General features: G+C 42.7%; 1 protein-coding gene across 3 annotated transcripts; it reads right to left on the bottom strand.

Annotated features, from left to right (window-relative positions):
• Positions 1-18,507: 18,507 nt before the first annotated feature.
• On the bottom strand, positions 18,508-52,439 carry LOC119647804 (calcium channel flower). 3 transcript variants are annotated; one of them, XR_005248943.1, is made up of 6 exons: positions 52,236-52,439; positions 52,016-52,136; positions 33,491-33,698; positions 33,309-33,416; positions 32,754-32,982; positions 19,600-19,738 (listed from the first exon to the last, which is right to left on the bottom strand). XR_005248943.1 is itself a non-coding variant. In XM_038049020.1 (6 exons), exons 1-5 carry the CDS (start codon positions 52,236-52,238, stop codon positions 32,859-32,861), a joined length of 564 nt encoding a protein of 187 aa, XP_037904948.1. In that variant the 5' UTR covers positions 52,239-52,439; the 3' UTR covers positions 19,603-19,738; positions 32,825-32,858. The 3 variants fall into 3 exon arrangements, 2 of the variants coding, with proteins under 2 accessions (XP_037904947.1, XP_037904948.1); XM_038049020.1 differs by having other exon boundaries at positions 19,603-19,738; positions 32,825-32,982; XM_038049019.1 differs by lacking the exon at positions 32,754-32,982 and having other exon boundaries at positions 18,508-19,738; positions 52,236-52,433.
• Positions 52,440-72,089: the final 19,650 nt, after the last annotated feature.

A 72,089-nucleotide genomic window follows, 5' to 3' on the forward strand; every position in this document is an offset into this window, starting at 1 on the left:
CGTAAGACTTCATCGTACATGAGATTCCACAGAATGAACTCAATACTGCTGACACACCTTCGTCAGTATTTCCTTTCGATGAAGTAACTAGCCACTATGTTTCTTAGGTAGCGCGGAGTTTTTATTCTGATAAGCTTCCTTTTGATAGACGGCAAGTTTACCGAGTTGAAAGTTTTGCTCATATTCAACGTGACCACCGCACAATCCTCCTTTGATCCCCAGCACCATGACTCGCCTTCTATGGTAGCAGCTGTGATATTCACCACCACTTTTATTGTATCGACGTTGAAGCGGCCTTGTCCGATTCCAAAGTGCATATCAGATAAAGGTCATTCGTTTTCAGCTGCCTCTAACAACCTGTTGGCAATTATTCCTTCTAGAAGGCATGCTGGACGAGGTAAGACGGGATCTCCGGGTTGTTTGTTTCCCTTCGTTAAGAAAACTACAGGTTGCTGCGTCCACTTCTTAGGGTCATCTCAATATCATTCACGAATGTAGAAATCAATTCAACTCTATTTTTAGATTCTATAGGGTGAAACTTTTTTGGGTACCTTGTCAGTTTATTACTACATTAAAGGTGTCCAAACACACATGAAGATGGGAACAAAGGATTGTAACTCTCTAAGTATTAAGAAGTCACAGACTTCGATTTCCCCCGCGACCTTGAAAAATCAGGTCGTAGCCATGGAACGGATTTTGGAGACCTCTCCATATTCATGCTCTCCCACGATCAACCCGAAAGGATGGCACAGTAATTCCGTTAATGACTACAAGCTTACCTGTTAGAACCTACTCCGCCGCCTGTACCACTAAAAACAGAAGAAAGGGAAGCTGGTGATATTAACGCAACTGATCTAATGCCGGTATGTGGAAACAGATCCATGCAGCCCGGACACCGTGAAACTTGGAGGGCTCCCAGCTGACGATAACGGAAGGCAAAGCGAAAGGAGGCGACGTTTCTTGGGAATGCAGACATGGGGGTTGGTACACCACCAAGTGTGGCGATATCCAAAGAAATCGGATGCAAGAAAGTAGAACTTTCGGCGAAAAGTGAGGACAAGCTGGTAACCTCGGTGAGATCCACACTGAACTCAGCAGACATTTCAGTTAGCGGCGGTTTTCATATTAGACTACACTTATGGCTACAAAGATAAAAGTTAGTCAAATTAACCTGCAACATTCTAAAACATCATCCAATCTACTCCCAGCAGAGCTAGCAAAATTGCAGGACCGCCTTTATATATTTTTGGTCCAAAAGCCATGGATTCGTTTTAACAAAATTAGTGGTATTGAATCAATAAAAGAGATCTATTTCAATGAGAGATCCTCGAGATCGAAGGCCTGCGTCCTGACTTCAAAATTGGTAGAGCAACCATGCTGAGACAATTCTGTCCCCAAGATCTTGATGCGGTCAACTAACAACTAACTACCAGGTTTAATAATTACCTCAGCTTATTTACCCTATAATTCTTTGTGTCCTCCGCCGACCAAGAACTAAGGGGTCTGATAAAATATACAGAATCAAGTGACCTTGAACGCTTTATAGGGTGTGGTACGAACGCTCAGCATATTTCTTAGGGAAGTAGCAAATGCAATCCTAGAGGAGCTGTTTGATTTGATCGCTTCAACTGTTTTGATGACCGTGAACGTGCGTTGCTACCTTCGTGGGACCAAGAAGAAGTGAGTACTTCATTTAACAATCTGCACTTCAAAGTTGTTAGAGTTGGTAAGAAACTGGTGAGTGCTCACTCTCACTCTATCGCCGTTATTTAGAATTGACTGACTATTCATCATCATCAACGGCGCAACAACCGGTATCCGGTCTAGGCCTGCCTTAATAAGGAACTCCAGACATCCCGGTTTTGCGCCGAGGTCCATCAATTCGATATCCCTAAAAGCTGTCTGGCGTCCTGACATACGCCATCGCTCCATCTTAGGCAGGATCTGCTTCGTCTTCTTTTTCTACCATAGATATTGCCCTTATAGACTTTCCGGGTGGGATCGTCCTCATCCATACGGACTAAGTAACCCGCCAGCCGCAACCTGTTGAGCCAGATTTTATCCACAACAGGCGGTCGTGGTATCGCTCATAGATTTCGTCGTTATGTAGACTATAGAACCGTCCATCCTTATGTAGGGGCACAAAAATTCTTCGGAGGATTCTTCTTTCGAACGCGGCCAAGTCTCCGAGGAATACATAAGGGCTGGCAAGATCATAGTCTTGTACAGTAAGAGCTTTGACCCTATGGTGAGACGTTTCGAGTGGAACAGTCTTTGTAAGCTGAAATAGGCTCTGTTGGCTGACAACAACCGTGCGCGGATTTCATCATCATAGCTGTTATCGGTTGTGATTTTCGACCCTAGATAGGAGAAATTGTCAACGGTCTCAAAGTTGTATTCTCCTATCCTTATTCTTCTTCGTGTTTGACCAGTGCGGTTTGATATTGTTGGTTGATTCGTCTTCGGTGCTGATGTTGCCACCATATATTTTGTCTTGCCTTCATTGATGTGCAGCCCAAGATCTCGCGCCGCCTGCCCGATCTAGATGAAGGCAGTTTGTACGTCTCGGGTGGTTCTTCCCCGTGATGTCGATATCGTCAGCATAGGTCAGTAGTTGGGTGGACTTAAAGAGGATCGTACCTCTTGCATTTACCTCAGCATCACGGATCACTTTCACGAGGGCCAGGTTAAAGAGGACGCATGATAAGGCATTCCCTTGTCGTAGACCGTTGTTGATGTCGAATGGTCTTGAGAGTGATCCTGCTGCTTTTATCTGGCCTCGCACATTGGTCAGGGTGACTATTGCAGACGAAAAAACGAAAGCTTAAGAAAACGGATTTGACAAACTCGAATGGACTTCTTGGTAACAAAGTGGAACCCCCTAGGCGACTAAGAAAATTTTGACGATAGAAAATAAATTAGAAAGTGGATTGGAGAGTCCTTAATAAAAATGAGTCGGCTAAGTTGGATTCTCTTAGAAAACCGGATGGTGCTTTCACGAGCTCCAGAGTTGAGTCTATCCAGACTCTCGCGGAAATACACCACCTGGGGGAGCAGGTCTAAGAAGTGGGAGGAAGAGAATTGGCGGTTTCTACAACCCTTTCAACACGAATGTATTGCAAAGGGAATTGGAGCACTGCGACAAATCAGCTTAACACCATTTTTGCTGAAATGTTTGGAGAGGTTGGTTGAGCGTCACATTCACGAGAAGGCGCTAAGGTCGCATCCACTACATGAAAAACAACATGCTTAGCAACGTGGAAAGTCCTGTGAGTCTGGTCTTCACTTTTTGATTTCAAAGATAGAGCACGTACCTTTGAAGGGTGAATACGCGATGGACTGTTCGTGGACATTGAAGGGGCTTTTGAATGTGCACCCTTCCAAAAGTTCTGCGATGCCGCCAGAGTGAACAGTGTTAATGAAACTTTAATTAAGTGGATCTATGCTATGCTAACGTAGAGACTGCTCTGTGCTGAAGTGGGTGTTGATCGCTACCTAACAACGGAAGCGACGAAAGGCTGCCCTCATGGAGGTGCGCTATTACCACTTCTGTGGAGTGATAGACTCACTACTGTGCGAACTGCAAAATCTGCTAATACACGCTCAAGCTTATGCGAATCCGTGGTTGTGCTAGCTGTTGGTCGAGATTTCAGAACGGTGTGTAGAAATACACAACGCGCCGTTGAACTAATTGACAGTTGGTGCCTCAGGCATGGACTTCCAGTAAACCTAATTAAAACCACAATGATGTTATTTACAAAATGGGGGAAACTGAATGGACTTTGCCTTTCAGAGATAAAGACTACAACCCTTCAACTCTCCGAAGAAGTGAAATATCTTGGAATTATTCTAGACAAGAAGCTTCTTTGGAAAAAATATGTAGAGATAAAGATGCAAGGAGCTCTCACAGCGTATGGGCTGTGTAGGCGGACCTTTGCTTCAATATGGGAACTTAGGCCTCAGGTAGTAATGTAGATATATGCTGCTATCTTTAGGCCGATGTTCGTTTATGTATCCGTAGTGTGGTGGGTTAAGGTGGAACAAAAGAGTTTCGCTGTAAACTACCCACACTGCAAAGAATTGTGTGTCTAGATATTACCGGTGCCATGAGGATGACATCCGAAGCAACTCTAAATGCATTACTCAATTTACAGCCCTTGGATTTGTGTATTCAGAGCACTGCAATGGAACAGCTCATAGACTAATTCGATTAGATCTATGGGGCAACAATGGACGTGGGAGACACAGAGCATTGATAGAGATATTGGACGAACTGAACCCAGTTTTTGCAATACATTGTGATTTTCGAATCGCCATACACCTGTTTGGTAGAAGCTATGAAGTTACCCTGAAACGCAGAAAGAACTGGAAAGTCCCAAAGAAATGCATGATTGGATATACGGAAGTCTTCTACACCGATGGGTCAAAAACACAACAGGTGGCTGAGCCCAAGTGCTGCTAAACACACTACTGCAAAGTTTATCCTATCGAAAAGTTGGGAGTTTGTAGAAGTATTTCCATCCTGTGACGGGGAAGCGGAATTCACGGAACATTTTCTATGGGAATGTCCTGTCTATGGACGCATCACACATCAGATTTATTCTGCTAATGTGCTATAATTTCACTTTCACTAATGGAAATCCTGCGATACATAAACGAATCCGAGATATCCCGTTAGACGGGGGAATCGTGTACAATAGTCTGAGTGCTCAAAGGTTTCGCCTCTCTCCCACCCCAAACACACACACGCACACAAAAGTGGAGAGGGAAATGAAATCCAGGATGATTTAGCAGAACGGGTAAGCACACCAGTATATTCCAGCAGAAATAAACAACATTGATAGATGTGCCTCCGTCAACCTCGAAAGGAACTATATTGGGCAGATCAATTGCTGTTCTAATCGATAGCAATGTGTTTTTTAAGGCACTTAGGTCCAACCAGTTGCATTCCAAACTGGTATGGGAATGCCTTAATAGACTGAATATGCTCGGCTCGTTCAATAAGATCTGAACATTGGTTGGATGGCAAAGGGAAAGCAGACGAGCCGGTCAGGAAAGAGCAGGGACTTCGCTATACGGACCAGAGGCTTTCTTTGGAATCGCCGAAAAACTGAAAAACGAGAAGGAAAAGCTCAGGGAACTGTACTGAGCAAACCTACCAGGAGTGGAATTGTCCATGGTGGTGGTGGAGGGAGGGGTATTGTGAGCGTATATATGGATGAGCACCTATTTAATTATCATATTAAAATGGCATTAGAAAATGCACGCAAGGCATACATGTCCCTTCGGAGACTTTTCTGCGCTCCTCACTTTAGGCGAAGGGTTAAGGTAATCTATGTTATTCTGGTTAGACCATAGTCACCTATGGGTGCCCAATTCGGTTTAACGTGAGTGCTAATCTGATGGAGAAACTAAAAAACTTTCAGAGGAAATGTTTGCGAACTTGCACAGGGCTAAATAGGACAGCTTCGCCATATTATGATATTAACACTACCTAACCAATGAGGTTATGTATGAAGCTGCTGTCGTGCGAGAATCCATACAGTGCTTGTGAAATTAATTCGGAACAATTTCGTGTGAAAAAAACTAGTACTAAGTAATAAACAAGCGGGGAAACTGAAAGGTTGACGTTTCAGGTATAAAAGGTTTTGTGTCTCCCTATTTAAGGAACGATATATTTTTTAGAAAGCGATTTAAGTAAATGAGTTGATTCAAAGTACTGTATTGATAATAGTCAACCCCATACGCTTCACATTCGGAGTTTAATATTATTAGCAAATGTGAAGAACTTAACCTACAACAGCATCAAAAAGGGGCTGGGGAGAAATAGATACTACAGGAATGGAATTTTAATATTTCTCTCGAATATCAATTATTCCCATTAATTACAACGTCAGCATTTTATTTGCAATGCTTTGGAAGCAGTAAATTCGCGCGAAAGTGATAAGTTTGAGCCGCTATAACTTTGACACTAATACCCGGATTTTCATGAAACTTGACATGCTTATGCACGATACTCTCCTATATGCCGGTACTCCTAGAATGAACAGTAAAGTTCTAAAAGTTGGTAATATTAGTAAATTTATTTGAGCAAATATCGGAATGGGGCATCTTTCGTGACTTAGATTTGACATAAGTGTTTTACACAAAACCTTAAAAGGACGGGGAAGAATTATGTCAATTATTCTCGTTAATTATGACGTCAGCATCTTATTTGCAAGGCCTTGGAAGCAGTAAAGTTTGAATTGCTATAACTTTGGCGTTAATGGGCAGAAATTATTAACAAAAAAAATAACATGTTAAGCTCGTTGTTAGCTTTTAAGATAAATTTTTTTACTTGCTTTACTTTTCTAAGAGCTAGTTAATGTATATATGGTCAAAAATAAAGCAATTTTGAAAACCTAAAACTTAAAGACCAATGCGAATCGGGTTCAACCAGGAATCGTATGAAATTCGGCCAATCCGGTATCTTCAGGTCCATCAAACTGCGAAACTTTCCATGAACTAGCGACGTGTAATATATGAGCGATGTTGGGATACCTAAGAGTATTGGATGGAAGAATAAATCTTCTTTTTCTTCAGACTTTGTCCCTTTCATAAACGGGGTCGGCTCGTCGTGATCGGTTTCGCCATTTGGCTCTATCAAATGCCTGATCTAGGTGCAATCTCGAGGCTTTTAAATCCCCATCCAGCGTATCAAGCCACCCTTGTTTCGGCCTGGCCTTTGGTCGTTTACCATCGACTTCGATGTTCAGACCAATCTTGGCAAGTGAATCTCGTTGGCGCGAATTATGTGACCATACCATCGAAGACCCCTCTCTCGCAATTTTTCCACGATCGATGCAACCCCATATCGATCGTTGATATTCTCATTTCGGATGTGATTAAAACCTGTCACGCCACTAGTCCAACGCACATCTACGTCTCCATTACCGCAAGACGTCGTTCATTGTCTTTTATAGTCGGCCAACCCCCAGAACCATAGAGAGCGCGATAGAAGAATGAATGAAAGAAAATAAGTAGAAAAACTTAGAAAGTGCTGGATAAATTTAGCCAACGAAAACAGCGTATTAGTATTCGGATTCAGGAATTGGAGGATGCGATGCCAATGCCCAAAATGCGCTGTAGATATTGAGAGCATTCTTATTCACTTGAATACTGCGTAAGTAAACATAAATATTTTCGTAAAATTTCATATATTTCGCATAATTTTATTATTTTATAATATGATACATGATTTTATCTTTTCTTCGTTTCTTTTGTTTTTCCTTTAACATTTTTATTTGCAATTTATTCACTTTAATATTCATTAATTTTCTCAATAATTTAACTATAGACACATATTCACACGAGAAAGGTAAATGAACATCATTTCTGCATTTTGTTACATAACCTGATTTTCTTTAACTACTTGCAGTTTTCTGTCGCTTCTTATTACTTTCTCTTTCGTCTAACACGCTATTCTACTTCTTAACATAATGATGCAATATTTGAATATTGATAGTATATATATATATATGTATATATGGGTTGGTTTTCAAATGCTCAATGCAGTTGCATTGCTCGACCAATGATAAAATATTGATCGAAGGATTCAGTTTGACGCAATGACGAATTGAGCTGGAAATATGCTTATGTGCATATGAACGAATATACGCACTTGTAAATATGTATTTATATAAATTTTAATGAGAAGCGCAATTATTCGGCTGAACAATATATTTATATATTGGATTTAGTGGAAATTGACACTTTTTAGCCTCAAATATATGTTTTTTTTTTCAATAATATCTTCCATTAGTTCCCATACGGATGTAAAATTGAATTTGTTCATTTGATATTTTTATAAAATCCGAATTGAATTTAATATATTCAATTCGAAATTCATATTCAGCAATAAAATTCCAAGCATTTATGATTCAAAATCTTATAACCAATTCAAGCTGTTGTAGCTAGATACAATTCGACAGGTAAAATGTACAAATTATAATCCAATTGCTCAGCAATGAAGCCTAAAAAACTTATAAATATAGAAACGAACCAGTTTAAAAGGGAAGAATCAAATGCCTAGTGATCATAACATTTGAATTCGTTAATAATTTATTCCATATCCACATCAAACCGTTCTATAGAATTTATATTTGCTTTACTAATTCGTATAATTCATGCATCAGATAAATGAGATAAGACAACGTGTGTGAGCAACTGAACTTGATTTTAACCTCGATCAAGAAAGCGGAAAGGGGAAATTTTCCCAAAAAATCTGCATGCCTTCCTCGACAACAAACCAAACGTTACCTTTTGGGACTTTAACGCAAGAGATTATAACTGGTGGTGACTAACTATCGCTTATAAAAAAGAGCTCTCGAAGATCTGAGCGTACCTCAGAATTAAGACTCCACAATGAAAACCCGACGTTTATCTCGTCGGTCTTCCATCGCGTGGATACTCTTGATGATGAGGTTTCCAAAAGTCATCGCAAGCTCAACTCACTCCAAAGCAATCAGTGAAGGTAGTTCCAAGATGTAAAAGGAACCAACTAAAAACAAGACTTGAACGCGTAATGCCTCCAAGAAACATTCATGATGGACTTCAAACATGCAGAAGTATATCCAGAAAGTAACTTTCAAAATGAATGGTAGACGATTGCCTCACAAAGTATAATGGAAATCCCGTTTAAACACTCTCTTCTTGTCCAAACAAGCGGCATGGTGAGTCCTCAGAGTCCTGCGAGATCTACCGCCCATTCGAAAATACCACCAGCACATAGCTCAATGCAGTCAAAGAAGGAAGTAAGAAGCTATGACAGGACACGTGTTCTACCTTGTACAACGATTATAGCATCAGCAATTTCTGATCAGAGATAATGCCTTTCAAATCGCCGCCATGTTAAGCTAATCCAAGAGCAATACTTTAATAAGTCAGTTGTTCCAGTTGTTTGTTCGTTTGGATCTATTTTTTTAAGAATTTACCACAGTATTGGGGAAGCACTTGTCTCATTCGGCTGCAGGTACAGACAGAATACTAACATATCGACTGGCTAAATCCTAAAGTTGTCAACCGGATTTGGCTGCAACTCATTCCGCTTCGGTAATGTCAATGCCCTAAAGGTCGTAAACCTCTCTGACTATAAAAACTTCAGCTCCATTTCCTTAATTTACGTCTTCATCTCAAAAACAAAGACAAATCAATACCCCATTTCGAAACAGATAGGCATCTCGTCTTGAGGAAACCCACTGCCTGCCGATTAACAAATGACCGCCTGCAACAAATCTCTATTGTCTAGAATTCAAATGAATAAAAGTGGTTGCCATTTCGTTTGGCATTCAAAGCACCTATGATAAAGTGGATCTGTGGACACTCGAAAATATCATGACCAACCCTAGCATCCCTGAAGATCTCTGTCTGAATATTACGCTTCATAGCCTGAAGAAAACTAATCATGGATTCATCATTCAGTAAGTGTCCACATAACATCCTCAGAGTTGTGTTCTTAGCCCGTGCTGTTCAATTTATACAACCTGTCATTGCGCAGGGAAGTTTACTAATGCGGTAAATATCTGTCAATATTTGAACGATTTCTTAACAACCGTGCCTGGTTGTTCGGAGGAGTCGGTTACGAGGGTGCCAAGGATATAGCGTCGTGAGTTTATGAGTGAATGTGGAAGACTCAAACTTTCGCTAAACCCCTATAAGCCAAAAACTATTATTTTTAAGAAAAATAAGATTGCCTAAAACTCTTTGTTTAAACAATATTCGTGTTGATTATGTGCGATCGACCACCTTGCGCTCCAAGATTATTATGATAGCATCGCCGAGAAGGGTTCTCCACTAGCAACTCATGGGGTCTGCTCTTTAAGGAAAACCATAGGAGTTTCAGAAGCATATTTAGGTCTATAATAGAACTGCACTAATAGTATATCCACAAAATAGTTTAACTAAACAATTCCATTGCATATTGTCTTTCCTGTGACGAAGAAAGCTCTCCTTCAAGTAAGGAATCTTACCATATCCTTGGAAAGTCTAATAAGAGTCAAGACCTACAATCTAATCCAACAAAATCCGTGTGATCCAAATTTGTTCTCTACGACTTACAAACTCCTTCAATCTTTTTTTGACAACCTCGATCGCTCAACCAAGAGATCCTCCCATGCTGGTGCGTGTCGATATAGCGAGGGTGATGTGGCAGCTCGGCTGGCTCCTCGTAATTGTCGCAAGTGCTACAGTCCTTGACAACGCCCGCTTCTCGGCCGATGAGGACTTTAGAAGTCAGTTCTTTCGAAATAATTCATCAATGCACTCTACCGAATTTGGGGTCATCCTTCAAGTCTTCTGGTTTGCTTAGTAGAAAGGAATTACCAAATTGGTGGCAATAACCAACTCTCTTCCTACTTGGGTCCTGCACTGGTTCTCCTATATATTCCTAATGAGCGAAACTCATGAAGCCCCATTAAACACCAACTTTGAAAATGTTTTTCTAATGTGGTGTTTAATGTACAGTGTAAACCATTCAAATGAAGTTGCTCACCTGGTTGCCAAGGACTAGTTAATTCAGGGACGTCCTCTTATATAACCATCAGCTTTCGCGGATATACTGCCTACCATCAAGAAGACCGAGATACTTCTTAGCCTACCAGCAAGAAAGATTCTTGCACACAACACCACCTCTTCAAGTAGCGGAAGCTAAAATGATCAACCACCTGATCACTAGCCACGTTTACAATAATCGTTTCGACATATGGGATGGATGTGAAGTTGGAGGGACTAACTACACAAACTGGGTACATAAGTCTGTCTGGAGCAGGGAATTTATGTATCCCTCTCAAGTCACCGTTTAAAAGGCGAACTCAAGAACACCTCCCAGAACTATCAACATTTTTAATGCAGTCAAATGTGAAGTTATACCACTTTTGGGTGTCACTCCTGTTTTTACAGGATTTCTCTTTGTAAATCCTTTTTACAAATAGTTTATTTTTCGAGGGATAACACACTGTAAGTCAAAGCAACAATGGCAATTAAGTTGGAAAAGAAGGTGTCATCCTAGAATATTGATACCGCTGGCATTATAGAGATTGCAAAGCCATTGGTCTTCTCATAGTCATTGCGAGTCAAGTGGAAACACTGTTAATGCCGGGATACCAAATGACAAAACAAACACATAACACCACAAACCATAATTGACACCATTCCATTTATGGATGATTTTGAACATAATACAAGGAGCCCCATATGAAAAGCTAGGAACTAATCTAACATTAAACGGTTGACTTTATTTCCTGAAACATTATTTTGCTACCAAATTTGCAATTTTCTGTTTGAATTTAGTTTCTTCGACTATCCCCCAGGACTTTTTGGCAATTTATAATGCATTCTATATAGATGAACGCAGTCTATCATTCCATTACAATCCTTTCCAAAGGCCCTGAAAACTACCAATAGTGCCATTAGATCTACTGTCGGACCGTTTACACGCTTAATGCTATGCTGACATCTTTTGGGTATTTTTAAGACAAAAACTGATAAAACTGACGAGGCTGCCCCTGACCAATGTGCGACGCCAAATAAAATCAGCAGGACCACTTTCGAGACCTTTTTACCAGGAACGGTCTTAGGTGCTTCGAGTACACCCAACTACTGGTCTCCGCTGACGATATTGACATAGTGGGATGAACAGCCCGAGATATACAGACTGCCTTCATCCAGGTCGAGCCTGCCGTGATGGGCCCGAGATCTTTGAGAGCGGATAGCACCAAAAAACGTAAGAAACGACAATATCCAATAGGACTGATCAACTTTGACCACTAAACTTAGGAGAGTACAAATTTTAAGCCGTTGATAATGTCTCCTATCTAGGGTCGAAAGTCACAACCGATAACAGCTATAACGATGAAATCCGCACGGTGTAGCAAATAGAATCTATTTCAGTTGACAGAAAGTGTTGCGCTCGAAACGCGTCACCAAAGGGTCAAAGCTGCCAATGTACAAGACAATGGTCCTCACGTATTCCTCGCAGATTTGGGTTCTTCACAAGAAAAATTGCGAACCCTTAGCGGCGTTCAGAGAAGAATCCTCCATAGAATTGTTGAGCCCCTACGGGAGGATGGATGATCCCGTAGCCAATATAACGATAAAATCCTTCTCAATAGGCTCCGGCGGATGGGTCATCTAATCCGTAAGGGTGAGGACGATTCAGTCCGTAAAATCTATATGGTGTCTATGGTAGAAAAAGAAAACGTGACAGACGTACAGAGTAATAGCGTAGGCCACAACGCCAAACTCCTTTTAGGAATAGAAAATTTGTGGAATCTCTGGAGTTTTCTACTAACGCAGCCCTAAACCGAATACCAGTTGTTGCGCCGTCGATGATGATGACGAATCTCAAATTTACGAAGTAGGCTAGTTTTCTTTCTGCCAGTCTACATTTAGATAAGAATGATTCTGCACAGAAAGTCTTTAAGGACAATATCTATAGCAAAAAAGAAGACGTGGCAGATGGAGTGGTGGCGTAGGTCAGAACGCTAGACAGCTTTAGGGTTACCGAATTGGTGGACTTCCGTGCAAAACCGGAATATCTCCTTACTAAGGCAAGGCTAGAAGGGATACGGTTTTTTACGCCGTCGATGATGATGATGAAATATAAATATAAAACAGGTAGGTAAGTAATTGCCTCGCATATTTAGGAGCACAACAGTGGTGTTTGCATCATTAAAAGTTTCAAAACATACTTTCTAAGTAATTCTGTGCCATCCAAATTTGTGGACTAGCAACCTGCAAATTATACCTCGGGCAGAAACGGACTTTACGACTGTTTGCAACCCGACTGAAATATAAAACATGAGCACGCAAAAGTCTATTAGACCCAAAGGCAATCACCTTTAGTAAGGGGCTAGTAGCTCGCTTTTCATCGTGACACACAGTATAACATAACACCCTTAGATACATCGGTTATTTTATGGAATAAATCGGTAAGTTCGGTGTCAGCTTTATTTATTCTAGAAAGAAGTTGGCAAGTGACATTAGTGAAATGTGTCGAAAGCTAATAACGAAAGGATACTCCTTCATGCAAGATTCGGTAATATTTCGAGGCCCATCAAGTTCGACTGAAGAAATCTATGAAGATTAGACTATACGTGTCCTACTTCGATGTACGATAATGGTCTATCCGCTCGTTAAACTCATCTTAAAATCTAGGACTCAGGAACATAATTCCGTCATTGTCATGCGGCTTTCATCCTAACAAATAGCTGCACTTGTCTATAGTGCGAAGCAGTCAATTCAATTCTTTCTATAACGTTTTGTTTTTTTGTGCGTTCAATTTGTCGGATGGAACTTTTAGCGTCCAAAGATTGGAATTGGGCTTAAATTATTTGCATTTGATACTCGTCGACCATATGTCGAAATGTTCAGAGTAGTAAAAAATCGTATATTTTGCCAAACTGTTAAAGCCACCATACTTTAAGCAAATTGGTCACAAAGTTTTCTGAATATCATATTTTACCTAACCACGTAATCATGGAATAGTTATGTATTTTATCCAATAATAGAAATGCGTAGCTTTTCCTCCCACAACTTTTTTTTAAAGAAATAACCGGCGCTATCGATCACAAACCTCAACTCATTTCTTCACGAAGATCAAGCTAAGGGTCATCGTAATAAACCTTTCAAGAAAAGGGAAGACTGCATTTACGGTGCGCATAATGGATTAACTCTTAGCACGAGAGGACGTAAGAGCGTGCACACGGTGACTCTATATCATATTGCCATGCCCATAGCACGGCAGCGGTTCTAATTTCTAAGGTAAGCGACGTTTTGCCAAGTGAAGTGACTTCAACAACGAATCATACCATGCACTGGAGTGCCAAACTGAATTTATTTTCCCCGCGAAACTGCACCAGACACAAGGCACTCTCCTACAATAATCATAAATGGTATACGTGGTGATATTCCCAAACCTTACATAGTTTTAGGGGAATTGAAAACCGCAGGGGTGGGAGCAGTTGTAATCGAGACACATCAGAGAAGCAAGAAATTGCTCCAACAGATTTGGAACACGCTTTGTTAACACCACACATGCTGCTCAACTACCGGTAGAGGTATTAATAAGAAGGCGGAAGGAAACAGTGGATAGGTGACACTTTGAAAAATGCAACCACTTCATCGCTAACTATGCCATGCAATGAAATCTGGTGTCCCAGAACGGCCAAAGAGTGGGTCACACTAGAAATACATATCTTAGAACAAGAGCGGAGGAGGGCAAGCTGCTCGGGAAGACCCGTAAGGAGGTGCAGAGCACTTCAGTTAACACTATATTCCATTTTAGGGATAAATGACAGCCATATACTGCCGAATAAATTTTCCGAATTGGATATGCCGTATCGAGGCCCTACTGAAGGAAAAGGAATTGATGGAAGAATTCCTGGAGGACGTGGGTGCGAATAGGCATGACAAAGTATGCAAGTTACAACATAATTTACAGAATAATCCAACTACAAATCAACTTCTGATAAGGAAGATTTGCTGGAAATAAAATTCAATTCCAACAAAGAAACTGTCGGAAGCCACTTTCCCAAATCCGAACCGAGCAGGTGAGGAATGAAGATCAGAGCCAAGAGACCCAGCATTAGCTACGCTAGCACGATGAAGGGAACCCGGCTGGTCATTCTACCTAGATCATTTTCGGAGCAAATACTCGTGAAGAGCAGGAAACCAGATGTGTAAAGGATGGACTGCCAGCCTTATGTTCAGCAGAACATTGACATTAATAGACTGCGCGACGAAGGACACGATGAAGTGGTTCAGGACCCTAGTTCCTAAATTTACCGACTCTAGGGGGAGAACTGTCAGCATGTGCTCGTCATGGCATACCACAAGCAAACATGTTGACAGTCTACCTTGCCGCAACGGTGGAGACAAAGGAGCATCTGAACCACGTAATCGCTCTGAATAAGAGTCTCCACCGACGGCTGTGGAGAGTATTCAAAGCAAAATGGAGCGCAAAGGCAAATTCATCACAATTGGGATGGGTGACTGAAAACTGAAGGCAATCAAAAGCGAGTGCCCGTGAAGATTCGGTAATATCTCGATACACGTACGAAGAAGGATACTTCGGAGGGCATCGGAGGCTGAAAGAGCGGAATCAAGACAATGAACCTGCTCTTATTGAAGAGGGGAATCTGGATCGCCTAGAGCCGTATCTACTAAGGCTCAAGGCTAACGGTGAATCAGACAGGCAAGTGCCGGCATTGGAGGAGAACTCCAAACATTAATGAAGTCAATGAGCAGCACTAAGATCAGGTGACCCTCCATCACGCAAAAGCTACATCTGCCGTAATTTGAAAGACAATTCCCAACAAGTCGTTTCGTTTCACAAAAAACCCTAAAAAATGGCATTGCTATATGGCCTTCAAGGAAAAATATGCAGATAATTTAGGACTCCTGTTGTGAAAAACCAAGAGCTTGCATTATTTTTAAATACAAATCTCTGAAGAGCTCGTGGCTGTTCAAATTCCATCCGTAGTCGACGAGGAGAACTGTTGACGAAATCGTGGCGTCGTGGCACTTCCCAAAAAATGGAACCCGGACACCATCGGAACAAATCGTAAGAATTCGCCGTTAGCGACACAAATCGAAGATGTTTCTCCTTGAATTTATCTTGCCAACATTCACACCAAACGAGAGGGCCTAGCCATCCCTAGATAATACTCTTATAAATGGGCTAATTAGGAGCTCCACTAGAACCCCTATGTCGGAAAACGGAATAATATGACATGACGTTAAACAGAGTCAGCTCATCAAGACCTGTACCCGAGTGGAACAGAAACCTAATCAGAATGTGGCCAGAGATCCAAAAATTCTACATACAGGCAAAATGAAAACGAGACTGGTGAAAGTGCAAAACACACTGACAGCACACAGCAGCACGATCATGGAAACAAAGAAAAATCATTTCACAAAATTGTGTGACGGGATTTAATAAACCATAGAAGAATCCAGGCAATACAAGGTTGCAGTCAAGGACAAAGCAATCCTCTATGTCTGCCAGAAAAAGGACATTTACCAAGAATGAGGGTAGGCCACATATATTTTTCAAAACTCATTTAAAGGGATCCTATCCCACGGCAAAGGGCAGTAACATTTCAGACAAATTTGCCTGACATCCTTTGTACTAAATACAGAATATCATTAAAACTAACGTTCTAAAGCGTAATCCCTTACATCAAAGCTTACTGGACAGGATGATTAACCGAAACAGCCCGGTATCAATTGATAGATGAATTTCGCGATGCAACTGGATATCGAAAGTGTCTTCCACAATACATCAATTGTAGAAATATAGAATTCCCTAATCCGCAAGGAAGTGAGTAACACCCTGACCTTTTGCATGGGCGAAATGCTTGAAAACATGATAATTGAGTCATGCCTATTTGTACTTCTACTAGTACTAATAGGCGCTAACTCTTTTTTCATTAACATAACCCAGGGTGTCCGCAAGCTGGGCACTATCACTGGTAATATGAACTATAGTGAATGATGACCTCTTGGAAGAGCTAGCAGATAATGGAATAAAAGTCTGCTGGATGTATATTGCAATAGCAAACCCCATGATTGGTCGACAGAGCCTAACTCGGCCAAATTATCAAGGAAATACACAAACTTCAAAGACTGGGTCGTTTGTGTGTCACTAGGCGATGAGAAGATGCTCAATGGCTGGGTCCTTCTGGGATTGACTACTTTTCGCCTTCACCTCACCAAGAAGAGGCTTAGGAACATAGGGAGGATACTCACGGGGCACTTCAAGATAAATCACCGGCTGGGGAGAGTAGAGATATCTGCGCATATTATCTGCAGATTCTTTGGGCAGAGCGATGAAATCTCTAGACATGTTCCGATACAATATCTAACCTTTCTGCAAAGTATGTTAATGCACCTAGAAGAATCCTTGATACAAAACACAAGACTAAAACACTTAGAAATAGGAAACATCCAAAAATTCTTGTTGGTGATAGGATTGATCGACATACTATAGTTAATAGTAGCTTAGGTACCTCATAACCATTAAATTTAGTTCATTAGGACGCAGTGCACTTTTCCTTGATATTATTATTATTATAGTTAACTCGTACAAGGAAAATGACCCAAAGGACGAACGCTTGTGTGGCTACGCTCAATCGAGACATACAGCGAAACACTTGTGCGGTTTTCAAATTGCAGGACGTGATCGTTGGATTGACAAAACTGGAAGCTGTGTTTCCAGATACCCAAGAATCGCTATTAGTTAGTGCGAAAGAAAAAGGATCATCTGCTGTACTATTGTAATTTATATATGTATCCAAAAAAGTAGCCCCATATCTACTGAATTCAACAAGCGCCATTTGATGAGCCATTGATTATCGGGATTTTGAAGAAATATTTGTTTTGCTTTCTGCCAAGCAAGTGACGTTATTTCGTCGCCTCTATTAGAGTTGAGAAGTTTGATCTTCAAATACGAAGGACACCAACTAATTTCCACCATGATGACACACTGAAAATTTAGATTAAAAAAAGATAAAAAGAAGCAAGAAAAGATGTTTACGAAACGCCAGATATAGAATGTGATTAATGTTGGAAAAAAATACACAAGCTTGCAGGTCTCTTGATGAACAGGACCGCTTTGAGATTTACTCGTTGTCTCAAAGGTTTCTGAAAAATGGTGCCTATTGAAGCCTACTACGTTGTAGACAATAGGCTTAACAGAAACCAGGAAAACCAATTTGTGTTTGACTTTTTGTATTATTTGTGACGGCATCAAAGTTTCCTCTTCAGTAATGTGGTTTACATTGAGAATTTTGGTTCTATTATATTCGTAGGCTACTGTCGACAGAGTCTGCATTTCCGCGCAAACAGCGTCTTGTTTGGAACCAACAAGTTTTATTTTAAAAGAAATAGGCGATAAAATCGTGTGCAATGCATGTTTGATAGTCTTTTTGAATAATTCATTGCACGCATGAATTTTATAAAGTTTCATTTTCTTTACTTATCTCTTTCTTTACTATCTCTTACGTCTAAGTAGCGAGTATCGCAACGAGATATGCAAGCGTAGGTAAAAATGTTTGCTTTTCACAACAATCGCTGCGAATATTAATGCACAATAAACGAAGCGTTTAACGAATATCAACTGAAAAAATCGGCGAACGGGTTAGAAGCGCATTTTGTCTCCAAAAAATAAGTTTGGATTTGAATTCTTCTCATAATGTAGATCATTTTGCAATTCAAAAACGCTGATTGCATTCTAATCTTTGAAGTCGAGTTTTTGCAGCATGATCTACGTATATTCGACAGTTGGGTTGGTTACATCATTTGTTGTTACCTTAAAATAATAGTTCATGCTAATTGCAAGTCTTGAAAGTCGTCACAAACTCGACTCGACTGCTAAAATAACTTTAAATCATTCTTATCAAAAGTATTTATATATCTATATAAATTTATGGAATAGTCTAACTAAGATTAACTAATTAAAAAAAACGGAAGAATATTTTATCGCATTATCAATATCGTCGTTATTATTACATAAATTACAATACAATAATGTAAATATAAAATAAATTATTCAACTTAAACGCTATCAGTTATAACATCATCATTCAATATTATTTGCATACAGAGGTCCAGGCCGGAACATTAGTCAAAACGTGAATTGCAAACATGTTTTGCCAACTCATTCTTTCTTCTCTGTTCCGATCTCTTTCCTCGTGTTTCAATCAAATTCCACAAAATGGATAATATTCTAAAACTCTAACATACAGTATGGAATAATATTTTGCTAAATATCTTCATTATTAATTTATCATTACATAATATTAGTTAATTTAAGTCTCAGCCAAAAGAAGAATGATTTTCCATTGCGTTGTGTCAATATTAAGAATTCTTTCGTTTTCTTTTCTATCCAATCAACAACAGTCAATGACATGCAGTTTGGATGAGTTATGTACGTTGAATTCCGTTCTAAATGGTTTTATCTGTTTAGAGTCAATTAAATATTCTCACACTAAACTGTGAAGATAATGGCATATTTATAATCCTCAATGTCTAAGATATATTTCTATAGCAATCTCTTTCATCTTTTATATTTCATTTGTTTCTGTTTTATATATAGATAAGTTTCTGAATATATAGCAATATATATATGTATTCTCTTTTCTTCCTCTATTATCTATAGGTTTCCACTAATTCTCTGTATTGTTAGTTTTATGTCTCCCTAAGTGTGTTATTTCTTTTGTTATCTAAATTGTCTAAATTTGTATTGCGTAGTTCTATTTTCTCATGTTTCCGTTTCAACTTGTTACTGCCGAAATAAAACAGTGAAATGATTCATAAAAAAAGTCACGGGGATTTAAAAATAGTACAGGGTCTAAGAGGAATAGGAAATACTCGTATATATTTTTCACCCGATTCCGTGGCCGCTCCTGTTTGCTTTTCCCTTTCCTTATTAAACCAATGTCTTTTTGTATTCGTCGTTTACACTATTGAAAAATTGTTAGTCCTTGATTTGTTGTTACTATTTTACATCCATTACACGTTTATATTGTTGTGTTTATTATATGTTGTTTTATAAAACTATCACACATTGCTATCGGTCGCTACAGCGCCTGTAAATGAAAACGGTTGCGCATTATTTACAATGCTCGCACGATCATTAGTTGTTGGAGTGCCGGTGAAACCAGATTGAACGGCTGCATTACGCATTTCCTCGGCGGTTGCTCTAAATAGTGAATAAAGGAAATTGTATCCATTAGTACGAGTTTATTCTAAAGACCAAGCAAATAAGAAATAAAAATCATTTTTTAACAGCACATGCAACTAAGGAGATGCTAATTAGATTAATACACATAATGAGGATTATTTTACTATTACACCATCCAAAACGAAAACATCTTGCAATATACGGATGCATGCATGGGAGAAGGAGCTGCATCTGCAGAACAACGAATCTTTGTTTCAGATAAAGAGACAATAAATAAAAATGTCTAAATTAATTGCTACCTTAAATCCTAACATTCGTTTAAACTCCTGCTGAATTGTAACCTCTATTTCTTCTATGAACAACACTAAGGTATTAAAACAATGCAATATTAGGAAAGTAACATTTGACACTTGTCTATTGTGTCCACGGACGGAAATAAACTATGACGCAGAGAATTTGTAGTGTCCCCGGCTTTGCGACCTTTGCCTTGTCCTGGGACAATCTGACGGGAGAATGGATTTAATAATATGCAATATTCCTTCATTTTCTCCTGTCCTAACACTCTTTAACTTTCCCAATTTACTCCTTTCAATTTACCAATTCCCATCCCTACATTCAAATTTTAACTTTCAACTTCAATATTTAACTTTTAAAATGGTAATTTTATTTGTTTTACAAAAAGCCTAACAACTGGTTACTTTCCCCTAACCCCAAGAATTTATTTACATTTGAACAATTCTAAATTTTATTTTAATTTCCAAATAGTGCAAGCCAGTATTGAAGGGGGAAAAGGTACATTCAACTCCTTTGTTTGTACCTAAATTTGGAACGTTGTTTTTATTTTCGCAACGCAATGTTCCAACGTAGCGAAGAGATCACCATGTTCTTGTGTGCATGCTCTAGCCGTTCTTTTGTCGTTGAGCCGACATGGATTTATAAATTCAAGGCCTTGTTCAGCGGATTGAGCATTAGCGAGACCGAGACCGGCCAATCGAATGGACAGCTGATCAATCGGACATAGGGAAAGCGTTTTTGTCTTTCGGAGGAGAAGGAAGATTTCGTTTTGGCCATGTAAAAGGGACGCGATTAAAGGTTCACAGAGTAAAATTGGAAAACATTGAAATTGTCTAGAGGATTATGGGCGCGACGAAATTGTCGCGGAAAAATGTGCGTTTTCCGGCTGCTATAGCTTGAAAATTCTTGTGTCTATAAAAGCAGTGACAGCAATTCTGGACTGTTCGAAAAAAGGGGTCGCTACTTGCCGAGGAACTTACCTACCGAGATTAATTGTTTTGTTATTGACGAGTAAGAGGTTTTTGGATTGACAAAACTGTACATTTCTTTCCTTTTTCCTGGAATATGTTCGATAGGAAAACACGTAATAGTTGACCACACAAACAAAAAGAAACAGAAGTGTGCAAGAATTGTGGAATAATGGAAGCTTATTGATGATATTCAGTAAAGTCTTCAAAGACGGAGTTTAACCTCCTTTTCGAAAATAACAGCAAAAAACTATTTAGTTAACTACTACTGATCGTATCTCATAGTAAATATAGAAACTTTTAGATAAGATTTGCATAATATAATCCAATTTTTTAGTGGATATGGAATTTGGATAAAATTCTGGTTTTGTGTAAAACAAAACTTTAATCGATTCACTGTCTGTCTGCCAAACGCACTTTTCTCTAAAACGGCTAAACCGATCCGGAAGAAGTTTGGTGGACATATGGGAACTATGAAATCCAACGCATACAGTGAGTGACATAAATTTACGTGCAGTTTAAAGAGGAACTACCCATACATGTAGAGGGGAGATGTAAAAACTTTTTTCATCGAATATAATCATGTGGGTTATCAAATGAAAGGTCTCAATTAGTACTTTCCGAATATGATATTAGTTGTGACCGACTGACTGTAGATTGCAAAGTGCGCGAGTAAGGAGTCAAAATATACACACTTAAAATGAGACAGGATTCATTTTCGGAACTACCCAACCCAAAAATCCGAAAAAAATCAGGAAGGTGGGCTTAGATGAAATCTAGGCCTTAAAATATATCCCATTCCGATATCTGCTTAGATAAACTCACGCGCGGTCAAGCCGATATTTTTTTGTTTCCATTTTCACATCTAGCTCGCGTGCTGGTTATTTGTTAGGCTCGCGCGAATCCTCCTGCTCGTTTATTTGTCAGGATCCGATGCAAGCCTACACATCGGAAACGACACGTGAATTTTGGTAAAATAACACGTGGGGGATCGAAGTGTTCAAAGGACACCTTTAAATTTCCGAGTGTGGCTAGCACAGTAACGTGCAACTACGTGTCGACGAGGCACTTCGATGGAGTGTCAATAATTGCGGGCGGAACTTTGCGGTCAATTTCGCTATATTTTTAGATTTTTGGAATAGCTCTAACCTCTTGATCGTCTTCGGCCACATAGGGTGGCATTTTCTTCGATCTTCGTCTATCCCAGCAAGTCATTACAAATTTTAAGGCGCTCCATTTATTGATAGCTTACTAAAAACCATTTCACGAAGCTATAAATAATCATATTTCAACGATTAATGGTTCATATCAAAACATATTTATCTAATAATGACACGAAAGTCTGAGCTAAGGAAAGTTGAATACTGATAGAGACGTCTTACGACTCACTGTATTCCAATAACATTTCAGTGGCCAGAGTGAAGGAAGGGAATTTATTTGAGTAGCAGGAAGAAGACAGGTAGAGCTCTAGGGACTACAGCCAGAGTCTTATATATTCAAGTTTAAATCAATCCACGTCCAAAGCATGAATTTTGAAAGCCCCACTAGATTCTTGTTCCCCACAGAGGAATCTGTGAAAGATATATTGTCCACTTCAGTGGATAGTACACTTAGCGCATACGGCGTAGTTTGGGCCAATCTGTTCGTCTAGCAACAAAAAGAGAAGCTGATGATATGGACGCAGCTGATCTTATACTGGTATATGGTATACGTCGTGAACCTTGGAGAACTCCCAGGTGACAGCAAAAGGAAACACTGCGCAAGAAGGCTAAAATCCTTCGGAATAAGCAAAAAGGGGTTATTACATCACCAAGTGTAGGAGTATCCAGAGAAGCAAGAAGCAAGGAGACAGACTCATTCGGCGGAATGTGAAGCCAAGCTGATAATCCCGGTAAAACCCATATTTAACGCAACGAACCCACTGGTTAGCAACGATTTTCTACCACATATAAAACCACACTTACGAGACATTCTAATGTGACGGGTTATAAAAAAACGATTTCTTTTTTCGAAAGTTTTTACCAATGGCTGTGAGCTGGGGTCAAAGTTTCCCCTGCTTTTCGCCAAGGCGAATACTTGAGATAACAATTTGTAGATCTACAAATTTCGAAATTTTGTTACTACCGAAGTGTGAAAAACGACCCCCGCACTACGACCTGCTCTCTCTTTTGCGACACTGCGCCGTTGACCTGGGAGTCAATTTCTATCATGGTTTTGACTTCAAAATTTCGGTCCAGGCCAAGAAGCATTACAATTTTACATTACTATGCACTTCTGACATAATGGAGAAGGATGCTTTCTATGAGCAATTACACTGTTCAGGAGAGGCTTCCTAGAGCTGACATTATGGTCGCGATGATTAATCTGAATGCCAAAGTGAGCTCTGACAACAACTTGCTCGGACATATGATGGCGAAACATGGCCTTGGCAAACGTAACAATAATGGTGGAAGGTTTGTGAACATCTACAGCTTCCATTGTCTCTTCATTTTTGGCACATTTCTCGAACACAGAATTTGTTGGATTTCAAAAACAATCAGATTGACGATTTTACGATCAACAGTAGACTTAGGAGTTGTCTTCTGGATGTGCGCTGGTTGCTTTTCTTAGCTTGCGTGTTCGGTCCACCACTTCTCGCAGGGTTAGAGAACTGCGACATGTATACAATAAAAACGTCCCTTTTCATGATTTTGGATAACGATTTCACAAAATAACCAGCAAAACTTTCTCTTGGAAAGAGCGATATTTTTCAGAACTTGGATAAATAACAATGGATAGAAAGCAGGGCAGATTATCTTAAAGACGTCCTCCTTATTTTACTAAAAGGAGAAAATTCCATGGAAATCTACTTTCTAAGCCATTTATTTTTTTTTTTTCAGTTCGGTCGTGCGTTTTTATCATTAAAAGTTATAATGAAATGTCGAGAATGTAATTCGGATATTACTTTGTCGGCAATGCGGAGATAGATTAATAAACTCTTGCCATGTGATAAATATCACCTACGAAAAGAACTGGCGTTTTGTGAATTTTATGCGATCGATTGGGGTCGCTTTGCAAGCCATAAACAATTTTTGTAGATATATGAATATTGATAAAATTGTCATTTAAATCTCTGTAAGCGTGAATGCTGTGTGTGGTTCGTACAGCTGGTTGAAAAGAGAAAATTTTGAAAAAAAAAATGCTGGATATCTGGAAAACGAACTGACAATGGGTTGCGATCCAAGAGAGAATTTTCTTCTCTACTAGGTGTCATATCAACATTTGGGAGTTTTTCGAATCAAATTCTAGATACCGTCGTGATATCCAGTTTCGATTGAGCATGCAATAGATGGAGTGGGTAGTGCTGGTGAAATGAAAGTAGATGAGATTATATAAAATGTTTTAGCGGTCGATAGAAACGCAAAACGTAAAATATACCTATCATATCGTTGATGGAGATTCCAAAACTTGCAAAAATCTATCAAAAACTGTTCCTTACGGTAATAACTTTATTGTGAAGAAAAACAAATGTATATTGCATGTTAAAAAACGGATTGAATTAGGTTTGAAGTAGTTTGGAAAAATAGACAGAAAATGGAAAACAAAAGCTGCCCCTCTAACAACTGCTACTAACCAACAAATTTATGCAGGTTATATCATTGCACTATTGGTTAGCAATTCTATGACATCCTAATTAAGTGGAAGATATCCAGAGGGAAATATGGGCCTCTTATTACAACCAAATTTCAACGTATGGAAACTCTTAGCATCATTTCTGTCCTGAAGGTGCAAGCTCTTGGCAGCAGCATAAAGCCGCGCCTGGAAAAACGGAAGAGATTTTGAAGTCCATCCAGGTAGAATTGAGCCAACACGATCTGCTATAGAGCTGTTTAGGTGCTAACACGTAGAATAATAAAAGTTTCAATGTTGAATCTGGCACTATAACAGGTTCTTTTGCTGCCAGATCTTGGAAATTGCAATCCAAACTGTTGCTTACCATTCATGTTTAATGGAGGCGCCAATCCTCAAAATTTTCCGGATCGCAAGTAGAAAGGTTAGAGCGGCTGAAGAAGAGCTCTATGACTAAACTAAACTAAGTGTGGTGCTGACATTGCTGAATAGAAAAGGTATGATTTCTATAATTTAAATGGTTTTTCCTCACAATGTCATTTTTGTACCAGGTGCAGGTGATTTCTTAGAACCACCGGGAAAAACAAACTCAAATTTTAACACGGTATTCTGTATTATAACGGTTACCAACCAATTTGTTCATTGATTTTAATTTTTACTTATAATTTCACCTGATTCATAACGAGCAGAGTGTTTTTTAAGACTTTTGCAAGAAGTGCCTGCCGTCAATTTGCTCACTTTCGATGAAATGAAGAAGTGAGGGTTCGGACGATAGCAGCTATGACAAAGATGAAGAGACTTTTTTCGTTTTTTTTATTTCAGAACACCAGAGGATTCTTGACCTTTCTACTGGCAACAAGGCTGACAAAACTGCAGCACTGCATTTATCTTTCTGGTACAGATTAATTGTAAGAGGAGAAACGTCATAGCACCCGTTAAGTGTCTTGCGCCGTCACAAGAACCAAGGGATTCAATTTTCACGCAACTAAGACGATAGAAATAATATATTACAGCATATTGATTGGCAATGATCCAAAGCCCAAAGGGGTATTGTTTCCGGTGAATTCCCTTGTCTATCACTATTTTGAAATGTCGCCAAAAAAAACCAGTTAATCTAGTTATTTATAAACACTTGAAAACGGATCATTAAATATACACAGGTCAAGTCTCAAATGATTGCTATGAACTACGTTACAGTAACAGGGGATTTCGTCATTATGATTTTCAGAATTTGCCGTAATAAAGAAACTTCGGAATATCTCAAGTATTTCGTGCCCTAAGATAGAATGCTTGCTGCTCCGTTGCTATAGGGTTTCCGCCTACAAAAAGGTTAAAGGTTAAAATCAAACCATATAAACCGCGAACACTGCTAAGTGGAATCAAATCAGTATATTTCGAAATACATTTACTCGCCAAAGTACAGATCATCCACTGACCATATAGGGTTCAATCTACTTTTTTTGGCTTATTTTGAGTCGAAAATGGAACAAATTTCACGCCAATATTAATTACATCATTTATACTTATACAAGAGCATTATGCGCGCTTTTGACATCACTCATATAGCCCCGATTTATTTTCCACATTTCCATGGTATTAAAGAAACGAAAAGATTGTTTTTTGTTGATCAGGGACAACGCTTTGGTTTTTATTTGCAGATATCGATATTTCGGGAGCCAGTTGCTCGCTTCTCCAGTGCTTAAATCTCGTATATTGTTATAGTCTAGCTGAAACGAATGAAATCGTGTAACATACTTCCAAGCCCAACAATTTTTATTTAATTATATTTGAGATACAGGCCACACATCAGGCCACACATCTGTGAAGGGGACCATACTATAAACCTGGACGACTGGAGTTTGGTTAGCAACATGGGGTGATCAACTGAATTAAAAGTTATGGAAAAGTCAATATAAACTGTTTGGATATTTTTTTTTACATTAAAAGACCTTTCAATAAAGTTGATAAACTCTAGCAAGTTTGCGATAGACAAACACCTATATTGAAACCCACGATGTTCTTTCACTATCATGTCCTAGAAACAAGGCAAATAGCGATATTTTGCGGACCTTAAATCGGGTTCACTAATATGGAAAATCCACTTCAAAAAGTAATGGTGCCTATTGATTTGAAAATAAGCGGTGTCACTAAGAAATGATTATCAGGAATATTTGTTAATATTAAATAGAAGAGTTATTGCTATTGTGAGGAGCGTGAGCTAGAAGTCGAAGCGGGAATTCATGAAGGCTTTAAAAACACGATTTGGGATGGGTCCGAAAATATACAGCAAAATTAAGGTCACCCTTAACGATGAATAGACGATATTTGGCTGAGAGTACACCTGAAAGTGCATTAAGTAGCTATTCGGCAAGAAAGGTTGGATATGAACAAAAAAATTAAACTAATAATATTATGAACGGATCACAATTTATGAACAACGACAGTTAGTGTCAAATAACTGCCAGCTTCTTACTGGAGGAGTCAGGCTACAATTTGGAACAGTTGAACTGCTCTTCCGATAAGTGCAAATAGGGTAACAACAATGAAACAAATTGAAAAACCAGAAACTCAAAGCTTCAGCTATGAGAGATTTTGTGTATTTTTGGTGTTAAAACGGAGTAGAGTAGAGAACTGTTCCATTTGCACGTAGCTTGTAATGTATTATATATTTACTTACCACGTCAGCCTGTCAAAGGGTAGTATAAGTCCCAGGGCGAAACGTGGATTGGTACCCATGATGGAGCATAAAACCTGGAAAACGCCTGCTGAACCAACGCCAAAAGCTCTACTATCAAACCCTGTCTACACCTCCAAGTGGTGATCGCTGGGAGTTCTTTCTTAATGAAAAACTACAGACCACCAACTGCTCCTCTAGGATGGGGGTTAGGTAGGGCTGACAACCCTACACGGAAAACCGAATGTACGAAGCCACGGAAGGAGCCCCGGATAGGATGGATTTTAAAACAACAAATCCGGCAACGACAACGGAATGACGATTTGCGCATTTTCTCATGGAGCGTGCGCTCCCTGTACAGACCGAATGCTACTGAGCAGCTAGCCGATACCCTGTCCCAATATAAGACTGATGTAACAGCGTTGCAAGAGATGCGCTGGACAGGGACCGGTTTCCTGGAGAAGAGCCACTGCATCATATATTATAGCGGCCATCCAGTAAACCATGTACTCGGAGTGGATTTCTTAGTCAGCCAAAAAATGAAACCTGCTGTCGCACGAAATGGTTGTTGGAAGTACCTGATTTGCGCGGAAAGCGGTCCACAAACATACGTGGGCCTCTTCAAACGGGAAATCTGATTCCCGACAGAATGGGCATATTGGAGCGATGGGTTTAGTACTTTAATGAGCTGTTCAGCAACCAAAATATCGGGGAGTTGTAGCTCTCGCCAACTGAAACCGACGGATAAATGCTGCCACCACCAAGCATAGAAGAAACAGTCCGTGCAATCCACCGGCTTAAAAACCATAATTCGCCAGAAGCCGATGGAATTACAGCCGAATTGGTTAAATATGGAGGCGACCAATTACACCAAGTGGTTCATCAAGTGATGCTCAAGGTGTGGGCCAGTAAATCAATGCCTCACGACTGGCAACGAGGCATTATCTGTCCCATACATAAAAAGAGGGATATCACGCAGTGCAGCAGGTATCAGTGGCCGCCCCGAGGAGCCCAATTAGCGCTGTGGTGCGCCTTATTGATGACACAAACTCCTAACACCGTGACTGCTGTTATGAGAGCAGGGAGGCAGAGTCTAGTCGGTTCGGATCTTCAGAGCCAGCCCGTAGCATTCACGAAGGAAACAACTCTCCGATCCTGCAGCTAGAAATCTCACCGAGGTCCCCAAAGAATGGTTTACCCAGTGTCCGTAGCCTAACTCTAGCTAGAGCTGGGCAATCGCAGAGAAAGTACGTGAGAGTTTCCCTTACTTCTCCGCAGCTGATCCCCTATGGGCCAGTGCCCCGTGCCGGCCGCCATAATCTTGAATGCATTTGCACGCGTCTGGCATAGGAGCTCTCGTGATCGGGCTTGTTATACGCGGCCCAAATTCTCCTTGACTTGGCACAGCTCGTAAGCCTTCGCCATTTAAGGCCGCGGCTACTAGGTAGTGCGAGTAGACACCGCCCCTGACAACCGCCAGCGAAACACCGACTGTATTCACCAAAGGGCTGCCAAAAGTAGAGCAGAGCTTGGCCAATCCGTCAGCCGGTTAGCCCAATATACCAAGAACATCACCGGCCTATACCAAATAGTGGTTTACCTAGTGTTCAAAGCTAATCAGCAACAGAGCAGACTTTCTCTCTGCGGCAACACCGGATACCAGTTATTTCGCCGTTGATAATGATGACGTCAAACTACTCACTTTAGTGGGACATTGATATTGCACAAACGAGACAATTTTGACCCGTTATTAGTATGTTAGTCATCATATCACTTCATCATTTTTTCAGTAATTTTAGCATTTTTGTCATCATGACTGGATGTCGGATGACAGTCAACTCAGCTGTGAATGAGTACCTGATTCAAATCAGGGTAATAATCTCGGGCGGGTGCAATGCTGACCGCATTGCCTCCTACAGTGTATGGTATTGTACCGTGACGGTCTTGAATGAACTGTTCTAACACACTTCAAAGGCCTGATCCAATTTGGATTGTTGTCCCAATGATTATTATATTTAGCATTTTCCACCTCTATCATCAAATGTGAAAAATGAATCCAGCTTTGGAAAGTACTTTTCTACTATATTCGGCGAAAAAAAGAATTACGCCTCTATTTGCATGTTTAGGAACCTACTTCCTCCTTCCTAAACTCAACGTAGAATGATGTTACCCACTGCATGCAAGGGGATTTCCAATTCCCACCTTTATAACAAATTTCGTAGGAATAACAGGTGATAGTCCCGATGTGGAAAAGTAAAATAAGAAAAGAAAAAGAAAAGTGGAAAAGTAAAATAATTGAAGTTTTAGCCAAATTATGCATTATCAAATACTTGGTGCGAATAGTCATAGAGTTCCTTCGGGAGAGGCTGTTGTATTATCTTTCCGAGGGTAGACCTAAGACATATTGGACAGCCTGCGGGGTTCGACAAGGATCGATCCTTGGTACTCTTTTGTGATTAATAATGTACGACAGAATTTTGAGGTTACAGTTTCCCCAAGAGGTGATCGTTATCGTGGCACAAGGAAATCGAGATTTTGACAAACGATAAAATTGGGGAAATCAGATCTTGACTAGAAGGCGATGGTTTGCGATTTTGCGTTATGTAGCTCCTGTCTGGGCCTCGGCATTGGAACAAAAAATAAATTTAAACAAGATTGCGGGCCTATATCGATTAAATCCATGGTGAACGCCGTGCGCCTAACGTACAATATCAGACGGACCAGCCCGTGTGATAGCAGGAATGGTCCCTATTATGGACCAATTTATGTATAGAACCAGCAAATCCAATACCTATCGTCGACAATCGGCACGAGCTGAAGCAATACCAGAGTTGCAGAAGAGATGGGGCAACTCGCTTAAAGGATGCTGGATTCACAGAATTACCCCAAATGCCACGAAGTAGATTAAACGACGCCATGGAGTGATGGAATTACAGCCGAATTGGTTAAATATGGAGGTGACCAATTACACCAAGTGGTTCATCAAGTTGGGCTTAAGGTGTAGGACAGCGAATTAATGCCTGACGACTGGCATATAGTGCAGCAATTATAGAGGTATCACGTTGCTGAGTACCATTTATAAGATATTCTCCGCCATCTTGCTAGGCCAGTTAGTCCCATACGCCCAGAACATCATTGGCCCATACCAAAGATGCTTCACTCCAGACAAATCAGCAACAGGTCAGATTTTCTCTATGCGACAAGCGATGGAAAAACTGTTAGAATATGGACATCAGTTGCACCACATCTTCATCGATTTTAAAGCCGCCTATTATATAGCATAGCCAGGGTAAAACTGTACACGGCCATGAGAGAATTCGGTATCCCGAGGAAATTGATAAGACTGACTAGGCTGACCCTAACCAATGTGCGAAGCCAGATAAAAGCAGCAGGATCACTCTCAAGACCATTCGACATCAACAACGGTCTACGACAAGGGGATGCCCTATCATGCGTCCTCTTTAACCTGACCCTCGAGAAAGTGATCCGTGATGCTGAGGTAAATGCAAGAGGTACGATCCTCTTTAAGTCCACCCAACTACTGGCCTATGCTGGCGATATCGACATCATGGGAAGAACCACCCGAGACGTACAAACTGCCTTCATCCAGATCGAGTAAGGACGCGAGATCTTGGGCTGCACATCAATGAAGGCAAGACAAAGTAAATGGTGGCAACGGCAGCACCAAAAAGCAACCAACCAACAACATCAAACCACACTGGTCAAACAGGAAGAATAAAGATAGGAGACTACAATTCTGAGACCGTTGATAATTTCTCCTAAGATCGAAAATCACAACCGATAACATCTACGATGATGAAATCCGCGCACAGTTGTTGGCAGCCAACAGAGCCTATTTCAGCTTACAAAAACTGTTCCGCTCCAAACGTCTCACCATAGGATCAAAGCTCTTACTCTACAAGACAATGATCTTTCCAGTCCTCATGTATTCCTCGGAGATTTAAGTTCTTAGCAAGAAAAATTGCGAACTCTTGACCGCATTGGAGAGAAGAATCCTCCAAAGAATTTTTGGCCCCCTACATTAGGATGGATGATTCCGTAGCCTACATAACAACGAAATCTCTGAACGATACCATGACCGTCAGATTGTGGATTAAATCCGGCTCAATAGGTTACGGTGGGCGGGTTACTTAGTCCGTATGGATGAGAATGCAGCCTGGAAATAAGGGCAATATCTATTGTAGAAAAAGAAGAAGATGGAGCGATGGCGTAGGTCAGGACGCTAGACAGCTTTTAGAGATACCGAACTGGTGGACCTCGGCGCAAAACCGGGATAACCAGAGTTCCTTATTAAGGCAGGCCTAGACCGGATACCGGTTGTTGCGCCGTTGATGATGATGATGATGGAGTGATTAGCTACGACCTAACTCAATTCCTAAGCGGACAAGGAGGATATCGCATATATCTTTACCGCTTCAGGCATACCAATTGCCATATTGTCCGACATGCGATATGATTCTGGAGGTTGTAGAACATGTTGTTTTGAAATGTCCAATATTCGCTGCACACAAGAAGGCAGAAATTGGCGCTGAGACGCAGTTGTCACCCGAAAATATCGTGGACATGCTAATATGGAGGGTGTTTACTTGGTCTTGAGTCGGTTATGACCCCTTATAAGACTAAAACTGAGATTACGATCCAACAATAATTTGAAGATCTCCATCCAATTGGATAAGTTCATATTAAGACACCCCACTGGAAGTGAACTTGAATACTGTATACTAAGTAGGTGAAATCCTATAACCACTCGATTGCAAATGTGAACGATTAAGAGACGAAATGTGGAGCGTGCTGTGCCTAAGCTATAATAATAACGTTTGCCCTAATGCTACATACTTAAGTGGCTTGAACCAAAGTGAAGATACTCAACTGGAATTTAGTGTTATCTATCTAAACTACATAAAATTGACTCATTATTATAGTATGAAAACAAAACGCTTCCACATCTAGCTAAATTGTGCAGAATAGGAAACAAAGTCAGCATGCAAGTTACTTTACGAATGAGATGTACAGTGACACAATATCTAGGATGAATTCTTACGCGATAGTTTCTCAATAATGTAGACAATGTAGATGGATCGATTTGGATAGATTCGGTTTTTATGCATAGCACTCTGTTTAGATGATGCTTTTAGAGATCGAATGGCAAGACGACTTGACTGTTTGATGTTTGATTTGTTTTTTGGTTTTTTAAAATTTAGCTTTAGACATTTGTAGGAGGTATAAAATTATCCAGATTTATACGACTACAACGATGCTTCTTTAAAAGGCGACTGAAATTTCATATGATATGATGACATGAGACTATTAACATTATTTTCATAAACTTTTTTCTTAGTTTTTTTTCTTGTTTTTCTTGAGTTTTTCTTGTTGTCTTTGATTGTGGAAATTAACCGTATATGAGCAAATAACTTGATGTAGGTAATATGTTAACGCGTTTGGAAGAATAATTTGATGTGGTATTTACGAATGGAAATCAACTAGGTAAGATAACTGTAGGCTGGCTGACACGAAGATCGCGTAATAAATGAAACGAACAAACGAGCGATGGTGTTTTCTAGTCCGCTTAGATTTATGTTGGGCGCCATACGTCTGGATCTTCCATGAGGGTTGTATGCTGGTCGGTCGATGTAGGACCTTGTCCTGGTGACATTGTTGTCGGCGATGCAACTGCAGCCATATCTTCGCGCGTTCCTCTACTCGTTGACAATTGTTGTGGTGAGTAGTATTTTGTTTGGTTTTATTCATTGTTTTATGGTTTTGTTTATATTTTGCAAATTTGGTTGTTGGGTTAGTGAAAGCATGAGTGGAGAGAAATGTTTGAAATCTTTTGTTAAGTTCACAGTAATGTTAATTTTTTCATAAAATTTGAGTAGTCAAAAGCGTATTGTCTCCGGAAATGAATTGTTTTATTTTAGTATCGTTTCAGGATTCATTTTCGGATAGTGGATGAGTAGCTTAGTTGCACACAAATGTTTGGTTTATTCATTTTAGTAGAATGTTTCATAAAAGGAGTACTTACTTTTTCCCTATCGCCATCATTCCGTAGACTGCGCCGGTAGCAAAAATCAAACCGGAGCCGAAAAGACTTCCCAGTCCGAAACATAGCAAAATCGGTGGGATAGCAATTCTACAATCGAAATTGAAAATTAAATCAAATTTGCATTCGTATTATTCTAAGCAAAGGTCAATTTTTATACTTACATACAGTACAGTGCTGCCCGATTCCAATATGGTCTCTGGTCAGCTTTATCAGCTAATTGTTGAACGTAATCTATAAACATACAACAGCACGGCGCCTCTATCGCCATTACCACAAAGCCGGCTAGCATTTGTAGAATCCCTGATATAAGGCAAGTATAGTTGAGTGTGATAATACCTAAACAATTATACAGGCCGAACAAAATAGCAACTGAAAAGAGAAATTGTTAATATTACAAAGAGCCTCACATCGGAATTCATAATGCAATTGATTTGGTTGATTAATTTAGCTGAGCTTTGTATTTCAAATTTATTATTTTTTTCTTAGCAAAGTATAAATAAACGCTGTAGTAGAGTAAGTTACAAAGCTCTGGCGCAGCTTTGATTTCTATTCCTTAAAGCTACCAAGCGGTCAAAGGGTAGTATAGGTCACAAGTCGAAACGGGGATGCTACTTATGATGGAGCATAAAACCTGGGAAACGCCTGCTGAACCAACATCAACAATTTTACTACCAAACCCTATCTCTGCACGTCATGCAGAAAATTAAACCTGCTTACGTCGACTTTGCAAACATAATCAGGTTCACACCCCTACAGGGGAGACTGCAGCGTCGGAGAAGGATATCTTCTACGAGGCAGTAGAACGAACCTTCGAAGCCTGTCCTAAGTCCGATATCAAAATCATTCTTGGAGATTTGAACAGCCAAGCAAGGACGGAGCCTGTATTTAAGCGATACATCGGCCCTCATAGTTTGCATAAAACTAACAATGACATTGGACTGCGGATTATCGGACTTGCAGTGTCTCCTGAAATGGTCCTTCGGAGTAACTGGTTTGCATGAATTACTCAACAAGCAAAATATCGACGGGTTGCTGCTAGGAGCCGATGGACTTACAACCGAACTGGTTACATATGAAGGCCATCAGATACACTATTCGGTTCATCGACTGATGCTCAAAGACTCTGTCTCATACATAAAAAGAGGGATATCATGCAGTGTAGCAATGATAGAGGTAACACGTCGCTGAGTACCATCTATAAGATATTCTTTGCTATCTTACTAGCCCCATATGTCCAGAAAATCATCGCCCTCCTATTCTAAACATATGCCCAGCTAGTGAATTACGGTCGTCAGAATGCCTACAATACTCCTGCAAGTCTTTTTACTCTCGACAGGATAAACTTTCCGGTATGCATGTTTAGGTTCTGACAGGAAAAGTTTTGTGTGTCTAGCAGCATTTAGGCCGCACTTACGATCGCATATACTCAGCTTGAAAAACGGTTGTATATTTTTCCGGAAGAAAAGCCCAGTTCACGTTTTTATTCAAGAAGTAGGCTCCGCCTTCAGAACCCTGTTTGAGCCATCGGTATTGAAAAGTTCCATATATCCAACAACGCATTGTTCTGAGACTTCACAGTTATCTCTACGTTTCAGGGCAGCCTCATATCTTCTACCAATCAGACGTATGGGGACCCGAAAATCAGAAGGCATTGTAAAAATTGGATTCAGTTCTGGCAGCAACTCTTCCAATGCTCTGTGCTCCCCCTTCCATGTCTATTGTTTCCCCACAGATTTAAGTGAATTAGTCTATGAGCTGCTCTGACACCGATAATATCCAGACAAAAAGTTCTTTGCCGTGGTCCAGTTTACGGTGAAAACTTTTTTTTATCGCCTTAACCCACCACACTGCGGATGGATAGCGAACATCAGCCTAATGATAACAGCGTATATCCACATTACCATATGAGGCCTGAGTACCGATGTCGAGCCAACGGTCCGCCTACACAGCCCGTAGTCTCTGAGAGCTCATTTCAACTTTACCTCTACATATTTATTCCAAAAAAGCCTTTTATCTAGAAAGACTCCCATTTCACTTCTTCGAAAAGTTAAAGAATTGTGCTCCTCATCTCTGGGAGGCGAAGTCTATTCAATGTTCTCCTTTTTGTAAATAATATAATACCATCGTGGTTTTATTTGTATGAACTGAAAGTCCATGCCTGAGGCACCAACTTCAAATCAACGGCACGTTGTATATTTCTACACACCGTTCCAAGATCCCGATCAACAGCAAGCACAGCCACGTCATCAGCATAAGCTTGAGCGTGTATTGCCAAATTTGACAGTTCGCATAGTAATGAATCCACCAGCATACTCCACAGAAGTGGCGATAGCACACTTCCTTGAGGTGCTGCTTCACAATTCACACAACTTCAGGACACAGCAATAGATAGCATAGATCCACTTAACTCAAGTATCATCGTCACCATGCGTTCTGACGACATCACAAAGTTTTTGGAAAGGCGCACAATTAAACGCCCCTTCAGTGTCCACGAACACCCCCATCGCGTTCTCACCTTTTAGAGCTGCATCCTCTATCTTTGAAAGCAAAGAGTGAAGAGCAGACTTATAAAACTTTCTACGCTGGTAAACATGTTGGTTTTCTTTTAGTAGGTGTGACCTAAGCGCCTTCATACGAATGTGACGCTCAAATAGTCTCTTCAAACCTTTCAGCAAAAATAAAGTTAAACTGATATGTCTGAAGTTCTTTGAATTTGAATAGTCATCTTTCCCAGGCTTCGACATGAAGACTACCTTCCGTTCTGCCAAGAGGTAGGCACGTAGCCCAAAGCAAGACATGCTAGAAAAATATTTCTTAGCAGTCGCTCTAAGTACTTTATACTTTCCTTTTAGCTTTGCCGGATAGATACCATCCAAGCGAGGTGCTTTGAAGTGTTCAAAGGGCCGTATAGTAGCTCCCACCATGTCCTTGGTAACAACCGCTTTCATCGTGTTCCAGTTCTTTGCAACACTTATGTGTTAAAGGGCTCACAGGATCATTGAACCACAGGGGTGTATTTGCGTATGAAATGTAAATTGACTTTTGTTTATATATGGTTGATATTATCTTCCATTAATAGGGCATAGTGCGTTAGCTATATCTAAGGGCTATCGTAGGTGGTTCGGTGAAATTTGCGTCAATTCCCCCCCAGATCTTACAAGAAAACCTCTACTGTTCTGAGTCAGGTGCTTTTAGGGCAACCCATTCATCGGCCACTCTAGGATAGTGGATTTCACTAAATGGCATGGTCAACAATCGAGTTGTATCCCTTTCTTAATGTGTGACCTATCCACTGCCGTTTCCACTGTCTGACCAACATATTCGCAGGGATCTAACTTATACGCCGGGCAAGTTCGAGGGTTTGTTATTGTCTCAGGCAAAAATACCCTGATGACATGATGAAGACATTAAAGTTTCGAACTTCCAACTAACGGTGATAATAAATTCCCATGTATGAGGGTCGTTCAATAAGTCTTTAGAAAAAGATAGAAAATAAATTATTTTAGGAGGTTCTTTTATTCTTCAGTTCTACAGATTTCTCAAAGCCTTTTGTCAACTTTTGTAAGCCGTCTAAAAAGTAAGGTTTTGCTATTTTTGACTATTGACCACAAAGTTCGTCAAACTCTGCTGTAATCTCTTTCGTTGTTAAGCTTTTGAAATATTGGGTTGGGGAAAAAGAAATGTAGTATTTGTGATCGAAATTTGACGCTTTATTCAACACACTTAGGCCAACTTAGTAGCACCAAGAGCGTTTTGCATGGATCGGAAGAGATGGTAATCACTTGGTGCCAGGTCCGGAATATACGGTGAGTGCGATAGGATATCCCATCCGAGCGCTCGTAGCTTCTGGTGGGTCATCAAAGATGTGTGAGGCCAAGCGTTGTCCTGGTGGAACACAACACCATTCCTATTGACCTATTGATCTATTGACCAATTCGCTTCAACTCGTGTGGCACCCAAACATACTGTTTTTTTTTGGAATCCAATCTTCTACAAATGGTTCCAAACGGTTTTATAGTCTATACCCAGTTCGTGGCCAATCGAGCGAATGCCGATCTACTTGGATGATTTCGACGATTTTATTGGTTTCTACGACGATTGGCCTACCAGTACCGGGTGTATCTTCGACATCCACTACACTAGAACAAAATCGATCGATCCAACGCTGTGTTGTGCGAAACGTTACAGTATCGGGCCCATAAACTTCACAAGTTTTTTCGGCCGCTGTCGTTGCATTTTTACCTCTCAGGTAGTAAAAACGTAAAATATGACGAATTTCTTGGTTGGTGGACTCCATCTCTGACGCGCTATAACTTGAGACTGAAACGTACGATCACAACACTGTCAAAGAGATACTTGCAGCACAGATTGTCGTCTTTAAATTGGCGTATAGTATGACCCGATGCGATAAGTACAACACAAGATATGCTTAAGTGTCACCATCTATTGACAAAAGACGACATTTCTTTTTCCCCAACCCTATATAAATGTTTGAATATTACTGGAACTAACTTTTTTATTTTTCAAAATAAGTAAAAGAGCCCCCGGCCCCTTCAATTGACTATAAAAATAAAACTTCGACATGTGGCGAATATAATTGAGTATCAAAGCCTCAGTATCTGATGACAAATTTTAAATTAAAGTTTAAATTTTTTTTAGGAAGGGATTGGGAATAACATCGGGAGCGCAACCGTCACTAACGTCAATCAACGGAATTAGCGGTGTCAGAAAAAAAGTAAGACGAATGGATAGAAGTAAACATCGTCGAAAAATAATCCCGAAGAATTTTATTTGCGTTCTTAAGCTTTTCGTAGTTGGTCGTAGGGTTATAAAGTTTGCTTTGCGCTACATGATGACGACATTGTCCAGTAAGTTCGCTGATATACGTAAACAAATGGAAGTCGTGCCCCATAGTAGCCCCTGAAAAAGGTAGCATTCAGGCTACACACCAATCTTCAAAATGTCACCGATAACAAAAGGCATAGTTTCCGCGATAAGATACAACCCTGACATACTGTGTTGAATTTAAAATTCCTTAGATTTTACCTCAATGCAGTACGTGACATTTTACGTCGTCATATGTCACTCTGATAATAGTTATTAGTTTCTCCGGAATGCCCCTCCTGCATAGAGCACTCTAGATATACTGCCTATGGAGTCTGTCGAAAGCCAAATCGTGTACGTTGATATGGTCAGCGTAGGTAGATTAAAAACGAAAATCTCTGCCGATCAATTTTCCGAGGTGTTCTTTAATGCGTTCCAGGACCATTTTAGCTATTACCCTTTCGATAGCAGGGAGCACGCCAATTGCAATTGCAAGACGGGTGTGCTCTCTCGAAATCTTCTCGATCATCCCTCCCTCTTCCCACTGACTAGCGAAGATCTCAGATTCCCATATGTAACGGATGTTACGGATGTAAGTAATACCTATACAGAGACTGCAGGACCCAAGTGCGTCACCATCTTCCTATTCGCAACGGTTAGCCTTTAATTCTTTATGCACTTCGATTCACTTACAAGTTTCCGCAGTAAGCCAGATAGTAGCCAATAACTTGCTTTGTGCCAGTGAAAAGCACATGATGCTGATCATCAACATTCAACTAGATAGTTTTCCCACTTCCGAACAACATCCGAGTGACTAAAGCGGATTAGAATGACTTCTCCCCGTTCATCAGTGAATTATTCATGGCCAAACTGTAAAAGAACTTAAGTTTGGCCGATCGGATGCCAAGATTTTGGTTGAAGTATGTGGTTAGTGTCCGCTTCATTATTAGAAAAGACATCGAAAACACACTTAATTCTCTCAATAGACTACAACCAAAAATCGAATTCACCCTGGATCTGGAAAAGCAAGCACAGCTACCATTTTTAGGCCTGTTTTTGAAGAGGAAACATAATACATTAGACCTAGAGATGTAGAGGAAATTGACGGATATCAAATGAGTCATCCCCAACACCTCAGCCATGCCCATCAGCATAAGATCACCTAGTTATAGTTACTTTAATCAACAAATGTAAGAGGACTTATCTTTGGCAGGCGCTCACCAAGCTTACTGCAAATTAACATCCCAAAAAGGAGAATAGCATTGGAATTGGAAGACAACGGTACCGATGGCTCCAGAACGCCCGATTTCTTCAACTTGATCGAGAAAATTCCAGTGTTACAAGGATTCCGGAATTAAATGGAGTTAGATAGTAGGACTGAATAGCACTCCACTTGCTCATAGCATACAACTGGCCGGAACTTACGAACAATCAACATTTAGGAGCTACTTTCTGGATATGCACAAAAAAGAGTGCGAAAAGGATCATCGTCGTCTAATGGTCACTTGCCCTCCCTTGAGTGTTGCCTCCGTTGCTTCTCGTAGGATTTGGCACCCTAAGTTCAACAATGACCGGATCACGCATGGCTACAATAAACCGAAAAGAACAAGCAGCTCTTAGAGAAGCATCAGCTCCATTACTGTGACAAAATACTGTGCTATGCTAACATGCCCTGATATAAGGAATGCCACAAATAATGGTGATTTAGCTACCATATATCGCATTACTCTGTCTGGTGGTTGTAAATCTTTTAACTTTCCCGTCTGCGGTGATGAGCTGTTTAAGATGTGTAAAGAGCACTTCACCAACATCCTTAACCTTCCTTCCTCCTATCGTAGATAAAATGCAAGTGTCCATAACATACGGACTGCTCCTTCAGGTTTTAAAAGACCATTATATAGCTAAACATATGTAACTGCCAAGAAGACTAAACATAAGAGATTCAACTCCAAGCGCATTGCTCGAAATTCTATGTTGGGGAAAACCATTGTGCCTGTTCAACCGTGTACGGTAAATGCGTGAGAAATATTCCGCGCATTACGTCTGATATTAGTGCCGTGTGTGTGATGCGATTGCCCAGTTGTTTATGGCTTATCACATAAGATAGGGAAACACCCCAAGAAAACCATGTAGACACCATCGACACGCTGTCGCACACATTGAACACAAAGGCCAGTTATTTACCTCGTCCCTATCCCACGGATACGTAATGACATTCCGTGCCCCTAGACACTTGATTTGCTTCTCCTGCATTCAGTCTTCTTGGTAACTGGGCAATTTTCAAATTACAACTAGAAATAATAACGGGGTAATATGAAACAAAGATATTTGTTATCAACTAATATCATTATTCAGAATGAAGTAAATGGCACCTTCCTTAAGCAGTTATGAAATAAAATACGATATGGATGTATCGAAGGTAAATTTCCACATACAGTGCAAACCTATATGCGATTATAGCCGTGCATGCAGTTGAGTCAACGCTCCCCAACCCTGATGTTCTCCACAATATTTTTGTTTACATGATATAAAAAGTATCCAAATTCCACATGTTTGTCTATAGTTATGGAGGGCACCTGTTAGCTAAATATTAAATATTGACAAACGATTTTTACGGACCAAGTTTATCAGTCAGTAGAACTATACAAACATTGATTCTTTCGGATATAAGAAAGTAAGATAACAATTGATTATTCTCGGGTCTAAATTTGAGTCGATTAGAAACCTTGGCGCTATATGCCGATGAAGTGTTCGATGTAAATATATTAAAAATTTTAAAACACTATTTTATAAACTTTATCCTGAGATGCAAAACAAATTTCACTCATAGAAAACGATGATATGTTGTGTAGATTTTCACTCTTTCCATCTAATTCGATGTATTTCCGAATTAGTGAAGCTAGACCTCTACTTCGTAAATACCTTGTTTAATGGTGTATTGGGAATAGCGCTTAAACGTAGAAAGATATTAGCATCGCATTCACATTGATGTTATCGGCAGCTATTAATCAGTTCGGTTGTGTTCCTTACGCCGTGTTTTCTGTATGTACCTCCTAGAACACTAAATTCCCGGATTAACAATATCGCAATATTGTATGTTTCGATCGGCATTTGGCTCGTAGTCTCCATTACCGTGAAGCGGCGTTCATTGCCTTTATTATTCGGCCAGCATTCGGAACTATTGACGATGGCAGTGCGAAAGATACTGAGGAATATTTTGGATTTAGAACATTCATTGATGCATCGATCGCAAAGCACGAAAGTTTTCATCTACGTTGCACTGATGAGTGAAGCAATTTCATAATACAATTCACCATCCGAGATATATAAATCGCTCAGTTTTCCGCAGGTCGATGTAATTGGCAGTGATAGTGTTTGTTATATTGGGGTCGGTCGTCAAACATCCTATTTTATTCAGCTGCAAAATGTGACGCATGAGGCGACCATTCCATTTTTTGGGCAAGTTACTCGACATCAATTTCTTGCGAAACGCTAAGAAAACATCATTTGCATAAAATGGTATTTAGGAGATTGGGCGTTGAATTTCCCGTATGATAATATACATGGCAAGAACACTGACAGGGACAGGGAGCGGTTCTGATATACGGATACACACTTTGAATTTTATCTTCCGATCGCGATATAGCAATTTAACCTTCCACACGAATTCCTTTGCATTAAGTTTTGTTTTAGGAAAGCAATGTAGAGCGGGAGGGGGCAATGCTTCTCACGTTGTTTCTCCGTAACAGGCGTAGACATATTGCGTATATGTGATAGCAACCGAATCGGACACAAATATAAACATTCTTTCGGACTGCATTTCTCTTTCCATTTTGAACGGTTGCGTTTGCTAACCAAATGATGGTCTACCCTCCTCAATAACGTGATTGGAGAATCCAATAAACCAGAGGTTTTCAGCTCTCTGCTTCGCAGGTTTCTAGATCTTCTGTATATTAACCATGAAGCTTTTCATACCAATGCATTATCTGCACTGTTTGTGGATTGCAACTTACAGCGTAATGCTGACCACATTGCCTCCTACAGTGTACTGTAGTGTACCGTTACGGTCTTGAATGAAGTGCAATAACAGACTTCAAGGCCCGGACCCAATATGGATTGTTGTGCCAACGATTATTATAACTTAGAAGCGAGTCAATATAAGAGCCTGGGGTCAAATCAAAACCAATCCTTCAAAACTTAACAATCTTCTTTATCGATAATGCTTGAGTTAAATTCAGATGTTGGCACCTTTGATGCATCCCATCCAACTAAAGATTAATTAATGTCTGCATTGATAGAGTCTTTCAACTGATCACGTAACTTCTGCAGCAAACGACGAAGTGGATACAGCCGTCGTTGTACTGAATAAGGTATTTTTATGGGTCCAAATCTAATTAGCAGTCATAACCAATCAGTGCTTCGGACATTGCCCACATACTTAAAAAAATTTGCAAATTTCGAATCTTATTGTACTTCAAAAACGGCTACCACGCCCCAGAGATTTTTCGGCTAAGACCTTTTGTTTTCGACAACGGTTTATGATTTGATTTTTGACTGTGTAAACCCTCCTCGACGACCGTATTGAAGTCGCTCAAAATGGTGGCTTAGTCCAACTTCAGTGAAAATTTCAACAATACAGATTGGATATTCCGGGGTTAAGTGAGAAAGAAATTTAGGGAGCACTCTATCTCTGGTGGCACTATGCTTTTTGGTTTGACAAGCCTGCCGGTATAGGATTAATGGTTACAGCATGCCCAGGGAACCGGTAGAGAGAAGAGCGAAATTCCCATCTAGAATGAGGAACATCCCCAAGGTTTTTGATACAGAAGAAACAGAGGATTTCTATGAGTAACTCAATGCATTTCAAAAAAGTTACTCGAAGGTGACTTTATGATGGTGATGGGTAATCTTAGGGATTAAGAAACACAATCTTGGCAACCGAAATGGGAAAAAGATTTGTGACTTTTGTGGGAGTTATCCACCAACTCGTCATTTATGTCACACTACTCGAACGCAGAGCCTGCCATAAAGTTAGTTGTGTTTCAACTGACCGACAACGTACACATCGCAATCAGCTAGATAGCAGATTTAGTAGTTCTCTTCCGAATGTGCGAAACAAGACACTAATCATCACCATTTGATAGTTGCTCGCCTTCATTTGTGCATAGCATATGCATCTGCTAACAGGGGTGGAGAGCCTCATCACCCTGATTTAAAAGGTGGAAGGAGGCAGGAGATACTACAAAATGTTGTGATTATAACTAACATTAACTCATCAGATAATTTTACAAGGTAACTATTAAGCTTGTGCCCGGATATCTCAAGTGGTTAGAGCGCTGAGCTATGGTAGCAGAAGGTCACGGTTCAAATCTCACTGGTGGTAGGCGGAGAGTAGCTTTGTACTGATGAAGGGAGTAAGTTGCTCCCGAAATATATATATACATAATAAAATAAAATTGTAGTTTGGAGTAAGCTACTGGTCTATCAATTTTAATGGCAGGCGGATTTGTTATCGTGACTGGATGTCGGATGTCAGTCGACTCAGCTGTGAATGAGTACCTGAGTCAAATCAGGGTAATAATCTCGAGCAAGCGCGATGCTGACCACATTGTCTCCTACAGTGTACTGTAGTGTACCGTTACGATCTTGAATGAAGTGCTCTTCTTGTCATAAGACATCATTAGACATCGAGCATACCTAAAAATTATCGATGCGGAAGCAGTGTATTGTTCGCAATTTTGTTGATTTTCTCAATTCGAAAGTAATTTTCCCATTAGGAATTTCAAGCTGTGCTCGACTTTACTTTTTGAGATTCGCTTGGAACCTCGGACACAACGATGTTTCCCGCAAGGAAACGGACTAACGATTTGCGCATTTGCTCATGAAACATGCGCTCCTTGTACAGAGAAAGAGCTGCCAAGCAGTTAGCCGATACCCTGCCACAATATTGGGCTGATGTAACAGCACTGCAAGGGATGCGTTAAACAGGGACCGGCTACACCAATATATTATAGTAGCCATCCGATAAACCATGTGCTCGGAGTGTCAGCCAAAAAATGAAACCTGCTGTTATTGGCTTTGAAATTATTAATTATTAATAGTATGGCCACAAACATTTAAGCGAGTAACGGAACGGAACAATGCTGTATACAGGTCAAAGAATGAAGAACCAACAAGTCTGTGAACTCGAAAAGTGCAAGAAGCAACCGCACCAAGGGTGGAAGTTTTACCAACAAGCCAGCAGGATGAAGCCTTATACACGTCCGTGCTCATCCTGCCGAAACAATGAAGGAAATCAGATTTCCGACAGAATGGGCATATGGGAGCGATCATCTGAGTATTTTGATGAACTGCTCAACAACCAAAATATCGGCGAATTGGAGGTTCCGCCAACTGAAGATGACGAATCAACACCACCAAGCATATACGAAACAGTCCGTGCAATTCATCTTCTTCACAAGCGGGGTCGGCTCGTCGTGATCGGCTTCGATAGAGCCACTATCGAATGCCTGATCTGGGTGCAATCTCGAGGCTTTCAAATCTCCATCCAGCGTATCAAGCCACCGTTGCTTAGGTCTGCCTTTTGGTCATTTACCATCGACTTCGATATTCAGACCAATCTTGGCAAGTTAATTCTCGTTTGCACGAATTGCGTGACCATACCATCGAAGACGCCTCTCTCGCAACTTTTCCACAATCGGTGGAACCGCATAACGATCGCGGATATCCTCATTTCGGATGTGATCTAAACGTGTGACGCCAATAGTCCAACGTAGCATTCGTCTCCATTACCGCAAGACGCCGTTCATTGTCTTTTATGGTCGGCCAACACTCAGAACCATAGAGAGCGACTGGACGGACGACATTGCGGTAAATTTTAGATTTGATACGTTCGTTGATACGTCGATCACAAAGGACACCAGTTGTGGAACGCCACTTCATCCAGGTTGCGTTAATGCGTGAAGCAATTTCATAACGCAGTTCTCCATTGGCTGATAGCGTTGACCCGAGCTATTTAAATCGCTCAGTTCTGGGCAGATCACTGCCGCTGACAGTGATTGTGCCTATTTCATGGGGATCGGTCGTCAAAAATTCAGTTTTGTTTAAATTCAATCTGAGACCGTGTTGCATGAGGCGATTATTCCATTTTTGAACAAGTTGCTCGAGATCATTTTTGCTATCAGATGCTAGGAAAACATCATCTGCATAAAGCAGTGTGTAGGGCGCTGGATGTTGGATATCCCGTGTGACGGTGTCCATAACAAGGACAAAGAGGAGTGATGAGAGGGCACTTCCTTGATGAACTCCAACAGAGACACGAAGCGGTTTTGATATACCCGCCATACTTCGAACTTTACTTTTCGGATCGTGGTAGAGCAATTGAACCCAGCGCACGAGTTCTTCTGGCACGAAGTGTCGTCGTAAAGCATACCAGATGAGTTCGTGTGGTACACGGTCAAACGCTTTCTCTAGATCCAGAAAGGCAATGTAAAGAATGCGATGCTTCTCCATGAGTAACCGCGCAGCGTGTATTGCGTCAGTAGTTCCGCAGTTCTTGACAAATCCGGCTTGATTCACGGTTATTTCAACGATTTCGCGAATACGGTTGTCAAGAATGCGTTCAAAAATCTTCTTGGTATGGGAAAGTAACCGGATCGGACGGTAATTTGAACATTCTGCTGGGCTACCTTTCTTTTTCCATATTGGAACAGTGGTACTTTCTTGTAAGTCAGATGGTGTTCTTTCTTCCTGAATAACCCGGTTAAAGAATTCACTGATCCACAGTGTTGGGTCCCAGCTCTTCGCTTTCCAGAGCTCAGATGCGATGTCGTCAGGTCCTGTTGCTTTCCCCGAATTCATTTGTTTTATTGCCTCCTCGATTTCAGTTGCGCTGACTGGTGGAACTGCTCCCAATGTCGGCAATGATTGTGGAAGTGGAGGATGAGCAAATTCTTCAGTTGAAATCTGCTCGAAGTATTCTCGCCATCTATCCGTTGCGGCTCGACGGTTGGTAAGCAAAGCACCGTTCTTGTCATTAACACAACAGAAGTGTTCGATATCCTGTGTGCGTTCATCACGGCTTTTAGCAAGTCGATACAGATCTCTCTCGCCATCCCGAGTATCCAGTTTATCGTAAAGATTTTTGAAATGGTTCGCTCGGGTGACAGCAACCGCTTTCTTTGCTTCCCGGTTGGCATTCTTATAAATTTGCCAATTAGCAGGCGTTTTATCGTCGAGAAATTTGTGATAGAGGCGTTTCTTTTCACGGACCTTCATTTCAACATCATCATTCCAAAGCCAAGTATCTCGGTTGATGTACCGCTTACCCGGCTTGGTGACCCCGAGGGTTGCAGAGGCCACTTTGTGGATCGTGTCTTTCATTTGGTTCCATGATTCGTCCACATTCGTAATGGTTGGCAATCGTATGAGTGAGACCGTTTCTTCTTTCTTCTCACCAAATCGCCACCATTTAATGCGCGGCGGGCCAGTGCGTTCCTCACGCTGTTTTATCGGTGGCTTAATTCGCAGGACGGCAATCAACGGCCGATGTTGAGGTGCGATGGTCTCATAGGGAACGACTTTGCAATCAGTGACAATGGTAAAATGTTGACGTCTTATGAGAATATAGTCGATTTGCGTTTTATTGTTCCCACTATAAAATGTGGGAAGATGAGACAATCGTTTGATGAACCATGGATTCATAAGTACAAGGTCATGGGTGTCCGCAAATTCGATTATACACTCGCCACCTTCATTGCGCGCTCCGAACCCCTTTCCCCCATGGCACCTGTTACCGTCTGCCTTTTCACCCACATGACCATTAAGGTCGCCGGCAATGATTATGTAATCGCAGGCACGTGACAAGTCTTTTCATCGATAAGTTGCCAGAAGGCATCTTTCTCGGCATCAGGTCGACCTGTCTGTGGTGCATACGCGGTGAAGAAGTGAATAGTGCGATCAGCTGATATAATGGTGAGCTTCATCAGCCGATCATCAAATCGTTCGACTTCTTTAATGGCATCACGGAAACCCTCTGAGATGGCAATGCCAACACCATATTGAGTGCGTGGGTTACCAAAATAGAGAAGTTTGTAGCCATTTTTACCGCGTTCGCGTTAAATGTCGCAGCTTTTGGCACCAGACCATCGGGTTTCTTGCAGAGCGCAGATGTCAATGCACCTTTTCCGAAGGGCTCTTGCGAGTTCCTCCGTCTTTCCAGTTAGGATACCAACATTTAGCGTGCCGACACGTATTTGTTTTGTTCGTTGTGTGCGGAATAACTTGCTTACGTCCTGACGCCGTCCATGCGTCAAGAACCCTTGCCCATTTCTCGACAGGACCGGGGCCCGTCCTGCCGCGTCGACTGAGGTGGACGCCCTAGCATTTCTCCGAGGCTTGCGACTCAATCCGATCATCATGTTTGTAACGACATTCTATGCATTTTCTTGGTCGACCTGTCACGGGGCCTGTCACCAAGAGAGATCAGGTAGGATTTACCATAGTAGAATAACTCCAACTATACGAATAAGAATTTTATATAAAAGGGTTTTAGTGACAGGCAACAGGGCCCGAGATGAGGGGAGTTCTGACGTGAGGATTGGATTTAAGTTTGTTGTTGAGAGAGATTGAGAGTTCTGCCGTGAGGATTGGATTTAAGTTTGTTGTTGAGAGAGATTCGCGAGTATTTAATGTTTGGTTTCGGCTTGAGCCTGTGGTTGGCAATGCGTAAATGCAGGTTTTTACTTTCTGGCACTGTGCGCTAGTGGCACTTCCCGCTGAGGTTTCTGAAGCAAATAACCTCAGACTTAAGGGAATTAACGGTGAGGGCCCACCAGTTGAAATACGCGACGGCCCGATTGGTTAGAAGTTTGAGAGAGAGAGGCTAGTGCATCTAAGATGGTGTCATCAGCGAAGAGGATTCCTTCTGATGCGAGGGGACCATTGTCGTTGGGGGATAAATTTAGGGGAGGGCAGGGAATATCGTTGAGGAAGATGTTAAAAAGTTTGAGGCCTAGAATAGATCCCTGAGGGACTTCTGAGTTTACCGAGAAGTCGATGGAGTGAACGTGGCAAGTTCTGTTGGAGATGAAGTCTCCGAGGATTCTGAATAAGGGGAGGGGGCAATTGGACTAAATCATTTTGTAGAGCAAGCCCTCTTTCGAAACTGAATCAAATGCGAGGTCTAAAGCGCGGACTACGGTGAAATGCCTATTTTCCAAGTGATTGAGAATATACACTTGCAGATGAAGGATTGCCTTTTCGATGAATCTGAGATTTTCGAAGCCGGGGAGTAGCGTCCATTGAGGTGACTTAGTAGGATACGTTTAAAGATTTTTCCAATATTGGAAAGAAGAGAGATAGGCCTCATGTCTTTGAGATGGCCCGAGCACCCCTTCTTAGGGATAGGTATAAGGAGGGCTGATTTCCATGATACCGGGAAGTGTGCGTTGTTTAGGCAGTTGTTGAATAGGATGGTGAGACGTTCACTGATGGCAGGTGCACACTTCCGGAGGACAAAGTTAGAGATGCCGTCGGGGCCCGAAGATTTTTTATTGTTGGACCGGGTGTTTACAAGTTCGACTTTTTCTAGGGAGGTAAGGAACGAGGCGAACGGGCCTATTCTGACTATATCAACCGGGCAGCTGGGGGAAAAGGAACACAGGTAAGACCCTTCCAAGCTCAACCTTTTGCAGATGGTGTCCGCTGGCGATTTGGCTCTGAATAAGTGGCTGAAGTAGTCTACGCAAGCGAATATTTTTTCCTGAGGGAAATGGCACTGGAGGTTACCTATTTTTATCGGATTGTAATTGACATTAAGAGACTTTTTTCTTCCAACCAATCCATTAATTATTGAGAAAACTTGTGGCCTAGGTTTGAAGGATTTGAGGACTTTCTTGTAAGATGCATTCAGTTCGGACCGAATAACTCCATTGATTTTGCTGGACAGGTCTTTGATGATCTCGGAGAGGAGACGGTAGTCAGCGTTGCATCTGTTCCGTAACCGGTGAAATAATCGTTTACTGCGCTGCAGTAGTCTGTTTCTATCACGGACTAGGAGAAGAGTTGATGGGGAAAGGCACCCATATTTGTTTGTCAGATTGAAGAATTTGTATTTATGCGGATGGTCAAATGAAGGGAAAATTTACTGTAGATGCAGAGAGAGATTGAGGGCATGATGGTCGGAGTGGGCGCAAAGAAGATCAGCTGGTCGCACATGCTGAGAGATTGGACAAGATTATAAAGCCGTCTAGGAAAAAAGAGGAAAAGATGGCACTCTAGCGTTAATGATGTCCGCGCTAAGGAATGGACCTGATTGAAACCAATCGAAGAGCACCTTGCCGTTTTCATTGTTAACTAAGTCGCCCCAAGATACGTGCCTCGCGTTGAGGTCACTGCCGAGGATGAAGACATCGCAAATGACCGCGATTTTCCAGAGTTCGGAGAGAATGGGGGTGAGGTGACGACCTGTGCCACCCGGGAAGTAGAGAGAGCCAATTAGGACTCGGAGGATGCCTCCACCCCTAGCGGGAAGTCTGACTACTGCTAACAGGCAGTTTGATGTCAGTGCAGCCGATGGGATGTTATTTGCCTAAGTCCCGCTTTGACTAGTATGACTGTGCCACTGCCCGCGTCGTTGCGGAAGGTAATGTAACCGGGAGCATATAGTTTTAAGTTGGGGGCCTCCCCCAGTTTGGTTTCGTTAAGGAGAGCGAGGTTAGAATCGGAATCCTCGAGGAGCTTGTGGAGAGCGAAACGTTTGTCGTTAGAAATGAGCGAATTAGTGCTGAGTGTGAGCACTTTCATTTTGGTTGTCTAGTAATTTGAAGAGGAACTGTAGGTACGCTTTGGGTTTGTCTTCAGGGGGGCGAAGGAATAGTTGTGATAGAAGTCAGAGATTGTGCTCCACAGGCAGGAGAATGACATTGAATAGGGACCTGGCTTCCACGAAGAAGCCCCTGGAAATGGAAGAATGTGGGGGCGATAAAGAGCTAAAGGTTTCGGGTCTTGCTCGACCCCTGGCCACTGCGGCGAAAGACAGGGTCAGTGTGAGAGGGGCGGTCCAGTTGACATAAGGCAGAGGGCTATGCTGAGAGACACGCACAGACGAGGGTCTATCAAGGTTAGGGAAGAACGAAGCAGATCGGGAGTGCAGGATGATTTTGGCTCTCTCTTTGCGCAGTTTGAGGACACGTGGCCAAATTGTTGGCAATTGAAACATTGGGTGACGTCCCCTTTTCTGGGTTTCTCCCAGCTAATCCGCTGATAAAGTAGGATATTTTTTTGTTGAGGCGTATGCGGGATTTATGAGACCTTTTTAGGGTTTCGAATTTGACAGAATACCATCACAGTCATTTCAAAGTATGCAATACTGCAATGGGATTTGATACGAGTACTCAAAGTAAATGGAAAATGAAACAATAAAAAAATATGCAATTGGAGTAAGATTGTTCACATTCTGAATGTGTCTGTTAAGCAGTTCTTACTTATTAATCACCAAAATTCCCGCAATTTCTAGTTTTCGCCTGGTTATTACAGAACCATTAATCTTGTCAGAGTTTATGTGAAGTAATTATTCACTTTTCTCCAAAATGTGGAGTAATCACATGTTCCAATCGCCAATTATATCATGTGGAAAGTAACTGGGCGAGAAATTGGAATGTAATTGACCGGCGTAGCGATTACGACGGCCGTTGCCGGAAAGCAGCAACGATTCCGACGTGAGCTCTGATAATCGGCCAATTTGCACAGTAGCGATATCGCCTCTGACAAAAGGCAGTGCATTTTCGCGTGAATTACAAACATTTTATGTGTTTACTGCGATCCCTGTCAGCGGATTATTTTCTTGGATTGTTGTTTTCGACTTATTTGGACTCGGCTTCTGAGAGATAACATTGGGTTAGAGTTGGAGACGGAATCGCAAACACGAAAAGTGAAAAAAGACAGAGCTACAGTTAGTGTCCGGTGATAGTACTGGGACAGATAAGCAGCCGAAGAATCTCCACGAAATCCGAGATTCTAGAAAGTAAAATGAAATGTTTGGGAATGCGAAACAATCCCAGTCCACCAAATCTCTCTTGAGGAAGGCAGAAAGTGAAATCTCATTACTGTAAACAAAGTTCTTATCTGCCCAGAACTTACACGGATCCAAGAACTGTTCGTCGCTCGGCTTATCGGACCAGAGGCCAATGATTCTGCGAGCAGCGCAGATTACAGAGGCGCGAACAGGCGCACGGTTCGACAAAAACAAACTCGGCCTCAATTATTGCGGTTTGCTGGCCGGCTAACGTTCCAGTTGAAGCGCAACAACCATCGATGCTCAGGCAGCGCGGAACCAGCCACCACCATGCCAAAGACGGTGCAGAGCTGCTCAACGTGAACGGCCGAGCGGTTGACCGGTTGTTGGCCGCTCGCAAACAGGTTTCGAACCCAATCATCCAATTTTCGTCAGAGTCATGTTCGCCCAATAAATCTGGGGTTGATTCACGAGTGCAACAAAGCAATTTACGCAGCAATTCGATCCATTTGCGACAGCGGCGGCGATAACGCTCCCGCTCACCTTGCACCTGAGTCATAGTCCGAGCGGTCTGCCCTGCTTGCGCTATCTCCGCCGAGTAATCAGCCTGACACCGAGCTGACAGCTCACGCGAGATAAGCTGCCCAAGACAGAATTGTGGGTGGACCAAGAACCTCCCCGACACCATGAAAAATCGATCGTTTCAAGGAGGCAGTTGCGAATGCCATTGCGCTTCCGCCGCTGTCACAGCCTCTGCTCCAACTGTCCATGGACGTGTCATGTAACGCAGGGGGCGGCCGTTGTCCCGTGCGAATGCTGAAAGAAAAACAACATAATTTCCACTTACAGAAGGCGCCAACGATGCCCAGCCCCCGTCCAGCATACTTCAGGTACCAGGGCACGTCGTCGCGCGGGATTGCGTCCTGGTTCGGTCGAGCCATCAGCCCGGCTATTTTCTCGGCGAACGACTGCAAGAAAAATGTTCGATTTAGCACGGAATCGATCCGCCGTTGGTCGTCCGCAAGATGTTTGCCAGGCGACCGCGGCTCCGTGGGTCAACTCCTCACCATTTCCGTGCTTTCTGCGTAGTCCTTCCTCCCGTCAGTCGATCACAACACTCGCAAATACTCAACCGATCACGAAACCGCGACAATGGCTCAAATTTCCGTACGGGTGCCAGCAGGCTCCTGTTGAAAAGCAGACGTCGTCAGAATGGGGAACTTTTTGACACATTTGATATGTACAACGAACACATGGGCAATGTGCGCTGTGGGTACACGAATATTCCGGCGAAAAGTAGGTGAGAGGAGAGTGTGTGGGTGACGGCGAAATAGTGACAACTCGTTCAAAAAGTAAACGCAATTGTATGGCAGCACTGTTGGTTTCGACTAACGTTCCCGATAGATGTCCAGCGTTATGACGGGGGAACTGCAAATAATTTTTAACTGTTCCGGAAATGACGGTGACTTCCTTTGATGCGAAATTGTCAATATTCTTTTAGTCCTTATGTTGTTAATAAATAGAAATTAGTCCTTTTCTTTTAATACAGTATATTCGTTAACAATGTATTATATTATAGTTCCGCGAGAAAGGAGGCCGGTGGTAAAAAGTACGCCGCAAGCACACCGAAAGGATCCGCGTCCGACTCCTAGGACCGCCACGATTGAATACCGAAAATCATGCACAGGACTAATCCTTGCTTGTACCAAGGGCGCTGAGGGGGGATGGGAGCGTTGGTGTCGCCATAGCTATTCCCTCCCAATGACTCGCGTCCGGCGAAGGGAGTGAAAATGTGACTCTTGTATTGGGGGCGGCGACGCTGTGATCATTTTTTCGAAGAGCCGATGGAGGCAAATGTAGATCCGAAGGCTTCTGAGGCAGAGGTTGCGGTTGCTAAGGTGACTTGTTCTGCGGCGACTCAGATAGTGGAACCTGCGAGAATGGGGCGTCTGCCCATACGAGATAAACAGGTTTTAGGTGGTCCGTAGAGAGGGTCTTTGTGACCCCGTTAACGTCTACGAAGAACGCTAGTGCGTCAAATCGTTTTATCACTCGATGCGGTCCCGTATGCGGCTGCTCTAGCGGATTCTTGCTGGTATCGATGCGGCGGAAAGCATATTCGCAGGTGGCCAAATCCTTGAAGATGAAAGGTTGTTGGTCTTGATGCCTAGATGCTGCCACTGGGCGAATATATCCAAAGAGAATGAGCAAGTCGTTGACGAGGTCCTTAGGGCTGGTTTATTCTGAAGAGCGATGAACTCGCCCGGAATACGGAGCGATGAGCCAAAGACCATTTCACTCGGAGAGGCTTAAAGGTCCTCTTTGAAAGTGGTGCGTAGTGCAAAGAGGACTGCAAAAAGCGCTCGGAGCCATGGAATTTCGGGAGTGCACCATTCCGTTGACCTATTGGCCTACCCGTACCAACGGAAGGGTGGTGTTATGTGGCCGTGTTTCACTCCCACGTGGCGGTTGAGCTAGACGAGCTGGTCAGCCTCAAGGCGTACCAAAAATGATAATCGAATATGACCCATGCTTTGGTGGGAGCCGTGGTATCGAGAACTGTAACTGCCCACGGCCAACGTGCATGTCGATCAATAATAGTAACGCAACTCCCGTAGCCTTCGCAAGGAGAGAGCTTGATATCTCATCACGTGGATGTGGTCAAAACGAGCGTCAGGAGTCTTGAAATTACCTAACTCTGCTTTGCTGGTGTACCTTTCAGAGCTGGCATAGCACACATTGCTTGGCCTAGCGCAAGACGTCCTTGGGGAGACTCGGCCAAAAGAACCTAAGCGCTACACACTTGGCTGTGGCCCAGCTGCTTGGGTGTGCCAATTGGTGAACAGTATCCAAACGCCTGGCAGCGAAGTGAAAACAGCAAGTACGGCTTGATCATCATCATCAACGGCGCAACAACCGGTATCCGGCCTAGGCCTGCCTTAATAAGGAACTCCAGATATCCCGGTTTTACGCCGAGGTCCACCAATTCGATATCCCTAAAAGCTGTCTGGTGTCCTGGCGTACGCCATCGCTCCATCTTAGGCAGGGTCTGCCTTGTCTTCTTTTTCTACCATAGATATTGCCCTTATAGACTTTCCGGGTGGGATCATTTTCATCTATACGGATTAAGTGACCCGCCACCGTAACCTATTGAGTCGGATTTTATCCACAACCGGACGGTCATGGTATCGTTCACAGATTTCGTCGTTATGTAGGCTACGGAATCGTCCATCCTCATGTAAGGGGCCAAGCTTTGTTCGGAGGATTCTTCTCTCGAACGTGGCCAAGAGTTCGCAATTCCTCTTGCTAAGAACCCAAGTCAAATACGGCTTGATCGTCATGTTAAAATCCGTGTAGTAGACCGCATGGCCGTCCAATTCGAATTGGTAAAACTTAAGATGAGGGCTGGCGATGAGGCGCGGCAGTTGTTCGTCATTCGTCTGCGCCTCGCTGATAGCACAGGAACTGAGTGTCGTGGGCATAGAGACGGTCTCCACGGGAGGCATGGCGTCTGCCACAAAATTTTGGTCAATAGGCGAGTACTCGAAGCAGGTGTCAAATTGGCGGATGAAGTCCAGCTACCTGCTAGTATTGAGGCCTTGTCGAAACGCTGCCTCAACGCGTGAGTAAGCGGGCGATAGTCGGTGTATATCACGAATTGCCGTTCCTCCAGGATCCTTTGAAAGTACTTGGCAGCAGCGAAAACGACGAGCCTCCAGCAGTTTCCTTGAGAAGACACCTAATGGAGCCCATGGGTTCTATGCTCGCTGTTGGTCAAAGGCCGTCCGATAGACATGCTGGAAGCGTCGGTGCACAAGGCTATCTTAGGATCAATGATAGTCAGGCTGAGGTGGGAGCAGAAGCGATGCTCTGCTAGCAACTTTCAAACGTGGAGCCAGCCTCGACTGTCCAACTGATTTTGGACTTCTTGCTCATACAGCCCTTGAGTAGTTAGCAGGGCCTGGATTTCAGCCTCGTGCGGGACGCAGCGATGATAATAGTGACGCCGAGAAAGCGTCTTAACTGCGAGGTGTCTGCGGTCTTCGGGAAATCAGTAATTGCCTGGACTTTGGGCTCTGGTGGACGGAATCCGTTCTTGTTGATGTGGTAGAAACTGAATACGACGTCAGACGGGGGCCGATTTGACATTTGGCGCAGTTCATCTGGAGCTGCCTGTAGAAGCGAAAGAAATTCCTTGAGATGACACTGATATTCTTCCTAGCCGTGGAAGGAAAATAGAATGTTGTCTTGATAGCTGCGGACGGAATTCAGCTTTCTGAAGTGGTGGTTCAAAGTCCGCTGCATTGTTTGAGCTGCATTCCTCAGCCACATTGGCATGCCTACGAACTTAAACAGGCCGAAGGGTGTAGTGGCGACTGTTTTGCAGGCGTCCTCGGGAGCGACTGGAATCTAGTAGAAGGCTTGTTACATGTCAGTGACCGAGAATACTGAGCCACTAGTCTCCTGGGCCAGATCCTTTATTATAAACAGTGGGTACCCGTCCGGGTAAGTTATCGAATTTAATTGTTGGTAATAACCCGTAGCTCACCACTTGCCGCCAGCCTGGGGCACCATGTGCGAAGGACTGGCCCACTGACTCGAAGAGGGTCAAATGACACCACGATTCTACAGAAAGTCGAATTCCTGCTTTGCTGCAATGAGTCATTCTCTCGCGAGGTGTCGAGGCCATACGAAAACCGATGGTCCATTGGTGACGATCTAGCGGTGAATTAGCAGATCTGCCGAGGTTGGCATTTCTCCTAGCAAAAAGGTAATCATTGAGAACTTGGCAATAATTTGCCTATATTTATCATCGGAAATTCGTGATATGTCGTGGTGCCTGGATGCGTCGGCTCGGAGGGTAGCTGTTTAAACATCAGCGATGATGAATGGACAGTGAAATTGTCGACGCAAGTCGAGGTCCAAGGTGAGACCCTGAGTGCCGAATGTCGTGATAGCCATCCCATTGGCTGTCTACACCAAGAGAACTTATTCACTAAGCGCCTTGTCGTTGTGTCGTTTTGGAATAACGGAGAATACGGAGCCGGTGTCCACCAGGAAACGGGTTGTAGTACTAAGATCCGACATGTAAAAACGGCTCTCCGTGTAAGTGTCGACGTTGGTCGCCGAGTACAACGCCGGCGACCGCATGTAGCGTTAAGTTGCGGCACCGAATTTGGTATGATACCAATAGTGACCGGTCCTTGGATCTGGGCCAGCCTTGGTAGAACGGGCGGCTTCGTTGTGTAGTGATGCTGACCACCGTTTGCAATAGTTCGCGTGTCAGGTTGGTAAGCTGCGCGGTCTGACCCTTGACGAGTCGTAACTTGTTGATTGTTGTGTGTGGGTCGTCTGCTGCTTACCTGCGATGCACTGCGCTTCGAATTGTGCAGCAAGGTGAGCGTGTTCCGCCTCCTCGTCTTTATTGCCCATGTTGATGGCACTAAACGGGTGTAAGTAACGTGTACACACGACGGTGTAGCGAAAACTCTGATGACTCCACCTGCTCAGCTCAAAGGCAAAGAGAGCTCGCCATCAAAGGCTAAGTCTTCATTTGCAGGCAAGGCTATCGTGGCCGATGGATGAGTCTATTATGACGGCAGCAATCCATCCAAAACTGAAGAGATAGTAGAGAGTGAGAAAGAATTGGGTGCGTTTGGGCACAATACGAAAGTGCGTCGTTTGCCGCAGCCCCAACGAAGGAGGCAGCAAGAGCTGAAATACCCGCCGAGGCACCAAGATGAGTGCAGCTAAATAAAGAAGAACACTCGCAAAGGAATATGGCACCCGGGGCGGAGATGGCAATCTCAGTACCATATACTGTTGCTGTTCCGAAAAGAGGCACAGAAGAAACCGTTGAAACTGAACAGGCGGCTTCGAATATAAGCCGAGTAGGAGTGCAGACTGTTTTTGCAGAAGCCGAAAAGGAAAAGCTTATCCAGAAATGCACGGTAGTTGTGAAGCGTGTGCGCTTCTTCAGAAAAACATGGTAGGAGCTAGAAGAAGTCCTGGATCGCAGTCCTTCTACAGGAAGATATGGAGAGCAACAGAAGATACGCAAAAAAACAGTAACAACCGCGCCCGCCACTAAGAGCACCGTGAACGCCAAGGAGATCGCGGATAGTTCGTCGTAGAGCGAATTGAGAAAAGCGAAAGGAGGAGGCGCATTTAGAAGAACTTCATCCAGCTAGTTTTCAGGGCCCAAAAGAAGCCGAAGAGGCGGAAGGGGCAACAATACGACGGGCCGCCAAAGAGCTTCTGCCTAAAGTTATGGCGGCACGAATGGTGGAGCAACAAAAGAAAAGGTGGGGATACGAAGGAAAACTAGACCACCAGTTCTGCTTATTAAGTCGACGGAATGCAAGACCTTTGCAGCACTGAAGACAGCAGAAGTGTCTTTCATTCAGAAAACAAAGGGTGGTTCTCGTCGAATTAGGTCCGAAGACGAGAAACAAAAGCACGTTCTGTGAAGCGGTCAAAAGGCTATTGGGGGAGAAGGCTCTGGTTATGAGCCAAGAACCCACACGCTCTGCGTCACAGGGAAGATCGATGTAGAAGAGGCTATCAAGCCCGAATGTCCGGAGGTAACCAATGCCCGGATTGATATCACCTCTGTGAACTCCTGAGATCACAAACTCGCTGTGAAGTTACTGAGCAACGCCTGAGGAAATTTATCAACAGCGGGCAATCAAAATTGGTTGGGTAGTATGTAGGATACAAACTCGGGACGCTCGAACCAAATGCCAGGCACTTAAAAGAATCGCTCAAATTAAAGAGGACGAGGAAGTTTTGAAAGAGCAATACATCACGTTTGAAGTGGTTGACGCCACCTCTCGATGTCCAGCAGCCCGGCGCTCTTTCTGCGCCTGCAACCAATTGTGAGAACTGCAGAGCTCCGGTAGAAGTGTCACAAACTCCACCGCTTGACGCAACATTTAAACGACCGAGAGTAGGCATGAAGCATAATGGCAGAGTACAGATTAGCCAAAAGGAGACTCCGCAGCTTAATAAACAGAAATAAAGTTCGCTGCTGGTAGAAAATAGTCGACGAGGTGAATGGGAACCCATGAAGGCTCGGTTACAAATTGGTAACTCAAAAATCGGTACTCTGCGAAAACGTTACATACTTAGTGCGCACCAGATAAACCGCATTGTGCAGGAATCATTCCCCAGACGTTTCGTACGGATTGATGGTAACAGCGCGGAAGGCGTCGACGACTGTCCGCTTTTCACCATGAAAGAGCTCGAACACACGGTTCTTTCCATAAGAGATAAAAAGGCGCCAGGACCTGATGCTATTCTGCTCAGGTTTTCAGTCTTGGGCCGGAAAAAACCGAACTAGTCATCCTGATTAATAAATGAATTCGGACCCTTTAAGGCGACTCATCAGTTGCCTCACCTCTGCCCTGGGAATAGCGTGATCGAAAATGGCAACAAAAATACACGACGTGCGTGTAAATTATATTCATCATAAAGCCGCTAATAATTTAAGCCTATGCTAGGCCAAAGTTAGATTTTCGTTCATCGTCATCATCAACGGCGCAACAACCGGTATCCGGTCTAGGCCTGCCTTAATAAGGAACTCCAGACATCCCGGTTTTGCGCCGAGGTTCACCAATTCGATATCCCTAAAAGCTGTCTGGCGTCCTGGCCTACGCCATCGCTCCATCTTAGGCAGGGTCTGCCTTGTCTTCTTTTTCTACCATAGATATTGCCCTTATAGACTTTCCGGGTGGGATCATCCTCATCCATTCGGATTAAGTGACCCGCCCACCGTAACCTATTCAGCCGGATTTTATCCACAACCGGACGGTCATGGTATCACTCATAGATTTCGTCATTGTGTAGGCTACGGAATCGTCCATCCTCATGTAGGGGGCCAAAAATTCTTCTGAGGATTCTTCTCTGGAACGCGGCCAAGAGTTCGCAATTTTTCTTGCTAAGAACCCAAGTTTCCGAGGAATACATGAGGACTGGCAAGATCATAGTCTTGTACAGTAAGAGCTTTGACCCTATGGTGAGACGTTTGGAGCGGAACAGTCTTTGTAAGCTGAAATAGGCTCTGTTGGCTGACAACAACCGTGCGCGGATTTCATCCTCGTAGCTGTTATCGGTTGTGATTTTCGACCCTAGATAGGAGAAATTGCCAACGGTCTCAAAGTTGTATTCTCCTATCCTTATTGTTCTTGTTTGACCAGTGCGGTTTGATGTTGTTGGTTGATTCGTCTTCGGTGCTGACGTTGCCACCATATATTTTGTCTTGCCTTCATTGATGTGATTTTTGTTGACGGCCAATTATAAGGCATACGTGCATCTGGAATTTCCTTAGCAAACATCGAATGTCTGAACTTAGCCCTGGCGACAACCTACTGAGCTCCCTCCTCACTGTCTTGACGTATAACTAAGCACTCAGCAACTTCTATATTATTTCATTAGATCTCCTTCCTTTCTACGTTTCCTCCTCTTCTTAGTCCCTGCACTTTTATCCAATCTGGTTTACCACTGAAATCCACAAAAAAATTCGTCCAAAAACTCACTGCAAGCAAGAAGTTTCTGTCCTTTGAAGCGTAGACTGACTTCGTTTTTTTTTCAACACTGCGTTCCTCGATCAAATCTTAAATACTTAAGCTCAGAAAGGAATATCTGGCCAGTGTTGAAGAGTCACTTGAGCGCGGAAACTTGAAACCATTCTGATCCCACATTCGCAATTCCCGTAGTCCCGCCCAGCTATCTCCTCCTTCCATTAAGGTGGTCAAAGGGTAGTATAGGTCCCGGGGCGAAACATGGATTGGTACCCACGATGGAGCATAAAACCTGGGAAATGCCTGCTGAACCAACACCAACAGCTCTACTACCAAACCCTATCTCCACCTCCACGTGGTGACCGCTGGGAGCTCTTTCTTGACGAAAAGCTGCAGACGGAGAAGGATGAAGGCGAGTCTCCCGCGCCTAAAAACGGGACAAATTGTACCAACTGGTCCTCCAGGTTGGGGGTTGGGTAGGGCTGACAACCCTACACGGAAAACAACATGTTACGAAGCCACAACAGGAGCCTCGGATAGGACGGATTTTAAAACGACGGACCCGGCAACGACAAAGGAACAACGATTTGCGCATTTTCTCATGGAACGTGCGCTCCCTGTACAGAGATGAAGCTGATAAGCAGCTAGCCGATACCCTGTCTCAATATAGGGCTGATGTAACAGCGTTGCAAGAGATGCGATGGACAGGGACCGGTTTCCTGGAGAAGAGCCACTACACCATATATTATAGCGGTCATCCAGTAAACCATGTGCTCGGAGTAGGTTTCTTAGTCAGCCAAAAAATGAAACCTGCTGTTATCGGCTTTGAAAACATAAGCGAACGGCTATGCACTCTGCGCTTGCGAGGCAAGTTTAGAAATATAAGCCTCATAAAAGTTCACGCCCCTACAGAGGAGACTGCAGAGTCGGAGAAGGATACCTTCTACGAGACAGTAGAAAGAGCCCTCGAAGCCTGTCCCAGATATGATATCAAAATCATACTTGGGGATTTTAACAGCCAAGTAGGGAAGGAGCCCGTATTCAGGCGATACGTTGGCTCCCATAGCTTACACGAAAAAACAAATGATAACGGACTGCGGACTATTCAATTAGCAGGGTCACACGAAATGGGTGTTGGAAGTACCTGGTTTGCGCGGAAAGCGGTCCACAAACAAACGTGGGCCTCTCCAGACGGGACCACTTTCAACCAAATTGACCACGTGTTGATCGAACGCCGCCACCTCTCAGCCTTGATGAATGTCAGAACATATAGGGGGGCCAATATAGACTCGGATCACTATCTCGTTGGCATGGTGCTCCGAACTCGAATAACAATACCACCTAGAATCCCCTCTGACAATCAAGTGAGAGTGAACACTGAAGCCATCCACAACACAACCCTCCGCGACACCTATAAGAGGGAAATGGATGCCGCAATAACCGCAGTCAACAGAGGACCTGGAGATGAAGCATCAACTAATGATCTTCACAACCACCTGAAGAACGTTATCATGGATACGGCCACAAATATACTTGGCCCCAGCCGCAAAAGGAGTCGGAACGGCTGGTTTGACGATGAATGTAAGCTAGCAACGGAACGGAAGAATGCCGCATACCAAGTAATGTTGCATTCTCAAAGAACGCGGGCACGCGCAGAGACTTATCACGAACTCCGTCGAGCGGAGAAGCGACTTCATAGACGGAAAAAGGAAGCCTGGGAGAACCAACAAGTCTGTGAACTAGAAAAGTACAGGGAGCAACCGCACCAGGCGCGCAAGTTTTACCAACAAGTCAGCAGGATGAAGCCTTATACACCTCGATGCTCATCCTGCCGAGACAAAGAGGGAAATCTGATTTCCGACAGAATGGGCATATTAGAGCGATGGGTTGAGTACTTTGATGAACTACTGAACAACCAGAACATCGGCGAGTTGGAAGTCCCGCCAACTGAAGACGACGGACAAATACTGCCACCACCAAGTTTAGGAGAAACAGTCCGTGCAATTCATCGGCTAAAAAATCATAAGTCGCCAGGAGCCGATGGAATTACAGCCGAATTGGTTAAATATGGAGGCGACCAGTTACACCAAGTGGTTCATCAACTTGTGCTCAAGGTATGGGACAGCGAATCAATGCCTGACGATTGGCAACGAGGCATAATCTGTCTCATACATAAAAAGGGAGATATCACACAGTGCAGCAATTATAAGGGTATCACGTTGCTGAGTACCATCTATAAGATATTCTCCACTATCTTGCTAGGCCGGATAGCCCCATACGCCCAGAACATCATTGGCCCATACCAAAGAGGCTTCGCTCCAGGCAAATCAGCAACAGATCAGATTTTCTCTCTGCGGCAGGCGATGGAAAAACTGTTGGAATATGGACAACAGTTGCACCACCTGTTCATCGACTTTAAAACCGCCTATGATAGCATAGCCAGGGTAAAACTGTACACGGCCATGAGAGAATTCGGTATCCCGACGAAATTAATAAGACTGACTAGGCTGACCCTGACCAATGTGCGAGGCCAGATAAAAGCAGCAGGATCACTCTCAAGACCATTCGACATCAACAACGGTTTACGACAAGGGGATGCGCTATCATGCGTCCTTTTTAACCTGGCCCTCGAGAAAGTGATCCGTGATGCTGAGGTGAATGCAAGAGGTACGATCCTCTTCAAGTCCACCCAACTACTGGCCTATGCTGACGATATCGACATCATGGGAAGAACTCTGGTTTGTGTGGTCGACAACTTGCATTCTACATTGCAAGCTGGCTTGATCCGTGACTATCCGCCAATGACCATTCTCTTATGGAGTGTTCTCGTTTTGAGATGTCCACGAACTTCAACTGCTGTTACTCTCTTACAAGGTCCACCCACTCACAGTACAGGTCCTTGTCGTCTACAAGCACGTTTCAGTTGCGTTCTGGCTAAAAGGCTCATTCTATCATTTGTTGCTATCCTTATCTGCCGTAAGGCTGGTGTAGCAATCTTTAATGCGTATCTGGTTTACCATATTACTACCAGATATTCATATTGTACAGTGTAATTGCACAGCAGGTGACTGAGACTACTACGCATGGGTGCAAACGTCCCTCTCATCTGGACATAGTAAGAGAGTCCAGTGTTGAGGAACAGCTACATCTCACTGGAGGGAGCCCGATGTTAAGGGATTAAATGGAGTTACCAAAAACCAACAAACAACATAAGGAGGAAACTCAAAGAAGTCCCTTGAACACTTAAAAGGTTCAAGCAGATTCCAAGAGGATCCACAGACGTCATCTGAATAAGATTTTGGAAAATCTTAAGAGTTCAGGTGCCCAACTGCTTACAGAAGGGCTGCCTTACATCGTCTGTAAGGCCCACGACTCTAGATAAATTAGGGTGGAGGAGTAGACACCCCAGTAGGACATCAGCCTCTCTGCGCCTGATGACTTCTTGATTATAGTCTCCACGTCATGAATGGAAACCAATGTTAGAACTTCAGAGAAGAGCCAGCAGCGAGGATCCAACCCATAACATACAGAAACTTATAACATGGTTCTCAGCTACTTCTCAACAAGAAGAAACCGTAAGATTGCCGTTTAAGCAAAATTAGTAAGAAAAACAGGCATATGGCTAGTGTGACCAGGATCTATCATGCTACAATGATGAAGGTCATTGCCATGAGGAAAGTTAAAAAGGAGAAATTGTACTCTCGGTATTATATTGGAGTACCCCAGGGGGAACATGTCCCAACTAACAACTCAACAAGATGCTCTCATCAACCGTAATGGGTAAAAAACATCATACACCTATGTCCTGGTAAACATTATATACAAATACCCGGACTAACGACTTGGAGATGGACAGACAACCCCACAAGACAATTGACAAAGAAAGGAAAACTATACCAATGAAAAAGGCATAGTAAAAAACTACTTCGGACATAAGTAATACAATTATGATGAAGAGCAGAAAAAATGGCAGATTATCAATAACAGATTGATGATCAACCAAAATTAAAATACAAGAAGAGTAATGGTGGTAGAGAGTACTCTATCTTGCTAAAAAACGTGTGGGATAAAGAGACAAATACCAAAATTGGTGTTTAAGGGAATAGCCAGGTAATCATATCTACTACACAATGCAGCAGTCCAGCCCCACTGCACAACACTCAAGTGTAAGGGGGAATTATATTATACAGTCAACAGTAACACGATATTGGAAAACATGTATATGTGTAAGTTAGGGAGGAGGAGTAGACACCCCAGTAGGACATCAGCCTCTCTGCGCCTGATCACTTCATGATTAAGGTCCCAATGCTATGAGTGGAAAGAACCTTGTTAGAACTTCGAAAAGGAACAACACCGAGTCTATAAGAGCATTAATTTATGTCGTTTCACTGAAGGTTATACCTTGTGTTTTTATTAGTATCATATTGATTATAACACACATCCCATCTAATATTGCCACATTATGGCAGAAATCATCACCTAATTATCCCCTTAAATACCACCTTAGGATAATTTTTTGGTCTTTTTATACCACATGTATTTAGCAAGATAGAGTATTCTCTACCACCATTACTCTACTTGCATTGTTTTAGTTGATGGCTGATCATCACCAGTCTTTGTTGATAATTTGCCATCTTCCGTCTTCTCATCATAAACATATCACTGATGTTCGAATTAGTCTGACTATCCCTATCCATTGGGATTGTCCTTTTCTTTGTCATTTGTCTTGTGGGGTTGTCCGTCTGGCTCCAAGTCGGAGTTTGGGAATGTTTTATATTTTTACCAGGACATAGTGTTATGTTGCTCTTTACCTTTACGGTCGATGAGAACATATTGTTTTGAGTCGTTAGTTGGGACCTGTTCCCCCTGGGGTACTCCAATATAATACCGTGAGTACAACCTCTCCTTATTAACTTCCCTCATGGTAATGACCTTCATCATTATAGCATGATAGATCCTGGTCATATTAGCCATATGCCTGTTTTTCTTACTAATTTTGCTTAAACGGCAATCTTACGGTTTCTTCTTGTTGAGAAGTAGCTGAGAACCATGTTATAAGTTTCTGTATGTTATGGGTTGGATCCTCGGTGCTGGCTCTTCTCTGAAGTTCTAACATTGGTTTCCACTCATGACGTGGAGACTATAATCATGAAGTGATCAGGCGCAGAGAGGCTGATGTCCTACTGGGGTGTCTACTCCTCCTCCCTAACTAACCCATATACATGTTTTCCAATATCGTGTTACTGTTGACTGTATAATATAATTCCCCCTTACACTTGAGTGTTGTGCAGTGGGGGCGGGACTGCTGCATTGTATGGTAGATATGATTACCTAGCTATTCCCTTAAATACCATCTTTGGTATTTGTCCTTTTATCCCACACGTTTCTTAGCAAGATAGAGTACTCTCTACCACCATTACTCTTCTTGCATTTTGTTTTTTGGCTGATCATCAATCTGCTATTGATAATCTGCCATTTTTCTGCTCTTCATCATAATTGTATTACTTATGTCCGAAGTAGTTTTTACTATGCCTTTTTTATTATTATTATTTTGTTAAGGGAAAGTCGCACCGCGTCCTTGAAGAACTATTGTGCCCCTTTTACTGGTTATAGTGTACCTGTTGATCATAGTATCTCAAGCAGGCCAGTAACCGTTAGGAACTTTAGTATGTTCCCCACTTCCAGAAGTTTCAGCTTTGCATCTGGTATTAAGTGTTCTCCCAGATGTATCGACCTACTTTGCACAAGTGCTGGACACTGTCCCAGGACGTGCATAGAGGTTTCGTCCTCCTCCTCACAGAACCTGCAGGCAGTGTCCGTAGATATCCCTAGCTTCCCTAGGTGGTAGTTCAGTCGACAATGACCAGTGAGAATTCCCACTATGATTCGGAGGTTCTTTTTGGTGAGGTTTAGGCAATCCTTTGTGCGCATGGGTTCGTATCCCCCAATAAGCACCCTGGACTGCTCCATCCCTGGTAGGCCCGCCCAATATAGTTCCCTCAACCGTTTTTCTTCGTTTCTTAGATTCATAGCCATGAAACCGTTTCCGATTCCACAGAAGGGTTCTGGCCCGTATAAAGGCATCCCTGCTCCCTTCTTGGCTAGTTCATCCGCTGCCTCATTGCCTTCCAGCCCAGCATGGCCTGGAACCCAAAGTATCCAGACCTTGTTGGACGAGCCGAGTGTATTCAGTCTCTCAAGGCATTCCCATACCAGTTTAGAGTTCACCTGGTTGGACCTAAGTGCCTTGATCGCTGCTTGGCTATCGGTGAGAATAGCTATGTTCTGCCCCCTGTAGTTCCTTTGCAGATTAAAGGAGGCACATTTGTCTGTGGCGTAAATTTCCGCCTGGAATATGCTAGTGTACCTGCCCATTGGCTCAAAGTACATTTTCCTTGGACCAATGACACCGGCACCCGCTCCCTCTGCTGTGAGGGATCCGTCAGTGTACCAAGTAATCAGTTGCTGGTTTAAGCCGTATGTCGCAGCCACGCTTTCCGAGTTTGTCTTGTTACTCCAACGTGTTTCAAACTTCTTATCGAAGTGAAACCTCGTTGTCATGTTGTCCCTCGGTATCAGTAATTCGGGATACCGCCTAGAAAGGATGTCGATCTTCCTTCGATTTAGGCAGCTCCCCGCCTCACTCATGCTACCGGCCATCCTGAATATTGATCTCCTTGCCTGCATCTGTATGTGCAGATGGAGAGGGGTTAATCCCAGAAGGACCTCCAGGGATGCCGTTGGGCATGTCCTCATTGCCCCACTGATACACACGCAAGCCAGCCTTTGGAGCTTATGTAATTCCCTGGCTTGTGTGCTGAGTTGGGTTCTTTCTGCCCAGATTACCGCTCCATAGGTAATCATTGGTCTTATTATTGCAGTATATATCCAAAGCAGTATCTTCGGGCTACACCCCCATTTTTTTCCTGCTATGGATCTGCAAGTCATCAGAGCCCTCGTGGCTTTCCGACAAGTGTTTCCGACATGTGTCTTCCAGAGTAATTTTTGGTCTAGCGTGATTCCCAAGTATTTGACCTCTGTTTCTCGTTTCACCTCCATATCATGTAATGTTATGGCTTTCAGGTGATCCAGCTTACGCCTCCTAGTGAATGGTACTATGGTGGTTTTGGTTGGGTTGATCCGCAGTCCCACCTTCCTGCACCAGGCACTAGTAACCCTTAATCCAGTTTGGATTCTATCACATAGGGTATCTTCATATTTGCCCCTACAGATTAGAACAATGTCGTCCGCGTAGCCCTGGACTTGTATTCCAGTATTAGTTAACTCGTCCAGGAGTTCGTCCACTACCATACTCCACATCAGCGGCGATAGTACTCCGCCCTGTGGACAGCCTTGAGTGGTGTTCATGATAATAGAATTTGTACCTGTTTGTACCTCTATTTGTCTGCTTTCTAGCATTTTGCCCATCCAGAGTGCCAGGGTGTTTCCCACTCCTTTGCGGCTCAGGGCATCCTGTATCTCTGTGTGCGATGTGTTATCGAATGCTCCTTCGATATCCAAAAACGCGCACATTACAATTTCTTTTGTTTCAATGGCGTCCCGTAGTACCTCTGTCAGCTGATACAGAGCAGTTTCAGTTGACCTACCTGCCCGGTAAGCGTGTTGACAGTGATGTAAGGGATTACGCTTTAGAACGTTAGTTCTAATATAGTTGTCTATGACCTTCTCCACCGTTTTGAGTACGAACGATGTTAGGCAGATTGGTCTGAAAGATTTAGGGTGAAAAGGATCCTTTTTACCCGCCTTCGGAATAAAGACCACTTTTGCCCGTCTCCATGCCCTTGGTATGTAACCCAGTGCTATGCTCCCCCTTACCACCCTCAGAAGAGACTCTAGGATAATTCCTAGGCCTCTCTGGATAAGTGCAGGGAAAATGCCATCTGCTCCGGGAGATTTCATTGGTTGAAAGGTTCCCACTGCCCATCTTAGCCTAGCTTCTGAGCATACCTCTTTTGCTAGTTTCCAGCTCTCTTTCCTTCCCCTTTTATTCGTTGTTGGGGTGTCAGGCAGATTATTGTCGCCTGCCGCCGAGGGGTAGGACCCCGGGAAATGAGTTCTGAGAAGCAGGTGTACCTTGTCCTCCTCATTCTCGGTGAATGTCCCATCTTCCTTTTTCAAGCAGACAGAGAATATTCTCCCGTCTTTGGCTACAGCCTTGTACAGCCTAGTTGCTTCTGTGATCTGTTCAATCCCTTCACAGAATTCCCTAAAGCTGTTCCGTTTCGCTTCCCTGATGGCGTTGCTATACGCAGTCAGTGCATTTTTATACCTCCGCCAGTCCCCGGTTCGTTTTGCCCGGTTAAAGAGTTTTCGTACCTCCGTTCTCATTCTGGCTAAGTTTCTGTTCCACCATGGTACATCCCTTGATGACTTGACTGTCTTGGCCGGACAGCTGGCCTCATATGCGTCAATGACGATTGTGTTGAGGTCTTCCACCACCGTTTCTAATTCTAATTCGCTCCTGATGTCACCGCTCCCTTGAAGGTGGGCAATGTTGTTGCTCAGGTGCATTGTGTAGGATTCCCAATCCGTTCTCTTGGGATTCCTTATTATTCTTTTTATTTCGGAGTTACCCTCAATGTCGAATCTGATTATCCTGTGATCAGACATTGAGGGTTCATCCGACACCCTCCAATTCCTGACCATCCCGTTCATTAGGGTATTTCCTAGAGTTATATCTAGTACCTGGTGCTGGTCACAAATGTTGGAGTGTTCCCTACGTTGTATATTTCTAACTTATTACTAAGAATAAATTCGAGAAGGTACTCACCTCTACGATTAGTGTCACTGCTTCCCCACACTACGTGGTGGGCGTTGGCATCGCAGCCGAGAAGAAGTGGTAACGCCCTCTCCTCGCAATACTCCGTCAGCTTTGCGACTTGTTCCGGTGGAGCCCGGCTCTCGTCTCCTGGGAAGTATCCCGATGCTACCACTACCTTTCGAGTGCTCCTCCCGGCTTCCAATGAGACTTGGATAGCCACAAGGTCCCCGGTTAAGAACTCTGAAAGACATACAGTTACTCAAAAAAGTATCCGGACATGACCGTTGTATAGATATTTTCAAAGAAATATAAACAATTGTGGCACATTTGCTTAATGATTATTTGTTATATTTATCTTTGATTGGTTTATAATAAATTTCCAAAAAAAAAAATTTCTCAGTTTCCGCTTTAAAAAAAAATAGCTCCGCTGTTAAGAACGCTACAAAAAATAAAGTCAAAAAAGTATCCGGACAGAAAGCGTTTGAAGGAAACTTACCCCTTTAATGTAAAATTTAATATCTTGTTGGACCTCCTCGATTTTTTATTACTTCCCTTAGTCGACTAGGCATCGATTTGACAAGTTTCTTACAAAATTGTGGACTGATCGTCGCCCACTCTTCCTTCAAAGCTTTTCTAAGTGTAATTAGACTTGAAATTTCGCAGTTTTGAATTTTTCTTTTCAAATGTTCCCACAAATGCTCTATTGGATTTAGATCCGGACTTTGCGCCGGAGTATCTATCACTTTTGGGCAATTGTACAGCCGCCAAAGTCTACAAACGTAGGAGTTATGTTTGGGATCATTGTCCTCATAATAACAAAAATGCTCCATTTGCATTTTCCTTGCGCTTTGAAGTAAGTTTTCCTTAAGGACTGTGAGATGCTGATATTTGTCATATTTCCCATTTATAAACTTTAAATTGCCAACTCCCGCTGCTGACATACAGCCCCATACCAACTGAGAACCACCGCCATGTTTCACCGTGCACTTTAAATTTTTCAAATTCAGCTCCGTATTTGGCTGCCGCCATACAAAATTACTTCCATCTGATCCAAATATGTTATATTTGCTTTCGTCGGCAAATATAACGGTTTTCCAAAAATCGTAAGACCTATTTATATGTGCAATAGCAAACCGTAGCCTTTTTTGCCGATTTTGCTTACTTATATAGGACTTTTTTCTGGGAACTCTACCGTGGAAATTATTCTTTCGAAGAATATTTCTAATTGTTTCGACACTTGTAACTTTACCAAACCTCTTTTCCGCCTGAGCTCTCAACTTAACTGCACTTAGTTTGGGGTTTATTTTCATTTTCCGCACGATCCATCTTTCTTCTCGGTCATTAAACTTTCGTGGACGGCCTGATCGCCCTTTCTTATCGATGAAACCCGTTTTTTTAAAGCGTGTAATTATTTCATGAACTGTCGATTTATTCACTTTCACGGTTTCCGCGATCGCTCGTATCGGTTTATTGTCCTTGAAAAGATCAATAATAACTTTTCTAACATCACTACTAATCTCCCGCGTTTTCCGACCCATCTTTATTAAACGTGTGTATACACAGAAGAATTAAATGCGCTACTGATCAATGTTTAATCACCATGTTAAATCAAAAGACAACTCAGTTGCAATATTGTGCATTTTCCAAGAATTCATCGCTGTCCGGATACTTTTTTGACTTTCATAACAAGCATGTATACATAAATTCTCAGAAAAACAACTGTACTAAAACGAAATGATGATTTTTTTTCGCTCATTCGAAAGTGTTGCTATAAAATATTATTATCGTGGAAAACGAAATTATGTTACTATTTTACAAATCTATGTTTTTCACATTACAATTCTAAATTAACCATTGTCCGGATACTTTTTTGAGTAACTGTATGTATTTTAGATTACGTTTGAGAATTATGCAAGCTCTTGGTTTTTCACAAGACGAGTCCCAAATTACCTGCATGTCTCCTCCTTGCAGACGGCGAATCTGCCCTCGGTACACCCAGGGCTCCTGAGCCAGCACTATTCCAATGTTCTCCTTGGAATTTGCCCTTGCAATCACTGCAGATGCAGCTCTCGCATGGTGGAGGTTTATCTGGGCTATCCTAGTGCTGGCCATTGGCTCCGTTATTGTTTGGAGCTCTTCTCCACTGTCGGAGTGTCACCCTCCTCCTCCGACATGGCGCTTTCCTGCGCGTCGCTGTCCACCCCGAGCCCTAGCAGTCCTAGGTCTAGGTCGTCCAGCTTCTGCTCTTCACTGGGCAGCAGGTCTATTTCCCTGGTTGATCCCGTTCTTTCCGCCTCTATGGCTTCCGCGACTTCTTCAGGGACCTCGGTAAGTTTTCCACCCGATGCCTCCTCCGAGGTCTCTTTCCTTGGCTTTTTCTTGTGCACATGCACGGGTATGTTGCCAAATCGGTAGTTGATATGACAACTCCGACGTTTAATTGCCTCTAGGGATCGGTCATCTACCCCGATCGTGAGGAGTTTACCCTTTCCCTCCACCTTGCTTCTGAAGACTCTCCATAGTCGAGTATGGAGATCTTCGTTCTGAGCAATTAGGAGTCTCATGAGGTCTTCTGTTACTATTGCCGCGGCCTTTGGGAGAAAAACTGTCACCATGTGGGCTCCTGGTATATCATCTCCAGTACATGTTGACAGTTCCACCCCTTCCCAGCCTGGCAATCTAGGAATTATGGTTCTGACCCATTCTGCGGTACCTTCCGTCGCGCAGTCCACCAGTATAAGGCCTGGTCGAAAGCGTATCCCGGTGAACACCAGTTTCGACGTCCATCCCTTGATAATCTGCTTGACGACAAGTTCTTCAATGGTTTCCTGTTCCTCCCGAGTGAGTATTTGCTCGGGAAACCTTTTTGGCAGTATGGCCAGTCGAATGCCCTTGACCGCACTAGCATAGCTAATGCCGGGCTTCCTGGGTCCTGCCTTCACTCCTGACCTGCCCGGGTTTTCTCCTCCCGTGGGTTCAGGTCTGGGTTTTTTGGGGGCATTCCCTTCATGCGGGCTGATCTCTGCTGCTCCCCGCTTTCTCGGCTCCGGTAGAGATGGCTTAGGTCTGTCCTGAGCCTTCTTAAGGGCCTCTTCTGGTTTCAGGCCTTCCTTCAGATAGCGCAGGTACCATTTAACCCCGGCGCCACTGAGACCTGTCTCCTTCCTGACGTCTGTTATATTTATCTCAGACGTGCTTTTGCTGGTCCCTGCTCTTTGAGCAGTGGTGTTCGTTGGCTGTAGTCCATGCAGTATACCAATGCTCACCTTGGATCCACTGCTTGACGTCCCAACTTCCCCCTTCTAGGGTGTAGTCACCTGGCTTTCAGTAATTCGGAGACGTGCCTCCACCTGATTAACCAGTTTTGGTGCGGTACGGGGCCCCGCTTTTTTGGATTTTGTTTTTTTTTTCCAATTTAGTACTCATTTGATTCCCACGAGTATGGGGGTTAAGAGGTCCGCCGTGCCATAGCCTCCCGTAGCACGGTAAGATCTAAGTTACTCACTGAGGCGACCAGGTATCAGTGAGGCTCCGTTCGAATACAGTCAGTTACCCCCGACTGCAAACTATCCAATGGGCACGGTTCGCATGACACCCTGGATTGGGGGAGGTGTTTT

This window comes from Hermetia illucens, chromosome 2 (assembly GCF_905115235.1).
Source record: "Hermetia illucens chromosome 2, iHerIll2.2.curated.20191125, whole genome shotgun sequence".
NCBI classification, from domain to species: domain Eukaryota; kingdom Metazoa; phylum Arthropoda; class Insecta; order Diptera; family Stratiomyidae; genus Hermetia; species Hermetia illucens.

Excerpts from the sequence above, each read along its gene's own strand:
- LOC119647804 (XM_038049019.1), bottom strand. Across the intron at positions 33,417-33,490 it reads CGGGCAGCACTGTACTGTAT|AATTGCTATCCCACCGATTT; the intron begins GTAAGTATAAAA and ends TTTCGATTGTAG. Across the intron at positions 19,739-33,308 it reads ATGATGGCGATAGGGAAAAA|AGCAACCGCCGAGGAAATGC; the intron begins GTAAGTACTCCT and ends TTCACTATTTAG.